Consider the following 60830-nt stretch of genomic DNA (forward strand, 5'->3'; position numbering starts at 1 on the left):
AAATTAATTATTTATATTTCAGCTGTTTTTTCTTATTCGTAATAGTTGTTTCAATGACCTTAAATTGTTTGTTAGGCAACCCTGCTGTGCTAAACTGTTTTATACAAATGAACTCACTTTACTTTTGTCCTAGATTTCTTTTTGACTGGTACATATGCTGCTAAAATTTCAACAAATCTAACAGTGAACACTTTTAATTAAATTTTAAGTAAAATATTAACACATCATTTTTTGGTTATCAAAGACTTACTTACAGATTGCAGATCTTACAATGGCGATTGACTATTTAATTTGTGGATTATATTTATTCCACAGGCTTGTCTTTTCAATTTTCACATGGTCTCCAGCCACAGTTTGTCTTCTTTCAAACACCAAAGACCTGGTCTGAAGCCCAGAACATCTGCAGGGAGCAATGTTTTGACCTGGCCACCACTCATGACATGAGAGAGATGGAAACTCTCCTTGAAGTTGTCAAAGATAAATATGATGATGCTGTGTGGATTGGCCTTTCAAAAGGCAAGACACGCAGGTGGCGCTGGTCTCTGGCAGATGATGATTTCTACAAAGAGGGAGAAAGAAGTTATTTGTTGTGGCGCTCAATAACTGATGACAACTGTGCAGTTTTCAGCAACGGGAAACTGAATATGGTTTCCTGTGAGACCAATAAATATTCGGTTTGCTTTGATGGTGAGTCTTTCTTTTACATACTGTATGACCAGTGTTGGGAAGGTTACTTTTAAAATGTATTCCGTTACAGAATACAGAATACATGCCCCAAAATGTATTCTGTAACTTATTCCGTTACGTTACTCAATGAGAGTAACGTATTCTGAATACTTTGGATTACTTAATATATTATCGTGCTTTTTACAACAACGTGAATGTACTATTGCTGTGTGATTTATTACTATTACTGAAGGTCCGCGACTCCGAACTGTAGTAAAGGGACCTCTGACTAATACGGCGGGGTCCCTGTCGGCTCATAGCCGAAAAATAGCTTTACTTTGTTGTGTGGGTCAGTTTTTCTTGCGAGAGACAGAGAGAGGCGTTGAAAGACTGCTCCAACGGAACTTATTGTTTTCGGAGGAAAACACGAACACGGTGTACAGTCGAGTCTTAATAGCTTACTTACAACTGGGCTCGTCAGGCACTCTTCTTGGCTGCAGTGGTTATTGAAGGAAAAAAATGTCCATCCCGGTTTTCCCTCCAAGGCACGAGCGATAAGCAGAGTTCTGTCCTTTCCTTCTAAGATTCCTAATTATTTAAAGTAACACTCAGGTATGCCATTCAGCGTGTTAGTACGAGCTCGGGAGCAGCTTGGGAGAACAAGAAAACAGAGACTGCTTTAGGTTGCCTTCCCAATCGACTCAAAGGTTTATTTAGTACATAACAGCTTATATAGAGGAAAAAAAGGTTCGTGTGTCAGCTTTCCCAGTTCAAACCGGTACAGACCAAATAAGGAAACGTCTTCCTGCCTTGTGAGCAGAGAAGTATCCTTTGTGTAGTTTATCAGTTCAGCTACAATTTATGATCATCCCAGCAAAATACACTCCTAGACATAGAATACAGAGTTCTTTCATTAGTGAATTCTGAAACAAACCACCTGGCCTTTAACGAGCCTTTTTCTAAGAGATAAAGAAAAATGGAGGATGGGAGTAAGGAAGTGGTCTCGTCTCTGTGGTGTTTTCGACCTTGGGGTACCAGCTTGTGAGTCTTACACATTAATTCTTGGGTCACAGAGAAAGAGAAAAACAACTAGTAGATGGGCCTTATTGAGTAACAGTTTTCCTGTATAAAACAATATCCTGTAAATGCTAACCGTAGTATCAAAATATCACAACAGTTCTCTCCTTTTATCATGAAATGATAACATAGTATAAAGACAGAATGTAATAACATAATATAAAGACAAATCATAAACGTAAAACAAATCATAAATGTAACTGGTCCTTCGAGCAAGCTTAATATCAAAAATTCCGAGAGCGTATACATGGTATCACACAACAGACAATAATCATCGAAAACATGCTGCAACAGTTACAAAGGCTACAATCAGTTTCTTCCATCTTCCAAACGTGTCCTGTAGCCACTTATGTAGCCACTGACCGTGACCTGTATTGGCAATTAGTTCTATCTTCAATGCTTCAAGTCTATTCATAGCTCGTGTGAATGAACCGTTAGGGGCGGTATTATTGGGAATGAAAGTACAGCATACATCAACGGTCACTAGACCACAGGTACCGGTCCAATTAACAGGTAAAGCTAATCTAAGGGTATTATTGCACATCCAATAAGCGTGTGGGATTGGTCTGGTCAGGCGCGTGACCATGTGTGATTTAACTAACTCCCCCCAGTCAGTGTCATTTAATACACCCTCTGGGGGAACAATGATCGATTCTCCGCTCGAACTTGAACTGTGTGTGTGTTCCTCCAGATGTGATACAACTTCAGCCATAGAGACAGCTAGCCATGTCTCATTACAGCGTGCACCTGGGGAGTCAGAGAAGAATGTATAGTTATCCTTTGTATAATCTATGTGTGTGTCTGGGCCAGTTAACTTTAGTCTGCGCAGACATATCATACTAGTATTAAAATGGAAAGGGATCTGTCCTAAGGGCAGTGAGGGTTTTAACCTATTCTTAGGGCGTTTCATTGGGGCGCAGGTCCCTGCGGTGTCATTAGATAACTTCAATAATTCGCCTAATGGAGTCTCAGGGTTAGTTGGTGTGTGTGTGTGTCTAAGTAGGCAGTCGAGAGGGCTCAGAGTCAACTGTAAAGTGTCTTTAAGGAGAGCATTATCTCCGCCGATTTCCTCTAGTCCCTCAGTCAGGGGGAAACCGGATATGGGGTATCCTACTATTACCTGTTCTGGATTAGCCTTTGAACAGACATAACAGTTACTGTTTCCTAAATCACGAGCGGCTGTTCTGGCATTTTCATACCAGGAGTTGACTCCTGCTCTATGGGGTGCATAAAATGGTTTATTAGTGGCGTCTATGTTGTCATTTACTGATTTTAGGGAACGTGAGGAGTGCATTAAGTAGGTGTCTTGCAAAATAGAGCATGAGGTATCGTCAGCAAAATATGACCTGCAGAAATGTGAACATGGTTGCAGTTTACAATACAAAATAACAAAGAGAAATCCTAAGGTTAATGCGATAGATATGATAAATAACCTAAATATATAAGAAAAACAGTTCTTCAGTCGTCTCCTGGCCTGGTCCCAGGTTCGAGAGACACAGAATAAGCGTCGTGTGATGACAATGGGCATTTCATTTTCTCCATGATCAGGATGTAATGAGTCTAGCTTTATCAGGTTAGACATCATGTGGTACTTTTGGCTTTCTGTTCCTGCTGGATGTTTGAGTACCTTGTTGTTGTTCTTTCAGACGTTGTGTGTTAATCAGTGATTGTGTGTGTGTATGTACATTGGATCCGGGCGCTGGCTCGCCTGAGATGTCATCTACCCGTGTGTTTATTTGCTCTGGTTCCGGGCGTTGGCCCGCCGGAGATGTCATCTGCTTGATCCGACGCCTGAGATGGTCCGATTGGGCTGGTCTTAACCCTGCTGGCATGAATCCACTGAGGTTGTCCGTCTGTGAGGATGCTGGTTCTTCGTCACTGCCAGTACAGTCTGGGGCTGGAACACGCGCGGCCTCCCAGAGTGTCCTTGGTTTTAGTGACTTCTCCAACACGCATCTCCTTGTCTCCACTGGTGGAACTGTGGAGGGGAAAGGCTGAGAGAGACAAACTTTCTGATAGTTATTATTCAGTGTTTCTACCAGGTTGTGAACATCAGTGGACAATGCAATATACATCACCTTCTACTAGCGGTGCCCCTCTGGAAGCTGACCATGGTGTTGGAAATGGTCTTATTTCAAATGGAGATAATTTGGTTACTGCAGATGGAGTCATTCTAATCTCACAGAGGACTTGAGGAAGTAATTTGACCCAGGTCATTAAAGTTTTAGCACACTTTTGAATTACTTCTAATGTGAATGAAGATCCTCTATCACTGTTAATCTGGTGAGGTATTCCGAATCTGGGTATTATTTCATTGCTCAACTTTTGACAGACTACTTCTGCAGTTTCTTTTGAGGTTGGATAAGCTTCTACTCATTTACTAAATTGATCCACTATTACCAGTAAGTACTTGATGCTTCCTTGCGCTGGCATATGTGTAAAATCAATTTGTAATGTATGAAATGGAAAATCTGGTTGTGGTAAATGCTGATGTTTTGCTTTTGGTTTTCCTACATTAGTTCGTGCACATGTTAGACAGGTTGCTAATATGCTTTTTACTGCATGTGATGTTTTCTCAATTACAAATCTTAATTTTATTGCCCCTATTACCCCTCTTTGTCCGACATGACTCACACAGTGAAAATGTCGGGCAAGGACTGGCATCAGGGAATATGGGAGGGCAATCAAACCCTTAAGATTTTGTATAAGCCATCTCTGTCATCTAAGGTACAGTCATTATTCTCCCAATAGGTGTAATCACATCCAGAGGCTTGCTCTTTTATCAATTTTAAATCAACATTTGTTTCTAAATAGTCTGGGAGTGTTACAAGTGGCAGCTGTAGGGGCACAGATAATACTTCCTGCGGCGGTGGGAGCTGCAGCCTTGGCTGTCACGTCTGCTAAGGCATTACCTGTTGCTTCGTCTGTGTCAGCTGTACTGTGTCCTTTCGTTTTTACAACTGCAACGGCCGATGGTAGCTGTATAGCCTGAAAAAGTCTTTGCACAAGATCAGAATTTAGCAATTTATTTTCCATCAGCAGATCTAAATCCTCTCTGTCTCCACAATGTGCCAAAGTCATGCACAACGCCAAATGCATAGCGGCTGTCTGCGCAAATTGTCACATGCTTATCCAAATGTAGCTCACAGGCGCGTATTAAAGCCATGAGCTCTGCTTTTTGTGCTGAGTGAAATGGTAATGAGTGAGCCTCTAGTATGATGTCAGGCACTGTTACCACTGAATAGCCACAAAGAAGTGAGTTGTCATTCGGCCTTGAACAGGACCCGTCCACATAAACCGTGGCTGAGTCTGGGATAGGTGTTTGCTCTAAATCTGGACGTGGTGCTGTGGATTCCTGTATACGTGTCATGCAGTCATGATCATCAAGCCTGTCTGAGCCATCCTGTCGGTCAGAAGAACACAGCATAGGATCAATAAATGTGCTGGCGAATCAGGTGTGCTGCTCGCTTTTATAGTGAGATTTGCATATGTTGTGTAGTTATGTTTGCTAGAATGGTCGTGACCTGGTGATTGGTGTGTAGAATAGTGTCATGTGAGAGTGTAAGCTTCTCGCAGTCCCTTATCATGATAGAGCAAGCTGCTACTGCCCTCAGGCAGGCCGGCATTCCTGAACAACCACGGACAGCACCTTTGAGTGGCGGAGATCAGCACTCCCATTAATGCATTGAAAGAGGCAGTCATTTCTGTGGACCACAGTATTCGAGGAGGCTTCTCTTTTTTACAACAGTCACGCAGAATGTGGTCATGAAAAGAACAGTCTGGTATCCACTGTCTGCAATAGTTCACCATGCCCAGGAAGGACAACATTTCCTTCTGTGTAGTAGGCCGAGGGACGGAGGTCACAGCTTTGACCCTGTCTGCAGTCATGGAACGTTTTCCGTGAGACAGTGTGAATCCCAAATATTGAACAGAATTATTTAAAGTAACACTCAGGTATGCCATTCAGCGTGTTAGTACGAGCTCGGGAGCAGCTTGGGAGAACAAGAAAACAGAGACTGCTTTAGGTTGCCTTCCCAATCGACTCAAAGGTTTATTTAGTACATAACAGCTTATATAGAGGAAAAAAAGGTTCGTGTGTCAGCTTTCCCAGTTCAAACCGGTACAGACCAAATAAGGAAACGTCTTCCTGCCTTGTGAGCAGAGAAGTATCCTTTGTGTAGTTTATCAGTTCAGCTACAATTTATGATCATCCCAGCAAAATACACTCCTAGACATAGAATACAGAGTTCTTTCATTAGTGAATTCTGAAACAAACCACCTGGCCTTTAACGAGCCTTTTTCTAAGAGATAAAGAAAAAGGGAGGATGGGAGTAAGGAAGTGGTCTCGTCTCTGTGGTGTTTTCGACCTTGGGGTACCAGCTTGTGAGTCTTACACATTAATTCTTGGGTCACAGAGAAAGAGAAAAACAACTAGTAGATGGGCCTTATTGAGTAACAGTTTTCCTGTATAAAACAATATCCTGTAAATGCTAACCGTAGTATCAAAATATCACAACAGTTCTCTCCTTTTATCATGAAATGATAACATAGTATAAAGACAGAATGTAATAACATAATATAAAGACAAATCATAAACGTAAAACAAATCATAAATGTAACTGGTCCTTCGAGCAAGCTTAATATCAAAAATTCCGAGAGCGTATACATGGTATCACACAACAGACAATAATCATCGAAAACATGCTGCAACAGTTACAAAGGCTACAATCAGTTTCTTCCATCTTCCAAACGTGTCCTGTAGCCACTTATGTAGCCACTGACCGTGACCTGTATTGGCAATTAGTTCTATCTTCAATGCTTCAAGTCTATTCATAGCTCGTGTGAATGAACCGTTAGGGGCGGTATTATTGGGAATGAAAGTACAGCATACATCAACGGTCACTAGACCACAGGTACCGGTCCAATTAACAGGTAAAGCTAATCTAAGGGTATTATTGCACATCCAATAAGCGTGTGGGATTGGTCTGGTCAGGCGCGTGACCATGTGTGATTTAACTAACTCCCCCCAGTCAGTGTCATTTAATACACCCTCTGGGGGAACAATGATCGATTCTCCGCTCGAACTTGAACTGTGTGTGTGTTCCTCCAGATGTGATACAACTTCAGCCATAGAGACAGCTAGCCATGTCTCATTACAGCGTGCACCTGGGGAGTCAGAGAAGAATGTATAGTTATCCTTTGTATAATCTATGTGTGTGTCTGGGCCAGTTAACTTTAGTCTGCGCAGACATATCATACTAGTATTAAAATGGAAAGGGATCTGTCCTAAGGGCAGTGAGGGTTTTAACCTATTCTTAGGGCGTTTCATTGGGGCGCAGGTCCCTGCGGTGTCATTAGATAACTTCAATAATTCGCCTAATGGAGTCTCAGGGTTAGTTGGTGTGTGTGTGTGTCTAAGTAGGCAGTCGAGAGGGCTCAGAGTCAACTGTAAAGTGTCTTTAAGGAGAGCATTATCTCCGCCGATTTCCTCTAGTCCCTCAGTCAGGGGGAAACCGGATATGGGGTATCCTACTATTACCTGTTCTGGATTAGCCTTTGAACAGACATAACAGTTACTGTTTCCTAAATCACGAGCGGCTGTTCTGGCATTTTCATACCAGGAGTTGACTCCTGCTCTATGGGGTGCATAAAATGGTTTATTAGTGGCGTCTATGTTGTCATTTACTGATTTTAGGGAACGTGAGGAGTGCATTAAGTAGGTGTCTTGCAAAATAGAGCATGAGGTATCGTCAGCAAAATATGACCTGCAGAAATGTGAACATGGTTGCAGTTTACAATACAAAATAACAAAGAGAAATCCTAAGGTTAATGCGATAGATATGATAAATAACCTAAATATATAAGAAAAACAGTTCTTCAGTCGTCTCCTGGCCTGGTCCCAGGTTCGAGAGACACAGAATAAGCATCGTGTGATGACAATGGGCATTTCATTTTCTCCATGATCAGGATGTAATGAGTCTAGCTTTATCAGGTTAGACATCATGTGGTACTTTTGGCTTTCTGTTCCTGCTGGATGTTTGAGTACCTTGTTGTTGTTCTTTCAGACGTTGTGTGTTAATCAGTGATTGTGTGTGTGTATGTACATTGGATCCGGGCGCTGGCTCGCCTGAGATGTCATCTACCCGTGTGTTTATTTGCTCTGGTTCCGGGCGTTGGCCCGCCGGAGATGTCATCTGCTTGATCCGACGCCTGAGATGGTCCGATTGGGCTGGTCTTAACCCTGCTGGCATGAATCCACTGAGGTTGTCCGTCTGTGAGGATGCTGGTTCTTCGTCACTGCCAGTACAGTCTGGGGCTGGAACACGCGCGGCCTCCCAGAGTGTCCTTGGTTTTAGTGACTTCTCCAACACGCATCTCCTTGTCTCCACTGGTGGAACTGTGGAGGGGAAAGGCTGAGAGAGACAAACTTTCTGATAGTTATTATTCAGTGTTTCTACCAGGTTGTGAACATCAGTGGACAATGCAATATACATCACCTTCTACTAGCGGTGCCCCTCTGGAAGCTGACCATGGTGTTGGAAATGGTCTTATTTCAAATGGAGATAATTTGGTTACTGCAGATGGAGTCATTCTAATCTCACAGAGGACTTGAGGAAGTAATTTGACCCAGGTCATTAAAGTTTTAGCACACTTTTGAATTACTTCTAATGTGAATGAAGATCCTCTATCACTGTTAATCTGGTGAGGTATTCCGAATCTGGGTATTATTTCATTGCTCAACTTTTGACAGACTACTTCTGCAGTTTCTTTTGAGGTTGGATAAGCTTCTACTCATTTACTAAATTGATCCACTATTACCAGTAAGTACTTGATGCTTCCTTGCGCTGGCATATGTGTAAAATCAATTTGTAATGTATGAAATGGAAAATCTGGTTGTGGTAAATGCTGATGTTTTGCTTTTGGTTTTCCTACATTAGTTCGTGCACATGTTAGACAGGTTGCTAATATGCTTTTTACTGCATGTGATGTTTTCTCAATTACAAATCTTAATTTTATTGCCCCTATTACCCCTCTTTGTCCGACATGACTCACACAGTGAAAATGTCGGGCAAGGACTGGCATCAGGGAATATGGGAGGGCAATCAAACCCTTAAGATTTTGTATAAGCCATCTCTGTCATCTAAGGTACAGTCATTATTCTCCCAATAGGTGTAATCACATCCAGAGGCTTGCTCTTTTATCAATTTTAAATCAACATTTGTTTCTAAATAGTCTGGGAGTGTAACAAGTGGCAGCTGTAGGGGCACAGATAATACTTCCTGCGGCGGTGGGAGCTGCAGCCTTGGCTGTCACGTCTGCTAAGGCATTACCTGTTGCTTCGTCTGTGTCAGCTGTACTGTGTCCTTTCGTTTTTACAACTGCAACGGCCGATGGTAGCTGTATAGCCTGAAAAAGTCTTTGCACAAGATCAGAATTTAGCAATTTATTTTCCATCAGCAGATCTAAATCCTCTCTGTCTCCACAATGTGCCAAAGTCATGCACAACGCCAAATGCATAGCGGCTGTCTGCGCAAATTGTCACATGCTTATCCAAATGTAGCTCACAGGCGCGTATTAAAGCCATGAGCTCTGCTTTTTGTGCTGAGTGAAATGGTAATGAGTGAGCCTCTAGTATGATGTCAGGCACTGTTACCACTGAATAGCCACAAAGAAGTGAGTTGTCATTCGGCCTTGAACAGGACCCGTCCACATAAACCGTGGCTGAGTCTGGGATAGGTGTTTGCTCTAAATCTGGACGTGGTGCTGTGGATTCCTGTATACGTGTCATGCAGTCATGATCATCAAGCCTGTCTGAGCCATCCTGTCGGTCAGAAGAACACAGCATAGGATCAATAAATGTGCTGGCGAATCAGGTGTGCTGCTCGCTTTTATAGTGAGATTTGCATATGTTGTGTAGTTATGTTTGCTAGAATGGTCGTGACCTGGTGATTGGTGTGTAGAATAGTGTCATGTGAGAGTGTAAGCTTCTCGCAGTCCCTTATCATGATAGAGCAAGCTGCTACTGCCCTCAGGCAGGCCGGCATTCCTGAACAACCACGGACAGCACCTTTGAGTGGCGGAGATCAGCACTCCCATTAATGCATTGAAAGAGGCAGTCATTTCTGTGGACCACAGTATTCGAGGAGGCTTCTCTTTTTTACAACAGTCACGCAGAATGTGGTCATGAAAAGAACAGTCTGGTATCCACTGTCTGCAATAGTTCACCATGCCCAGGAAGGACAACATTTCCTTCTGTGTAGTAGGCCGAGGGACGGAGGTCACAGCTTTGACCCTGTCTGCAGTCATGGAACGTTTTCCGTGAGACAGTGTGAATCCCAAATATTGAACAGAATTATTTAAAGTAACACTCAGGTATGCCATTCAGCGTGTTAGTACGAGCTCGGGAGCAGCTTGGGAGAACAAGAAAACAGAGACTGCTTTAGGTTGCCTTCCCAATCGACTCAAAGGTTTATTTAGTACATAACAGCTTATATAGAGGAAAAAAAGGTTCGTGTGTCAGCTTTCCCAGTTCAAACCGGTACAGACCAAATAAGGAAACGTCTTCCTGCCTTGTGAGCAGAGAAGTATCCTTTGTGTAGTTTATCAGTTCAGCTACAATTTATGATCATCCCAGCAAAATACACTCCTAGACATAGAATACAGAGTTCTTTCATTAGTGAATTCTGAAACAAACCACCTGGCCTTTAACGAGCCTTTTTCTAAGAGATAAAGAAAAAGGGAGGATGGGAGTAAGGAAGTGGTCTCGTCTCTGTGGTGTTTTCGACCTTGGGGTACCAGCTTGTGAGTCTTACACATTAATTCTTGGGTCACAGAGAAAGAGAAAAACAACTAGTAGATGGGCCTTATTGAGTAACAGTTTTCCTGTATAAAACAATATCCTGTAAATGCTAACCGTAGTATCAAAATATTACAACAGTTATTATTATATTTACATGCTTCCAGCTCCCGTTTTTCCTCGACGGCAACTCGTACCTTTCCACTCGCCTTTTTCTCCCTCCTCGCGCTCACAGACACATAACGTGTATGGCAGTGCATTCTCCCTGCAACACGGACTATACTGCCCATGATGCTACATTCTTTAGAGCTATGCTTGTAGCATTCTGCCTGTTAGCTTAGGACAACAACGAAAAGGCGCTCTCTCACCCAGGAAACACACAGTCGCAGAGAGAGAGAGAGCGTCGCCCTGTAACCATGGCAACCGTAACGCTGCCGCCTGGAACGAAAGAACGTAGCTGTCAAACAAAACCCAAACAGTCCTGACCCGCGACAAAATGAAACAGGAAAGTACCGCAGTGTAATCCATTTATTTCAACAAAGTAACTGTATTCTGAATACCACCTTTTTAAACGGTAACTGTAACGGAATACAGTTACTCATATTTTGTATTCTAAATACGTAACGGCGGTACATGTATTCCGTTACTCCCCAACACTGTGTATGACACAAGCATACTAATACTCATTAGACAAATTGGATGTGTTATGTCGTGAGGCATTCATTCAGAAAGTTTATTCTGTTCATTAGTGATGTGCGGATCGATCCTAAAATATCGATTCCTTCGATACCAGTCATTTATGTTCTAGAATCGATCCAAGTTACATGGTTTATTAAAATAATCAAATTACAGCATTTACATTTATGTTAGACTACTTTTAATTAACTGCTTGTTAACACAATGTTACAGTGTCTATCAAATAGACACTGTAACATTTCGGACTCGAACATAGTCAACTTTGAACTGTTCACCACTCTTCTAACAATTCAGTTTAAATGAATTGAATTCAATTTCATTCAGCACCAGATCACACCAACAGTCATCTTGAGGTGCTTTATATTGTATGGTAAAGATCCTACTAATCTACAGAGAAAACCTAACAAACAGATGATGCCCTGTAAGCAAGAACTTTATGATGAATTGAAGGAAAAACTCTCTTTAAACAAGAGGAAACCTCCAGCAGAACCAGGTTCATGGAGGAGCCGCCCTCTACTGCAACCACATGAAGGTGAAAGAAAGAAAATAAGACAAAAGTCAATGTTTAATAATAAAATGTAAAGTGGTGTTTACAGTGACTGTATCAAGCTCATGTCAAACAAATTAGTCTTTTAGTAAATGTAATGCTACTAAAATTCTCAAATCTTGATTATCCTTCTTTGTTTTGTACTGTAATCTCTCTGAAATTTTTTAAAATTGTCTCTTTATTTTGAGAATAAAAGATGCAGATCAGTAGTTTGCCAATACATAAAAAATGTCTTACTTGGATTCTCAGGAATACTACAGCAGCAGTCCTCAACCTTTTTTGCACCACGGACCGGTTTATGTCTGACAATATTTAAAAAACTGTAAATTTTGTGGAAATGAAAATTCAGTGAAGCTAATTTTACTTTACTTTGCAGCAACAAAACAAGGTGCAGATCAATACATCCTTAACACACAACGCATGGTTTGGACTGCTGCTCGGGATTTCTGCAGAGCACACTACACAGACCTGACCAGTCTAAGGAATGATGCTGAGTACCAGATAGTCCAGCAAGTAGCCAATGGCAGTGAAGTGTATGTTGGCCTTTTCAGAGACCCCTGGGAGTGGTCAGACCAGACTGACTCCTCATTTAGATACTGGAACCCAGACATGCTTGTCCGGACTGATAGCACTCAAACCTGTGTTGCTATGTTGAAGGTAAACTCTGGTAAATGGGGAGACAGGGCATGCACAGAAACACATCCATTCGTTTGTAACTGCAGTGAGTAAAACTCTTTACTAACACATTTAGTTTTACTTTTTTTTTTTCAAATAGCAAAAACTATTGTTATCTTCATTTTTCTCAGTGACAGAAATGTGTAAAATGAAGGAGAGTGTTGCAAATACGATTCAGACTAACTCTGTTCACATCTGTTTATAGTAGTCAAAAAACTGAGTTTCATTAAACTGAGGATCAGCCCACAGGACTCAATGCTGGATCTAAGTAATCCTTCGGTGCAAGCAGACATCCTGGAGCAAGTAAGTGATGCAGATCTTTGTTAATGATGAGCAGTTAAATTTGAGTATATTATATATATATATGTTAATTTAGATTGTGACATGAAATAAGTATTTAATCACATTAGGACCTTCATGGTTTTGCAATGGTAAATGGAAACATGGGTATTTTCTGTCTAATAGATGAGCCAGAAGCTACGGAGTTATAACAAGACTGCTGGTTTCCATCTAAAGTGGAGAAAACAATCTGATGGAAGAGTTTTTACCAAGGAGCCTTGAAGAAGTGGCTGAAGAGAAAAGAATCAGCGGAACAAGTTAATATGGATGATAAATGTACTTTAACAGAGTAGCATAGAGCAATGTGAACATAGTATAGACACAGTGTGTGTGTATCAGCCTTAACCTTCGTATATATTTCCCCAGCCCAAGTGTACTCGTGTAGTGTTCGTGCGTAGTTAACATAACCACAGTTTTCACTTAGCCACTACTGCACCCCACCTGTATATAGCCACTAAACTCCACTGTGTATTCACATTTTGCCACTTGCTGTAATAAATTCTTGTCACGTTCATACGGTGTCTGTGTTGAATCTGTCCAATCCGCCCTATATGACCCACGCCGTGACAGTTACATGCTTAAATATAAAGTTGAAAAAATGTAAGTGCAACCAGGCTATGGATCAAGTAATTGCGATTAATTACAGAAAACTGTGAGATGAATAGGTTAATTTTTTTAAAATCTATTCACAGCACTAATCTCTCTCTCTCTCTCTCTCTACACTGAAAAAAAGGGACTGGCCATCTCTTGGATTTATGTAAGCATCTTGCATGCATTTAACACAATTGCCTCATGTTTTAAAGTTAAATGTAACTATATAGTGTAAAAACTACATGATATGCAGAAAGGGTGTATTAAATTGTTCATATCATGTTCAGGTGACGTAAGTCAATAAGATAGCAACGTTAAATCTCGTGAAACCACGCGTGATTTCATCTCGCGGGCTTTGGATCGTGGTTTAAAAAAGGCATCCATCTCAGTCAAGTCGAGCAGCCAACTCTACGTTTTTGGTATGTCTTGATTTTTTGAATTCATTTTTACCATAATTCAGCCAAATGTAGTTAAACGTCTAGAGTGTCGCCATGTAACATGCTAAAAAAGAGCCGTTAGCTTATTTGCTGTTTTATCTGTTGTCAAAGAATTGGCGCTTTTTCATTTGAATTTGTCTTTGGCACAAGAGCCGTAATATCACATTAAACCTAATTACGAGGCACTCATAACATAATTTGGTTTTCTGTGTGAATAGATTTGTCAACTGACTCTTCAGTTACATTGTGTATTTACTGCACCGTGGTGTTAGTGAGATTTTGGACATTGAACAGCTTTAGCTAATATCATCAGCGGCATTATGCTAGCTTACATCCCTACCCCTCCTGCCCTCACCTGCTGTCCTTTTGTTTTTGTTTTTTTTGCTGCATATTGAGAGATGACCTCTATTCTGCATTTCACCAGGAGTCAGCTGATGGATTGTGGGTTCAAGGTGTTATGGTAAGAAAGTATATTCTATTTTCGTTTCTGTAACTTAATTATAATAGGTTTTTTATAATTATTAGGTGCATGCATACTCACCCTATTAATACAACTGAGAGATCCAAAATCTGCCATAGGTTTAACTTATACCTGTATGTATTGCCAGAAAGGTGATTACTGGACTCGCATTAATGCACACTTGAACTGAAATGAGGTTGTAACTTGTGGGTTGTTGGGTTGCAAATCAGAAACAAACATCTTTGGATTTTTTTTTAATCCCATAAGATCTGGAAACACAGTTTTTATTCAACAAAACATTACTGATTAACCAAGCACAGTGCCTGCTGTTATTTCAAAATAATTTTATGTCATTTCAGATAAAATGCAGCATTCCAGTGCATCCCAACCATGCCTTTACAGTCAAGGTTTCTGACGGAGCTGAGTTTTTCTCTGACAGTCTGCTGAAAGTGTTTGCAAAGTGATCGGGGGAACAGGGCACAAAGCTAAAGGATGTAGCTGCCATAATGACGGTAAGAACTTTAAAATTCTTTAACTACAAAGTGTATATGTATTGCATTAGGTCAGTAAAAGATTTTTATGCTACATCCATTGAAACAGTCAACTATTACCTGTGAGTACTGATTCCACCGAAAGGATGCCATAATTTTCGTCATGCATTTACTGGCCCACTGAGAAAAAATTATCTTTTTTTTTAAAATAAATGTTCTGGAAACTATATATCCATAAAGTTGATGTCAAACAGGAACTTTTGATATTGCTTTGTAGATGCTGGTGTTGCATGTTGACTGGTTTAAAAAGTCAAGAGTTTTTGTCTGGGATCATTTTCTTCTGTGCTACTGAAAAGTTCACAAATCTGTTTTCTTTGTTATAATAGTCAAGGATGACATTAATGCTCGGAGTCCCTCATCAAAGTGCTCCGCATCTGTGTGAAAGACAATTGCAACATCTTGGTGCAGGAGTTCATGGTGAGTGTTTTATGAGTAGATTGTGGCTTTGCAACATTTAAAAATGCATTTAGTTATCCACTTGATCCTCATTGGACTGGTTAGGACCAGTAGTCCTCTTTAATAATTTGAAGTTCACATGAGGCCTGGTAGTGAACTCGGCCGCCGGCCCTTGAGGCCCCATCCCCACCCCTGTATTAGGGGTCACATCAGTGTGAAAAAACTTTAAATTTGTCATTCTAATGAACAAAGGAAAATCCCACCAATATTTATATTAGCTTTTGTTTGAAAAAATGACCAACTGACCAACAGCTAACCAAATTGTGGGGCTGAAAGTCTAAATTCTAACATCTTCTGAGTGACATAACCTGGATTTCTGATGGGCCGGTGTCTTTCTAACAAAAACTAATGTAAAGCATTTGAAATTATTATGTTTTTCACCCTCTCTTAGAAACTCTGTTAGACCATGAATGGCAGCATGGCAGGCCACTCTTTGGCTATAGCTATTTACGATGTTGCTTGCATTGGTTTAAATTACTCTAACATTAGAACTGGTAGATTCAAAAGAGATGAGTTTAAAAAGGAATCTTAAAGAAATGTTTTGTGTTTAACCAGGACTTGACTGAGGCCACTGCACAGATTGAGAAAACCACAATGAACATCTGTCTCCAGAGGATGCGGCAGGCAATGACTTTTCTGATGTTGTTCTTCAAGATCTGGATAACGTGACCTTTGCAGTAGCCATGCTGTTTGGACCTTTTTTATTCCTTCAACATGAGTTACCCATCACAACTCTGCTACACTTTTGAGGTGATTCAATGGGTGGTAATGGAGTTGGATGCAACTCAGCTCTCAAGAAAAGCTCACAACTAAGACAAAACTGCTCCTGCAACGAAGCTCACTGTTATGCATGTGAGGTGACCAGCTCTAGGTGAGAGGACATTTAAATCTCACACTTGTTCTGCTGCATTTTTGAAGCTCAATTCCAGGAACGGATCGCAGGGTTCATTTTTATATACTCTGCAACTGCCATGAGGACGAGCCGTTTTTTGTTGTTGTTTGTTTTTCCTTTTGCTCTGTACAAGTTCTGTTTGTCTGTTTGGCAGCATTTTTAAATTTCTCTTTGTATTTTTTCTTTCTTTTACTAGTGAAGAGATGTAGCGTGAACAGTTATACAGTCTAAATATCCCATATGGGTCGTGTGAAATGGTATTTTCAGTTTCATTCAGTTGAAGTAAAGAACGTTGAATATTTCTAAGTGTGCTGTTTTGAACCAAGATGTCACAGTATGATCAGTGCTGTAATTTTTGACAGTCACTGTATCAATGTTATTTTTGCGTCTCTTGAATAAAGGTTTTGACCTGCAAGTGCTAATTTCTTTAGTTATTGGGGTAAAATGGGTAATGTTAATAGGAAGGTGTTTGCCAATTCAGTAACCTAATTTAATGTTAATGGAAACTAACATTACCTCAAATTGTTTAGTCATAATTGTTGTTTAACTGAATCTTGACGTTAGAGGCCTTAAATAGAATGTTTTGTATTGTTCTTTCCCAACATTTTTCAAAAGAAACAGTCCAATTTCTTTGCTGTGATTGATTCCAGAGAACACGGAAGAACTGACATTATTTAACTGTTGATTTATGTAGATTCAGTGGAGGAGTAATGTCAGTTTAATTCTTTACCTACTGTCAATGCAGTGAAATTAGACATTTTGTTTTGAAAGGTTACTGGTGGATGCCAGCAACCATCTTGGAAGAGAACAATACAATCTGTTATAAGGCCTCCATTTGAAAATTGTGTATTTGATACTAGAATATAATAGCAAAATGTAATTTGAAGATAACATGTAGTATTTAAGTGACCAAGTAGTATTGGGTAAAAGTTATTGAATCGTGTTGGGATAACGTGAGAAAATTGTGAAGGATTAAAATATTCCAAGAGCTCAAATTACTTCATCAAAACATGTTTAAGTCACATTTTATCAACACAAATTGCACAAGTTTATTGAACATGAATAAATTGTGTTAATTTAACTCAATTGTTTAAGTTGCTGCCAAAGCAAAACATCTGTGTGCAACAAATGTCCACCATTGAATTAAGTAAATCCAACAACATATTTTTTTCAGTGTATATATATATATATATATATATATATAAACACCCAGCACGCCCCTGCGGGCGGTTTATCCTTCAAGCTCGGGTCCTCTACCAGAGGCCTGGGAGCTTGAGGGTCCTGCGCAGTATCTTAGCTGTTCCCAGGACTGCGCTCTTCTGGACAGAGATCTCCGATGTTATTCCCGGGATCTGCTGGAGCCACTCGCCTAGCTTGGGAGTCACCGCACCTAGTGCTCCGATTACCACGGGGACCACCCTTACCTTCACCCTCCACATCCTCTCGAGCTCTTGTCTGAGCCCTTGGTATTTCTCCAGCTTCTCGTGTTCCTTCTTCCTGATATTGCTGTCATTCGGAACCGCTACATCGATCACTACGGCCGTCTTCTTTTGTTTGTCTACCACCACTATGTCCGGTTGGTTAGCCACCACCATTTTGTCCGTCTGTATCTGGAAGTCCCACAGGATCTTAGCTCGGTCATTCTCCACCACCCTTGGGGGCATCTCCCATTTTGACCTCGGGACTTCCAGGTTATACTCGGCACAGATGTTCCTGTACACTATGCCGGCCACTTGGTTACGGCGTTCCATGTATGCCTTGCCTGCTAGCATCTTGCACCCTGCTGTTATGTGCTGGATTGTCTCTGGGGCATCTTTACACAGCCTGCACCGGGGGTCTTGCCTGGTGTGATAGACCCCAGCCTCTATGGATCTTGTACTCAGAGCTTGTTCTTGTGCTGCCATGATTAGTGCCTCTGTGCTGTCTTTCAGTCCAGCTTTGTCCAGCCACTGGTAGGATTTCTGGATATCAGCCACCTCCTCTATCTGCCGGTGGTACATACCGTGCAGGGGCCTGTCCTTCCATGATGGTTCCTCGTCTCCCTCCTCTTTCTTGGGTTTCTGCTGCCTGAGGTATTCACTGAGCACTCGGTCAGTTGGGGCCATCTTCCCCTTGGATGTTCCTTGTCTCATCCTGGACCGTGGTGCTGACACTCACCAGTCCCCGGCCCCCTTCCTTCCGCTCAGCGTACAGCCTCAGGGTGCTGGACTTGGGGTGAAACCCTCCATGCATGGTAAGGAGCTTTCTTGTCTTTATGTCAGTGGCTTCTATCTCCTCCTTTGGCCAGCCTATTATCCCAGCAGGGTACCTGATCACGGGCAGGGCGTACGTGTTGATGGCCCGGATCTTGTTCTTTCCATTCAACTGACTCCTCAGGACTTGCCTGACCCTCTGCAGGTACTTGGTGGTTGCAGCCTTTCTAGCGGCCTCTTCATGGTTCCCATTTGCCTGCGGGATCCCCAGGTACTTGTAACTGTCCTCTATGTCTGCAATGTTGCCTTCTGGTAGTTCAATCCCCTCAGTTCTGACTACCTTCCCTCTCTTTGATACCATCCGACTACACTTCTCCAGTCCGAACGACATTCCAATGTCATTGCTGTATAGCCTGGTAGTGTGGATCAGTGAATCGATGTCTCGTTCACTCTTGGCATACAGCTTGATGTCATCCATGTACAGGAGGTGGCTGACAACTGCTCCGTTCCGTAGTCGGTATCCGTAGCCAGTCTTGTTAATGATCTCACTGAGGGGGTTCAGGCCTATGCAGAACAGCAGTGGGGACAGAGCATCTCCTTGGTAGATCCCGCACTTGATGGTGACTTGTGCTATGGGCTTGGAGTTGGCCTCTAGTGTTAGCCCACTTTTCGTCAGGGTGCCCTGGTTCCTCAACACCTGACGCGGACCTTGTTGATCCGGGCGACGTCCGAGCCGGCATGCCTTCATATTTATTTGTCTCGCTCATGTCTGCGGTAGGCTCGCTTAGCATAGGGGGTCTAGCCTTAGGACCCTTACTGGATACAGAGGCCCCAGGCAGGAATCGAACTTGCGATCCTCTGTTCCAAAGGCGTGTAGTCTAACCACTACGCTATATATATATAAAAAAAATCAGGTTTTATTCTATATATATTGAGATTTCATTCATATAATCAGACTATTATTGTGATATATATTTTATATTTTCCTCAATCCTCATTCCACAATATGACTTTTTATAAAGTAAAACAAGATAAGAAAATGCCAGATGCAAGCCACACAATATACCCCTGAGTAAGTCTCCAGGGACTCCGCGGCCCGGGAGCCACTTGTGATCCACGTCACCCCTACTTGTGGCCTGTGTATTGACGTGAAGAAATATAATGCAATTTGGCCCATGAGGTGACTTTTTTTGTTACGGAAGATTTGTTTGTTGTTGAGTGCAATGTTAAAATAAGTTCTCTAAAAAACCAAAAAATGATTTAATATGAAGCCACTGTGAGCACTGTGAGCACAGAGTGCAAACATGTTGAGGGATTGGCTGTCTTATTTCAGTGAGAGAGTTATTTGTAAAGAAAACAATTTTCAGTGGCCCTCAAAAACTAATTTATACACTTATGCCTGCATTTTTATTTTGTTACGTACGAACATAATTATTGCAGAAGTGCTGCCATGTGTCTGGCCAGAGAGAGAGGACCAGTTTGTTTATTTGGTAGTTCAACGAAAGGCTTCAGTTAGTTAAGAGTGAGAAAAATACAGTTTGGAGTTTTGTCTTGTTATACAATATTTGAAATTTAAAAACAAACAAAGAAAACACTACATTTTTGGAAATATTTGCGGGTGCTTTCTTGTTTGCTTGTTTTGTACTACTTGACCACTAAAGTGGCCCTCCAATGAGATGCCAGTGCCAGCAGTGGCCCACAGCTCATTTAAGTTTGAGACCCTGGCTAGAGGCGAACATTCCAAACCACACAAGGTTGTTGGAAAATGTCTGTAATCTGATCTCCAAAAGTTGATTCTGTTCATCTGGACATACCGTTTTCAGTGTGAAAAACCCTTCTCACATCACTTAGTAATGACAACAACATTATTATCCTTCCGGCAGATAAGGGTAGGTGCACATTATTGCTAAACCAGAAAGACTATCATGAGAAATTTTTGTCACTGCACAGTGACCAAAATACTTTGAGCCCCTGAAACAAAATCCAGGAAGTGGTTACAGGAAGAGGGTGATAGACTGTCTGAAGCAGTTAGAACAAGACAAGGCTATTGACCGGACCTCATACCACAGGCTGTACCCGGGGAGTCTACACCAAGTCTGTATAGTTTACCGAAGATACATAAACAGGGTGCACCTTTAAGACCGATTGTCTGCATGATCAACTCTGTCACCTATAACATCTCAAAGTTTCTGGCTTCAATCCTCAACCTGCTGGTGGGCAGCTCTGAACACCACATCCAGAACACGTTGGATTTTGTTGAGAAGGTGAGAGATGTCATTATGGAGGCAGATGAAACTATGATCTCGTACAATGTTAGATCTCTCTTCACTTGCATCCCAGTCATGGAAGCGTTGGAGGTAGTTCGTAAGATATTACAGGATGACCCCAACCTCAGCAACAGGACCACTCTTAGCATCGACCAAGTGTGTTTGCTTTTGGAACTGTGTCTTCATTCCACCTACTTCACATACAAGGGTCAGTTCTACAGGCAGAAACATGGGTGTGCCATGTGCTCCCCAGTTTCACCCATCGTGGCCAATTTGTACATGGAAGAAGTGGAAAAGAGGGCTTTGCTATCCTACCTTGGAACACAGCCAAGTCATTGGTTCAGGTACGTGGATGACACCTGGGTGAAAATCAAATCTCAGGACGTACTACATGTCACGGATCACATTAACTCGGTGGACCGACACATCAAATTCACCAGGGAGGATATGAAAAGTGGCAGGTTAGCCTTCTTAGACTGTGAGATTTCCACCAGTAATGGGGGACATCTAAAAGCTGATGTGTACCATAAATCTACACATACGGATCAGTATTTAAGGTTTGACACTCATCATCCACTGGAGCATAAACTGGTTGTCATCAGGATGCTACAACACAGATCAAACACCATCCCCACAGACACAGCGGCCAGGGAAGCAGAACAACATCACATCAAGAAGGTCCTGAGTAAATGTAGTTGTCCCAGCTGGACTTTTGTCAAAGGTGGGAAGGCACCAAAAGAAAGCTCCAGCCGATCCAGGAGAGAAGGACAACCGCTGCCTAAGCGAAAACCTGTAGTGATCCCGTATGTGTCAGGAGTATCGGAACAGCTGAGACGCATTTTTTCTAAACACCGGGTCTCTGTTGCTTTTAAACCCCAAAACACGCTGCGCCGAAAATTGGTCCACCACAATGTTGCTATAGGCACAAGTTTCTAGGAGTGTCATGTGTTGTTGTGTGGCAGGCAGAGTTATAGACACAAAATGCAGAATTCAGACGCAGGTTTGAACTCAACAAGTGACAGGAGGAGACAGAGGTCTTAAATACAGACAAAGGGAGATGGAACATATCAGGTTATAACAGGTGAGCTAAACCAAACTAACAACAGGAGAAACAAAACTGAACACAATACACAAAGTACAAGAGATTATCAAAGCAAGACAAGAAACAGAAAGACCCAGACTGCAGACATACAAATGTGATGCAGGGGAGGAAATAAACATAGTGAGGAGACTGAGGAGAAAAGAATCACTAAACACTTCAAGCATTGGGCACAGAGAAACCTGACAGACATGGGGAAAGAAATGGAAATAACGAAATAGATGAGACAACAACAGAGACAGAAAAATAAGGTGATAACTTGAAAACAGGAAATAACAGAAACAGAGAGTAAACACTAAGACACAGGTAAACAGGAGACTGGACACAGGTAGACAGAAAAACACAGATAGAGACAAGACTGATGAAAAACATCGGACGCTATAGGGAGGACACACAGACACCAGACAAAGACTGCATGAAAGGGAACTGACTAACTCAACAAGGAACTAAGAACTAAAAGTAGAGATAACAAAATTCAGGTATTAGGAAAACCAAACATGAGACTAAATAGCGCATAACTTAAATATTTATTCTTATATAACTCCAAAAGACAGAATTGTGAGACTACAACAAAAACTCAAACACCAAACCGAGGGATCCAGGGAGACCCAGGGAAACCGAGTTAACGATAAAAACCCTGAAAACCATAAATTTCACACCTGAGCCTCAACTCTCGTGGCCCGGTGCTAAACGACTCACGGACCGGTACCAGTCCGTAGCCTGGGGGTTGGAGACAGCTGCTTTAGCCTATATACACTAAATGTGTGAAACTGTATGATTGACATCTAAAGCTAAAGTAAATAATGTTGAAGACTTTATCATTCAATTCAGTTCAAACCTCTTTTATTTTAGTTAGACAGCACAAAATTACCACAATATTACTTAATATTACTTAAGTAATATTACCAATATTACTTAAAAACCTTTTTTCAAATAAGTTCTTTCAAAACAGCACTAAGCTTTGTTTGTTATAGTGTTAGGTCAGTCATAACATTAAAAGGAAAAACACTAGTAATTTTGTTCTAAAATGAGCACGTTGGAATTCTTTAGCTTTGCATTTATATTTCCAAATATTAAAGAGCAAAATATTTTCTTATTTGTAGATTTCCATCACTTTCTGATGCCAGGGTGAAGTCATTGTCATGGATGGAAATTCTGTGCAAATTACTTCCCAGAAGTGTATTCAAGCAAAACGTATCAGGTTACGGGTTTATTGTTCATTTTACTGTTTTCTCAGTTAAAGATATCATGAAAATCATGAAAATGACTGTACATTGGAAATATGTTTAGTTCTTGTGTTGTTATTATTAGTTAGGATTTAGTTGAGTTTCATTTCAGTTTTTATCTATAACTCCTGATTTATAAGTGTTTTCTTATCCTCTGTGTACTCTGTCTTGTCCTCAATGTTTTACTTTCAGTTCTGCCTGTGCATTAGTCTATCCCGGTGTTCCATGTTGTAATTGTCAAGCTTGTGTTTGTTAGGTGAGGCTGTGTGCAGTCAGGAATAGGACCCAAGGTGCAGACTCCGGAGACAGACGTGAACTCAAAAAGGCTTTAATGCTGAACGCAACATGACATAACTAGAAAAACTCAAAATAAACTTACACCGGTGGACAGGCAAAACACACAGCAAAATAAACGGTAGATCGCGACACGGACACAGAGAAACACAGGGCTTAAATACACAGAGGGAGCAATCAGGGAATGAGTAACAGGAGGGAAACACAGCTGGGACAAATCAAAACTGACGAGACCAAAGAAGCATAAACTGAACACACTGAGAAAAGACAGAGACCTTCAAAGTAAAACAGGAAACACATAACACAGACTGAACAAAGACACAGCCTCACATGTAGGCACTACAGAGGGAACAGAGACGTGGGACCAGGGCAGACACAAACACTGAGTGGACACGGGGATATAGGAACTAAGGATACACATAGACGCGAACTAGACAAGGGGATGCAGGTGATAGGGGAGACAGAGCAACTAAAGAAGACAGAGACATAACCCATGAGACAGAACTCAAAGAAACCCAAAAACTAGAAAATATAAATAATATCATACACTCAAAAACCCTGGGTCAACGACCCAGGCATCCTAACAGTACCCCCCCCCCCTTAAGGGCTGGCTTCCAGACAGCCCAAACCAAAACCTCAAAATCAAAAAAACAAAAACAACCCAACCAGGGTGGGCGGCGGGGGAAACAGGATGGAGGGCTCGAAACAAATGAAACACATTGAGCCAGAAACAAAAAAAAGTGCAAACACTGGAGCCCGGAAAGCAACAGAACAAAAAGCAGGCTCATGACAGGCGCAGGCAGCCAGGAAAAACAGTTCACAAAAAGTTCAGGGGGCCGGCCCGGAGGCTGACAGCACAATAGTCCAAACCCAGGCAGTTCAGGGGGGCGGCCCGGAGGCTGACGGCCCAAGAGCCCAGAAAACAGTTCAGGAGGCCGACCAGGCGGGAGGCACCGACGGCGACGGAGCAGATCAGGAGGCCGGCCGGGCGGGAGGCACCGACGGCGACGTAGTTCAGGGGGCCGTCCATGACAGCAATGACGTCCAGTCATCGGCTGGAGAGGACGTGCAGGACGAGCAGGCCGGACGGGACGAGCAGGACGTGCAGGACGAGCAGGCCGGACAAGACGTGCAGGACGAGCAGGCCGGACAGGACGAGCAGGCCGGACAGCATGGAGACCTCTGGAGCAGACGAAGCTGAACACTCGGAGGCCGGACCAGGCGGAGCAGCAGAGGCCGGACCAGGCGTAGCAGAGGCAGAGGCCGGACCAGGCGTAGCAGAGGCAGAGGCCGGACCAGGCGTAGCAGAGGCAGAGGCCGGACCAGGCGTAGCAGAGGCAGAGGCCGGACCAGGCGTAGCAGAGGCAGAGGCCGGACCAGGCGTAGCAGAGGCAGAGGGCCGAACGGGCTCCTCGGGCCCTCCAGCTGACGAGACAGGTGGCCGAACGGGCTCCTCGGGCCCTCCAGCTGACGAGACAGGTGGCCGAACGGGCTCCTCGGGCCCTCCAGCTGACGAGACAGGTGGCCGAACGGGCTCCTCGGGCCCTCCAGCTGACGAGACAGGTGGCCGAACGGGCTCCTCGGGCCCTCCAGCTGACGAGACAGGTGGCCGAACGGGCTCCTCGGAGCCTCCAGCGGAGACAGGTGGCCGAACGGGCTCCTCGGGCCCTCCAGCGGAGACAGGTGGCCGAACGGGCCCCTCGGAGCCTCCAGCGGAAACAGGTGGCCAAACGGGCCCCTCGGAGCCTCCAGCGGAAACAGGTGGCCGAACGGGCCCCTCGGAGCCTCCAGCGGAGACAGGAGGCTGAACGGGCCCCTCGGACCCTCCAGCGGGAACAGACGGCTGAAGCAGTCCCTCGGACTCTCCAGCGGAGGCAGATTGCTGGACGGATGACAGAGGAGAGGAGTGACGATGGCGTCGCTTCCTTCTAGATGAGGGAACTGAAACTGGCGGAGATACGGAGACCTCCTCCTCATCCGACCACATGGCCGCCAGGAAAAAGGCAGGCGAATGGGCAGGCGAACAAGGTCCTGGCTGGTGTGAGGAAGGAGAGGCAGTCTGAGGTAGAGACGAGGCAGGTGGTGAGTGTGTGTTGTCCTGGGGCGGCGGTGAAGAAGTGGAAGTCAAGGTAGAGAGAGCAAGCTCGCCAGCCCTGACTTGCTCCCTCCAGGCAGCTATGGAGCTGCCCAGCACAGTGTCCATAGAAAACTGAGTAAGCCGAGGGTTGCTCCGAATGATGGCATCCACAGCACTTAGCCCAACTGCCATGGTCCTCAAATCATTGGCCTGAGCAATGCGGTCAAGGAGCCTAATCATCCGCTCCATCTCAGCATCGAATCCAAAAGCTGAAGAGTCTGCAGGGTCCATGTTCTGGTCGCGATCTTCTGTTAGGTGAGGCTGTGTGCAGTCAGGAATAGGACCCAAGGTGCAGACTCCGGAGACAGACGTGAACTCAAAAAGGCTTTAATGCTGAACGCAACATGACATAACTAGAAAAACTCAAAATAAACTTACACCGGTGGACAGGCAAAACACACAGCAAAATAAACGGTAGATCGCGACACGGACACAGAGAAACACAGGGCTTAAATACACAGAGGGAGCAATCAGGGAATGAGTAACAGGAGGGAAACACAGCTGGGACAAATCAAAACTGACGAGACCAAAGAAGCATAAACTGAACACACTGAGAAAAGACAGAGACCTTCAAAGTAAAACAGGAAACACATAACACAGACTGAACAAAGACACAGCCTCACATGTAGGCACTACAGAGGGAACAGAGACGTGGGACCAGGGCAGACACAAACACTGAGTGGACACGGGGATATAGGAACTAAGGATACACATAGACGCGAACTAGACAAGGGGATGCAGGTGATAGGGGAGACAGAGCAACTAAAGAAGACAGAGACATAACCCATGAGACAGAACTCAAAGAAACCCAAAAACTAGAAAATATAAATAATATCATACACTCAAAAACCCTGGGTCTACGACCCAGGCATCCTAACAGTGTTGTCATGTCTATGTCTCTCCTCTGTCTCTTTCCCTTTCCTATCCCCCAGTCATGTCTGTTCTGTTTGTAATAACTTAAAGGTTAAAAAAATAAATAAATAAAACAAATAAATACTAATAAAGCTCAATCAAGTGGACCAATAATGATCACTTAATAATAAATCCGTTGGGCATTTTTATTGGCCTTCAGATAATAATTCTGATTGCTACAGTGCTGAACGAGACAGGCAAAAAGGAAAAAAAATGTTTTGGATTTTTGATTGTATGGTAAAGAAATGTGGGATAGAAAGCATGAACTATGTTGTGAGATGGCAAAAAGAGAGGAATCAGAGAGATGGGAGAAAAAGGTAGCTTTTGATGAGATGTCTTTTTCAGGAGAAAGAGGAGCTGAAGTGGAAACAGGCGCTGCTAAGCACACAGCTCCACCACACATACATGCTAGCCTATTTCACCACCGTGTTCTTACGTCATTCTGCAGGCAGTGATGAAAGCCACTCCGATCTGAAGTCCCGCCCTCCCCGATGACCGAAACCACCACCATAAGAACAACAGCGCCAGAGCGAAGTGTAATTTTTCCAACAGAAAAGGGACACTGGAAGAGAGACTGTCCTAATCCGAAATTCAGAGGGATTGAGGACAGGACGAGGGACCTCCAGTCGGAGCTGCAGGCTGTGGTTTGCCCACATCACTATTAAAAACAGGGAGTGAAACAATGCAGACACACATACACTACATATGGATTAACAAAAATAAAAATGATATAAAAAAGTATAGAGCACCATCACCAACATAATTAAAACTACAATCAGGCCAAGTTTTTGGCTAAACGTTTTACAGCTTCACCTCCTCACAAACAATCTTCAAGGACAACTAAGCTCTCCCTGAAGGCAAAATACAGTTCCAGAGCAAGGACATCAACATCAAGAGTCAACAGCAGGTGACCAGACAACAGCATTGTCCTGAACCTTAGAGACCAGCAGCATATACAAACATGGATGGAGACATGCTCTCCCAATCACAAGCTGGCAGGTTCACCTCACCTGCATTATCATTGTGTGTGAATGGACTTGGAAAGAGTGAGTTTGACATAAGACAAAACTGAAGAAGAACCACCCACTCGGCCGCTGATAATATATTTGTAACAACCACGAACTGCTGCAGGTTCTGGGAGAGGCAGACAGCAGCAGTGAGAAGGATGGAGAAGATAACGAGAAGGGAGAAGAGAGCATGGAGGAACAATGAAGGTTGTTTTTAGTGTGGGGACCAGTATTGGGCAAGTTACTTACAGTAGTTATAGTTACTGGTTACTTGTTCAAAAAAAGTAACTGAGTTAATAACTGAGTTACAATATTTTAAAATTAACTAATTACTAGGAAAAGTAACTATTGTGTTACTTTTAAAAAAATGTTTAAGAATCTGGGGTCCAGGATATAATGTGGCTTGTATTTGGTTTCTATTTGTTTGTATTGTTTTGTTTTTTGTGAGAAACTATTTTATTTCAGAGACTGCATTTTAAATTGTTTTTGAAACCATTTTACAAAATCAGTATTACCACTCAACCAAAAACTGAATGTAAAAGCTGAATGAATTGACTAAGCTCCTTCCATCCAGCCATCCATTTCTTCCTCTCATCCTGGGCTGGGTCAGAAGCCCATCCACCTCCTCTAGTTTGTCTGGGGGAACACCAAGGTGTTCTCAGGCCAGCCGAGAGATATAATCTCTCTAGCACGTCCTGGGTCTGCCCGGTGCCTCCTCCCACTGGAACATCTCCGGAGCGCTTCACCCAGGAGGTCCCGAGGAGGCATCCTTATCAGATGCCCAAACCTCCTCAACTGGCTCCTTTCGATGTGGAGGAGTACAACTCCACAATCCTCGCCCTATGTCTGGGAGAGGCCAGCCCCCCTTTGGAGAAAGCTTGTTTCTATCTCTTGTATTCATGATCTGGTTTTATTGGTCACTACCCTGAACTCATGCCCATAGGGTGAGGGTAGAGACGTAGATCGATCAGTAAAGCAAGAGCGTCACTACGCTCAGCTGTCTTTTCACTGGTACAGCGCTTCACTGCAGCCGCAGCACAAATCTGTCTGTCGACCTCCCGCTCCCCTCACTTGTGAAGAAGACCCCAAGATACTTAAACTCCTCTACTTGGGGCAGCAACTAGTCTCTGACCTGGAGTAGGTACTGCACCCATTGCCCACTGAGGACCATGGCCTCAGACTTGGAGGTGTTGATTCTCAGTTTCACCGCTTCACACTCGGCTGTAAACAGTTTCAGTTCAAGTTGGGGTTCTGCACTTTGAAGTTCTTCTATCCTGCATTTTTCTTCATGGTGCCAGCAGGAGGTGGCACCGCTGTCTGTAAAAACAAACAAATGAGGAGAAGCCTTCCAATCATTTAATTTTAAAAATGATCATTTTGAATTCAATTTAAAAAGCCAAACAGTTGATAGTATTTTTATGTTTTTAATGGTTACCATGTGCGAATCACAATTTCCTACAGAGAAATTTAAATTATTTACAGAATTAAGATCTTTCTGGTGTATACAATCGTATTCATTACATTTTTAACTGAGAAAACAATAAAATAAACACATGATCAACAAACCCTTAACCTGATATATTTTACTTCAGTACATTTCTAGAAAGTAATTTGCACAGAATTTCCATCCATGACAAAGACTCCACCCTGGCAGCAGAAAATGATGGAACTCTACAAATAAGAAATAATTTAATTTAATGTTTGGAAATATAATTATACAAGATAAAGGATTACAACACGATCGTTTTAGAACAGATTTACTGTAAAGTGTTTTTCCTTATAATGCCATGACTAACTCCAGTAAACAGTGCTGTTTTGCATTCTGAGTGGGAAACATTTGCATGACCACGTATGGGAATCGCAGTTCATTGTTTAAAAACTTAGAAAAAGAGCATAAGTGATTTTGCTCTGGCAGATCCAGCCTGGATAGACACTGAGGGCTCTCCAGCTCTCCAATATTTTCCACAGAATAACAGCTCTGGCAAAGATCATGCATCTAATTCTGCTCCTGTCAGGTCAGTGTTGCTAACTGTCAAAAAGTTTATCTTTTTTCACTCTTCAGCTGGACATACCTGGACATGCACATTTTAATCTTTAAAATAATAGAAAGATATCTATAATCACATTCTCTAATTGAGAAATTGTTTTTCAATATATATTTTAATTACTAACATAATGGAAACAGTAATTCATCTTGCCCAGGAATGTGATTGTCAAGCACTTTCAAAGCTCATAATTGTCCTATTTTGTCCTTTTGTTCTATGTTTAAAATATTACTTTGAACCTTATATTTTGTTTTGTAATTAATTAATTATATTTCAGCTGGGGTTTTTTTTGTTAAATTTCTAATAATTGTTTCAATGACATTAAATTGTTTGTCAAGCAGCCCTGCTGTGTAATTGTTCTGCAAAAATATATAGACATGATTTTTGTCCTAGATTTCATTTTGATAAGATAAGATAAGATAAGATAGGATAGAACTTTATTAATCCCTCGGGTGGGTTCCTCTGGGAAATTCAACTTCCAAAAAAAAGCACAGCAACGACCGAAGTTACAGTTACAGAATTGTTATATATATATATATATATATATATATATATATATATATATATATATATATATATATATATATATATACACACACACACACACACATATATAAATACAGAGACAAATATAAATAAAATATACAAAGGGGATAAATAGAATAAATAGGAATAAAAAATAAAAATACAAGTGAATTGCACATTTCAAGTATTGAGTCTATTGCACTGTTGACTATTTACAAAAAGTATTGCACAAGGTATTGTACAGTGAGGTGAAGAGGCACTACAGCTTAGTTGTTCCCCCCTCCTTTGTCCTCCTGTTTCCCCTCCCTCTCCCCTCCAGAGAGGAGTTAAACAGTCTGATGGTGTGTGGGACAAAGGAGTTTTTAAGTCTGTTAGTTCTTGTCTTTGGGAGAAGCAACCTGTCACTGAACAGACTCTTCTGGTTGTTAATGGCCGTGTGCAGAGGATGCCCAGCATTGTTCATAATGTCCAGCAGTTTCTTTAATGACTCGTACAAGTGATGCTAAAATGTTGACAAATCTTATAGTGAACATTTTTAATTACAAGTAAATAATAAAATGTGGACATATCATTATTTGTGATTCTCTAAGATATCTTACAGAAAGCAGTGGCTCTTACAATGCCCCATCAAGTATTTAATTTGTGGGTGATTTTTATTCCACAGGCTTGTCTTTTCAATTTTCACATGGCCTCCAGCCCCAGTTTGCCTTCTTTCAAACACCAAAGACCTGGTCTGAAGCACAGAGCATCTGCAGGGAGCAATGTTTCGACCTGGCCACTATTAATGACATGAGAGAGATGAAAATTGTCCTTGAAGCTGTCGGAGATAAATATGATGATGCTGTATGGATTGGCCTTTTAAAGGGCACGACTCCCAGGTGGCACTGGTCTCTGGCAGATGATGATTTCTACAAAGAGGGAGAAAGAAATTATTTGTTGTGGAGTTCAATAAATGTAAATTACAACTGCCCATTTTTCAAAGACGGGAAGCTGAATATGGTTTCCTGTGAATACCAACGGTATTCAGTTTGCTTTGATGGTGAGTCATTCTTGTTCATACTGGTATGATACAAACCTATAAACACTCATTAGACACACTGGATGTATGCATGTGTTTCGTGGTTCATTCATTCAGAAAGTTGATTCTATTCATCTGGGTGTAGTTTTTAGGGTGGGTGAAACATTTCATCACTCATCCAAGCGACTTCTTTAATCACTTAACTGAGGAGGGGGCCTAAGTCTCATTCGTAAAACATGTATTCGAGTAATGCTCGTGACCATTGATCAGTGATCAGAACAATTTGATCATGAATCTGACCTTGGAGACCATCATTCGTCAATAATGATAGTTTTCAGTCATTAAAATTTGATGAGAAACAGGAACATTTGGACCAAATGATTTGACATAATTCTTTATTTTAAGTTAATGGTAAAGGCATAAAAAAAGGGCAGGGCATCACAAAAGTGATTCGCAGTTACCTGTTAGAATCTGTCTATGATGGAAAATGGTGAACTGAGAACTGTTTTCTTTAAAGCCACTCTTAAAAGGCTTTAACTTTGGTTTATGTATACATAGTTTATACATGTAGATTTTACAAAGCACAAATGGGCTTTAAATTAAGCGTCTTGATGAAGAAACACTCTGGATGGTACGGAAGCGTAGAGCTGCCACCCAGGCAAAAGGAAATTGAAGTATATCACATTATAACGTGAAAAGTTTAATGTTCTAACAAGATACTTTTCATGTTTGTACAATATACTTTTCACGTTCGAACAACATAATATATATATATATATATATATATATATCAGATATGTTAATAATAATAATAATAATAATATTAATTATATTATTATTTATTTCTTTATTTTTGTGTTTTATTTGATTTAATTTTCATATTTTTTTCCTGTCCTAATATTAAGCATTTAGGTCAGCACTTACTGTTTTTAAAGCACTTTATCCAATTTCCCATTTTTCAGTTTCATTGTACTATTATAATATGTATGATTGTGCGACGACTATAAAGAGTTATCTTATCTAAAAATAAACTTTGCTTGGCCTATATAGCACTACATAACACCTACAGTCAACTTAAGACATTCATATTGTATGACCCAACAATAACACAGAGAAAAGACCAACATACAGATGAACCACTATGCGAAAGCATTTGGCAAAAGTTGGAAGGAAAAACTCCCTTTAAACAAGAAGAAACCACCAGACAACTTTTTTTTTATTGTCAAAGCTTAATTATCCTTTTTAGTAAGCTCCCTGTAGATAGGCTTAAAATTTAATCTAAAAATAATTATTTTTATCAATATAAGCTGTAGTTCAGTACCTTGCCAGTACATAAAAACTGTCTTGCTTTGATTCTCGGGAATACTACAGGACACACTGCACACTCTCTTGGCTGAAACCCGAGGACCATTGCTACATAGCAAATGTTTTAACTGTTTTGTGGAAATCAAAAGTCAATGAAGCTAATTTTACTTTACTTTGCAGCGAGACAACAAGGTGCAGATCGGTACATCCTTAACACACGACGCATGGTTTGGACTGCTGCCCGTGATTTCTGCAGAGCACACTACACAGACCTGACCAGTCTAAGGAATGATGCTGAGTACCAGATAGTCCAGCAAGTAGCCAATGGCAGTGAAGTGTATGTTGGCCTCTTCAGAGACCCCTGGGAGTGGTCAGACCAGACTGACTCCTCATTTAGATACTGGAACCCAGACGAGCCTGTCTGGACTGATAGCACTCAAACCTGTGTTGCTATGTTGAAGGTGAACTCTGGTAAATGGGGAGACAGGGCATGCACAGAAACACATCCTTTCGTCTGTGATTGCAGTGAGTAAAACTCTTTACTAGAAAATTTATATAACATTTATATTTCAAATAGAAAAAAAAAAATCTGTCTTTCTCCATGACAGAAATGTGTAAAATGAAGGATCCAGACTAACTCTGTTTACATGTGTTTATATTAGGGAACAAGCTGAGTTTCATTAAACTGAGGATCAGCCCACAGGACTCAATGCTGGATCTAAGTAATCCTTCAGTGCAAGCAGACATCCTGGAGCAAGTAAGTCAAACAGATCTTCCGATCTTTGTTAATGAAGAGCAGTTCATTATTAGTATATCATACATTGCATGATGACCTTCATGGCTTTGCTATAGTAAATGTAAATATGAGTGGGGTTTTTTAATAGATAAGATAAGAGATAAGATAAGATAAGATAAGATAAGATAGAACTTTATTAATCCCTCGGGTGGGTTCCTCTGGGAAATTCGATTTCCAAAAAAGCACAGCACCGACAGAAGTTACAGAGTTATACACACACACATATATATAAATACAGAGACAATATAAATAAAATATACGAAGGGGATAAATAGAATAAATAGGAATAAAAATAAAAATACAAGTGAATTGCACATTTCAAGTATTGAGTCTATTGCACTGTTGACTATTTACAAAAGTATTGCACAAAAGGTATTGCACAGTGAGGTGAAGAGGCACTACAGCTTAGTTGTTCCCTCCTTTGTCCTCCTGTTTCCCCTCCCTCTCCCCTCCAGAGAGGAGTTAAACAGTCTGATGGCGTGTGGGACAAAGGAGTTTTTAAGTCTGTTAGTTCTTGTCTTTGGGAGAAGCAACCTGTCACTGAACAGACTCTTCTGGTTGTTAATGGCCGTGTGCAGAGGATGCCTGGCATTGTCCATAATGTCCATCAGTTTCTTTAATGTCCTTTTCTCTGCCACTGTCACCAGAGTGTCCAGCCTCATGCCGACCACAGAGCTAGCCCTCCTGATCAGTTTCTCCAGCCTGGATGAGTCCTTCTTTGCTGTGCTGCTCCCCCAGCACACCACAGCATAGAAAAGTACTCCAGCAACCACCGACTGGTAAAACATCCTCAGGAGCTTCCTGCAGATGTTAAAAGACCTCAGCCTCCTGAGGAAGTACAGTCGGCTTTGGGCTTTTTTATACAGGTGCTCTGTGTTGCATGACCAGTCCAGTTTATTGTCCACCCACAGCCCGAGGTACTTGTACTTGGTGACCACCTCCACCTCCTCCCCCTCTATCTGAACCGGCAGTGGACCTGCTCTAGACCTCCCGAAGTCCACAACCAGTTCCTTAGTCTTTGAGGTGTTGAGTTGCAGGTGGTTTGTGTGACTCCATGCGACAAAGTTCCTCACCAGACTTCTGTACTCCTCTTCCTGATCATCCCAGATACACCCCATGATGGCTGTGTCGTCTGCAAACTTCTGAATGTGGCATAATTCAGAGTTGTAGCAGAAGTCAGAGGTGTACAGGGTGAAGAGAAGAGGGGACAGCACAGTTCCCTGTGGTGCTCCTGTGCTGCTGACCACTGTGTCAGACGTGATGTCCTTCAGCCTGACGTACTGTGGTCTGTCGGTGAGGTAGTCGGAGATCCAAGCCACCAGGCAGGGGTCCACCTCCATCCTGTTCAGTTTTTCTTGAAGCATACAGGGCCGGATGGTATTAAAGGCACTGGAAAAGTCAAGAAACAGGATCCTGACCGTGCCTTTTCCCCCATCCAGGTGTGAGTGGGCTCTGTGTAGGAGGTACAGGATGGCATCCTCCACTCCGACACCCGCCTTGTATGCGAACTGTAGTGGGTCCTGGGCATGTTGTACCTGTGGTCGGAGGAGGTTGAGGAAGAGCCGCTCTAGAGTCTTCATAAGATGTGACGTCAGTGCCACCGGTCGGAAGTCATTCAGCTCATTGGGCCGGTTCTTTTTGGGGACCGGGACGATGCAGGATGTCTTCCATAGGGCGGGCACTCTCCCCAGTCGCAGACTGAGGTTGAAGACTCGTTGTAGCGGCTCCCCAAGTTCAGCAGCACACGCCTTTAGCATCCTAGGACACACCTTGCCTGGGCCTGCTGCCTTTCTGGGGCGAAGCTTCCTCAGTTGTCTCCTGACCTGATCCACTGTGACACTGGGAGATGTTTGGGAGGAGGGGAGGGGGGGAGATGTCTTGCTGCTGAGAGAGGGATTGGAGGAGGGGGGTGTCATGGTGTCAGGAAGGGGGGGAAGCGAGGGAGGCAGGAGAGTGGGGATTGGACTCTGTAGTGAAGGTGAGGGTGGGGGGGTTGTGGGCTGGTCAAACCTGTTGAAGAAGTTGTTGAGTTAGTTTGCCTTCTCCACAGTCCCCCCCACTGTGCTTTTCTTGGTGTTGTGGCCTGTGATGGTTTTCACACCATTCCAGACCTCCCTCATATTGTTCCTCTCCAACTTCCAGATGAGCCAGAAGCTAAAGACTAATAACACGACTGCTGTTTTTCATCTAAACTGGAGAAAAAAATCTGATGGAACCATCTTTACGAAGGAGCCTTGAAGAAGTGGATGAAAAGACAAGAATCAGGGGAATAGATTAATATGGAGCATAGAGCAATGTGAACATTGTTCTTTGTTGTTTAATTTTCTAAGATCCGAAGTCCTTCATGGCATGCATTTTTAATTTCTCTTTGTTATTTGGGACCCGATGAATGTAAAAACAAAGAAGTATCATTTTACCTGATGTAGTTCCCAAGAAAAATGATATCCCCATGAGGACATTCGTTTTAAATTTCGATAGAACACTAAAAAGTCACAATTGAGTAATGATGTGCAAAACTTTATTTGGTGTTAGCATTTTTCCTAAGTACAAAAACAAAATGAGAAACAACAATTGGGCCCCTTTGAACAATATGGCTCATTTGAAGTGCTTCTAACAGTTACAGGAACACGTATGTCTGTAACAAAGTAAAAAAAGTAAAAGATTTCTGAACATCACATGGAAAACAAAACATTTCACTCCAAAACTGCTACTTCAAACTTTTTTCCCCCCGTGGGAACATGTTTACTCAGGCCCTCCCAGGAATGGGTGGGCAGCACACTCCCAGCTGGTGGCTGATACCCTCAAGTGTTGGTGGTTCTCGGTGTTCAGGTCTGGGTACCCGCTCACTCCCGATGGCTTCTTGGCGGTGTCATGGTCCTGAGTCTGTTGACTCAGTGTTTTATGTTATTTAATATTATCTTTTGTTTTTGTTTATTCTTGTTGTGTATTCTATTCTAAGATTTCTAGTCGCTAGGTTTTGGTTCCCATTTTCTCTCTGTTTCTAGTTCTGTCATGGTCTGTGAACGCCTCCTGGCCATCCAGTGTAGATGTAGTTAAACTGTTGGGAAGACAACGTTAGAGAAACGTGAACATTTTATTTGTACTGTATAATCTGCAGATTCTGACAGAAATCTGCAACTTTCTGTCTCTAAAACAGCAATAAGGATAATTATTAGGCCATATGTAAATAAAAAAATAACTTTAACTTAAAGCAAAATTGGGAAACGTAAAGTCCGAAACAAGTCTTTATATTAAGGGACATCAGTCAAACAATACTGTTTCGTCTGGGTCTAAACAGAGCGCGTTGTGTGTGACGTCTTCTTTTGCGCATGCGGGCCGCTTTGAGGGCCGTGAACTGTTCACACTAGAGCGCGTTTGCTGTCACATTTTATTTTTAGTGTGAACAACCAGACAAGAAAAATCTGATTTGATCAGAAAATCGCAAATGAGCATTAAGACCTGCAGTATGAAATTAGACTTAGAGTACACCTGTGCCTCCATGAGTCCTGCTCTTGGGTCCACCTTTCCTGCCTGCCTTCACACAGTCATGAGAGACGGGGCCAGGTGGCCGTGGTTCAGTCGGACCCTCAGACCTCTGGGCCTGAGGCTTGGTCCACTCTGGCAAGGCTGGCTGCGAGCAGAGCCTGTGGGCGCGTCACTGGAGCCCCTGTGTCTTCCGTACTGTGGCTGCTGGGTGACACCACGTCTGAGGCTCTTGTTGCGGCCTTTTACTTTCCAAACACCAAAAAAGTCCAAGAAAAGGCCGTGGGTGGCAATGGGAGGTTTGTTTTAGAACGCACTTCTGACTCCATTGTTTAAAAATCATATGTGGTTTATTTTGTGCAAAATTATAAACAAAAATCAACCAAATAACTTCTTAAAACTTAAAATTAAACGAAAGTTAATTTAATTTGCTTTAACAACTTCAAAAGTGGTCAAAAAATCATTTTCTAACCCTCCCATCTTCCCATCTGACATTTGGCAAACAAAAAACGAAAAACCTCTTTACCACACCCATCCAGGGTGCTCTTAATCTCTTGATTAATGGGAGGGTCCATAAGCTAATAAACCAATCACTTTGCAAAAGCTTCTCCAATAAAATTAATTACAAATTTAAATAACAAAACCAGGTCAGTATATTCTTACACCTTTAAAGAAAAAACAAAAATGAATACAAATTGCATTTTATGAACATTCAACAAAAATGGCCACAACAGCTCTCCTCAGTTCTTTCCAGGAGGGTGGCACGGTTGCCCCTCCGTTGGTCCTCCTTGGGCTCCCGCACTCTGGTGGCCTGGATCTCCTCCATTCCTGCTTTATGCCCTGGGGGATGGGGCTTTGGCTCCCCACACCAGCAGAATGTTACATGGAGAAACCTTTTGAATACAGGCACGCCCGTTCACACAGGTATGCGCACAGGTGTATACATAGGTGCTCACAGACACAAACTACACCTTTTTATGGCTGCTACATCAAAGCACATTGTGCACTGTCAGTTTTGCGTGCTGCATAAATACATACAATATTTAGTATTTACTGTTACTTAAATTTATTTAGGTTATTGCAGTGATGCTCTGTATTGTGTTGCTCTCTTTTTTTGCTTGTTTTCTCTTTTTTTCCTCTCAACAGGTGAGCCAGGTGATTTTTTTAAGTGCCCTCTCTCACTGTCCCTCTTCCCCTCTGTTTTTCTTCCCCTCTCTCTCTTTCTTTCTTTCTCCTTTTCCTATACCCCAGTCATGCCTGTCCCATCTGTAATAACTAAAATAAAATAAAATAAATAATAACAAAGTTCGATCAAATGGACTAATATGGCAAGGCCGTGATGATCCACCTGGTAAAGTAAATCCGTTGGGCATCTTTCTTGGCCTTCAGACAACAATTCTGATGGCTAAAAAAAACAACCCAACAAACAAAAAACAAAACAAAATATGGGAACACCTATGTGTGAAAGGCTGTGTAACAGTTGTGATCTGCCTGTAAGCAGAGGAACACCTTGCATGTAACACACTTCTCTTGAGTTTTCCCTGAGCGGTCTTTTGCTCTGCAACACGCTGCATTCTTCACTTTCGGCGCCCCTGACAGATGTGCATTAGCCCTCCTGCGGAATGAGACATGGTGTTACACCCCGGCCTAGGCAACCGGGGTGCAACGTAGAAAAACAAAGATAAGGAAAATAAAACCACGAAGGCTCTCCACCAAAATCCCAAAACGAAAATATCCCATGACGAAAGTATTAACAAACCCATTCACAACTATTTACAACAGACTATTTATTTACAACAAAACACCAAACTATTTACAACACGGGGGAGATCGCGACCATGACACACTGAAACACAGGGTTTAAATACATAGAGGGAGCAATCAGGAAATGGACCACAGGAGGGAAACACAGCTGGGGCAAATTAGAACTGACGAGACAGGGAAAATGTAAACTGAACACACTAAGATAACACAGACTTTCAAAGTAAAGCAGGAAATACATAAGTCATGCAAAAACAAAACACTGACACACCAAAACGTAACATTTCCCCCTACCCAAAAATCAAACATGTAACCCCAAGTGAAAAGTTTGATTCAGACAAACGAAGGCTGAAGCGAAGGCAGACGAAGCTGATGAAGGCTGGAGCGGTCCCACTGACCCTCCAGCAGACGACGAAGGCTGGAGCGGTCCCACGGACCCTCCAGCGAAGGCGGATGAAGGCTGGAGTGGTCCCACGGACCCTCCAGCGACGACAAAGGCTGGGGCGGTCCCACGGACCCTCCCCCCAGCGAAGGCGGATGAAGGCTGGAGCGGTCCCTCGGATCCTCCAGCGAAGACAGACGAGCAGCTCACTAGCTGCACACATAGACACGCAGCCCACCAGCTGCACACACGGACACGCAGCCCACCAGCTGCACACACGGACACGCAGCCCACCAGCTGCAGAAGGCTGGAGCGGTCCCTCGGATCCTCCAGCGAAGGCGGATGAAGGCTGGAGCGGTCCCTCGGATCCTCCAGCGAAGACAGACGGAGGCTGAAGCGGTCCTCGGACCCTCCAGCGAAGACAGAAGGCCGAAGCTGTCCCTCCTTCGGACCCTCCAGCGATCCCGGACGAGCCCCCATATGTTACACCCCGGCCTAGGCAACCGGGGTGCAACGTAGAAAAACAAAGATAAGGAAAATAAAACCACGAAGGCTCTCCACCAAAATCCCAAAACGAAAATATCCCATGACGAAAGTATTAACAAACCCATTCACAACTATTTACAACAGACTATTTATTTACAACAACAGACTATTTATTTACAACAAAACACCAAACTATTTACAACACGGGGGAGATCGCGACCATGACACACTGAAACACAGGGTTTAAATACATAGAGGGGGCAATCAGGAAATGGACCACAGGAGGGAAACACAGCTGGGGCAAATTAGAACTGACGAGACAGGGAAAATGTAAACTGAACACACTAAGATAACACAGACTTTCAAAGTAAAGCAGGAAATACATAAGTCATGCAAAAACAAAACACTGACACACCAAAACGTAACACATGGGGCACTGCCTTCACTGGATGCTTTTCCCTTGGACTTACACATCTGGGTCTTCTTCCTGCACTGAAAAGTCAAAGCTGTCATTGGCATGCTCAGCCAAGAAAGTCATGGCCACTTCCATGCGAAATTCAAGGAACTCCATGCTGTTCTTCTTTGGTGTGCCACATACAGTAAGGTCTTTGCGGTACAGTAGCCAGCTGTTGGCTAAAGGCAGATCCATAAAGTGCATTAGCATTCGCATGTGTGTCCATTTCTTTGTATGGACACACATGCGATAGTAACTCATCATTCTATCAACAAGGTCAACTCCACCCATCTTGGAGTTGTATTCAGGGATAATACTTGGTCGTCAGATTGTCACATATTGTTTTAGTTGTTTGACCCATCTCCAGCAGGTGTCGTCTGGCTCTCCAGCATGAACAGTAGACATCATACCACTTAACCATGCAAATCTTTCCATCCGCAGTGGTAACTTGTGCTGAGGTCCAGCTTCGTTTCTTTTTCATTGTTTTGTCAGTTGGTCACTTCTGTACTGCTGCAGCGACCTGATTCTTCATAACTTTAGAATCTGCTTCTTCATCATGTGTTCCACACCTTGGGTGGACATAAAGAACCGATCACAGTAAACATTTGTATTAGGATGCAGTATTTGAGACAGACAATCTATGATCAAGCCTCCCAAAAACAGATCCCCTGGTTCTTTAACCTGCTCAAGGGGTGCAGCTGCCCCTTGATAAATGTTAAAGTCCAGCACAATACCATCTGCTGTTGCGTAAACACAGTTTTTTATGCCCACTGAGTTTGGCTTCATTGACAGATATTGTTGATATGGACAAGCCCCTGTCAAAGGAATCATCTGCTCATCAACTGAAACGCATTCTGGGCGAGCCTGAGATTTGAAGCCTTTCAGAATGCGTTTCAGAAAAGGCCTCACCTTCCAGAATTTATTACACTCTCTCAGGTCCTCTGGAACATTGTCAATGAGCACTTTGAGCGATTGCCTCAGTCTGAAGAATCTGTCAAGAGTTTTCAGTGATGGCAAGGAATCTCAAGGATTTGGACCAGTCCATCCTGATTGTAGGATATGGTACGCAAGACATCAAAATACAGGCACCGAAAAAAATTATCAATTTCATCAGTTGATGTGTTGAGTGGATTCCCACTTCTAGCCAGTGACGTAGCATTAGAACAATCTGGAATCATTTTTGTCAGAGCTTTATCAATATACTGCTCTATGTAGTCCAGTGGGGTCCAGCCCTCTCTGTCCTGCACAGTTTCTTGCTCAAAGTGGTCTTGATTTGGTGTTAGCGGAGAAGCTTTCCATCGCATCCCACGCCCTTTCTTAGACTGCTCTTGATGGCTTGGTCCTGGTGTTGTCTCTTCTTCCAAGAGTGACATCTGGGAGTGCGTGATCTGCCAATGTCACAATCTGAACGATATCCTTCATATTCATCACAGAGATGTTTACGTCCCCTGATAAGCTGAGTGGGCCGTGGAATGGGGTCTTCACACCCACTTCTGTCCTCCTCACTGCTGCTTAGCCCCTGTCGTGGGGGTTGATATTCAGCATCCCCCACTAACAAGTTGTCCACCACAGTAACTCCATTGCTCTTGTGAGAGAATAACACTCTGGGGAAAAAAAACTATGGAGATTTTATTTATAAAGCATGCTATATCTGCTTGAACTGTAGTAACCTGTTGTTTTCTACCTAAATCAACCAAAAATACAATTTCATTATCACATGTTGTTAGCAACATAACTCCCTCTGTCCACACAACAAAGCTAACAAGACTAAGTCCCTCTGTCCACATACGCGTACCACATGTTTAGCAACTTTAGTAACGTTTGTAAAATTTGACTTCCATAACACACATTAAACACTTTTGTACATATCTGAACAAGAATCAGCCAAGAAATGTGATTGGATTTTTTTACCTGGTTGAAGTGTGGCTCAGGAGTTGCCATCTGAACTTCTGGGTGTGTTGTTGGCCATCTTGAATCTAACGTGTAATGAGAAATACTCTTCTGCCATCACCAGGTGGCAGTATAATGTCCTCATAAGTGGATATCAGGCCCTTATAGAATAAAATTTTGTATTGTGGTCTAAACAACACAAAATGTGACGTCGGCATACGTGGACATCAGGTCCTAGAAGGTTAAAAAAGCATTTTCTAATAACTATAAACATCCCAAATATTGACAGGTCACAGCAAAGTCACGCTACAGACATTTGCCAACTACCTTGCATGACTTGGAATTAAAGCTTTTTAACTTTCGTCTTATTCAGCAGTATATTCTGTGGCTTACATTTGGTGTTTTGATTTTTTTGTTTTGGTGCTGGGTTTTTTGTCAGAAACTGTGTGTTAGAAAAAGTGCATTATGATGATGAAAGTTATACAACAGCTCTCTCTCATTATCTTTTTTCTGTCCGTGTGTGCATTCACAAGTGTTTTACAATGAAAGGTTTTAAGAGTGTCAGAGATATAGGTGCACTTATTCTTTGTTGTGGTACTTTAGTGTTCCAATGAAAAGAGCCCAAATGAGCTCATTTTAACGTGCATTTTTTGCCATCCTGTGATCTCATGTGACATATTCTCTTAATATCTAAGAGCTATTTCCAGGGGGAGAATGTTTATGTTAGATCCTGTTTCAAATCAGGTTGTGATCGTAAAGTCACGTACATAGCACTGATTTTAGAGTAATGTACAACAATTGTAATCTCATTTAAATTTCCAAACTGCCTTTCGCCATTAAGGGTTATGGTGAAATGTCATTATTTGTGTGTCATTGCACACTGTCCATGAGAGGACCCCTTATCAGGTTTATATGTATAGTGCCAAATTACAGAGTCACCTGAAAGTGAGTCTGTTAATCACTGTTAAACAGTGTCATCTACGCCAGGCCTGGCCCATATATGGATGACATACCATTTACCATGCCAGAAGTCAGCCAGCGGTGCCGGCTTGACACCAGATCCAGCCCAGACCTGTCTGCTATGTGGGTAATTATTCTTTTGTAGTCTGTGCCCTAATCTCTGTTGATAGATTTTAAAATCAATTTAAAAATAATTTTATTTTTAACAATAAGCTGTAGTCAAATAGCTCGTCAATACATAAAAATTGTCTTGCGTTGATTCTGGGGAATACTACAGGACATACTCTTGGCTGAAACCCGAGGACCACTGCTACATAGCAAATGTTTTAACTGTTAATATTGTGGAAATGCAGTGAAGCTAATTTTACTTTACTTTGCAGCAACAAAACAAGGTGCAGATCAGTACATCCTTAAAACACAAAGCATGTTTTGGGCTGCTGCTCGGGATCACTGCTGTGGAATAAAATGAGGCGCAGGTAGCCAGGATGGGACAGAACAGTTTTTTCATATAATTTACATTCTCAGGAAAAGTTATTTACATAGTTGCAACAAACACACACCCAAGCTGCCTGAACTTTTTTGGAATTAGAAACCTAGACTAAAAGCGAAAGAATAAAGCAAACCATCCTTCCAGAGTTGTTTAATGGTTTCATTGCTTGAAGAGAAAACATAGCAAATTCGGTAGTTCACAGACACCAATTTAAAAGACACCAACATGTTAAGTAGGTTTTTAACCTTGTACACTCTCTTTGTTATTGCTTTGATCGTGGCTGTGTATTGTTATTCCAGTTCTACTGAAGGGCTGATTGTTAAATGAATAAATGTAAAAATATATGAAGTTTGTCTTGTTTCTTTAGCCTTCAGTCATCAATCAACCAAAGTTTTTAATTGGTGCCACTCACATACTCAACTCTGCTGCTCAACCCAGCAAACCTTGTTTACAGAAACCTGGAAAAGCAGGATGATTATGTTAGTTTAAATGAGTCACAATCTCAGATTCACAATAACTGTCACAATCCCCAAAGCACAGGCTGAGGAGGGGCCATTGCAGCATCTTTCACTCCAACATATTAATCAATCATAGACCCAGACAGTTTTAATTAATTTAAAAGCCTGACTCTTAGCCTTTTTCACCATAATCAGCAAACTGAGAAAACAGTTTTGTTATTTATCACCTCTTACTTAGAGACTCTCTCAGATTTCAGTTTTTACATTTTGTTTTTTATCTGATTTAGTGCTCAGCTCAGATAAAATAAATTGGGGTGATTTTAACATCCATATAGATGCTGAAAGTAAAATTACAGACCAGTTGGGAATGCATTTCATTACAGTAGTGTCACGGGGATGGAATGGACTCAGACACAGACCAATGCGTTCAGAATAAAAAGTCAATAGTTTATTTTAGAGATGGCACGATACCACTTTTTTGTGTCCGATACCGATACCGATATCATAAATTTGGATATCTGCCGATACCGATATGAATCCAATATAGTGTTTTTTAATCAACAAAACTGTTTTTTTAAATATCTTGCTGCATTTTGTATAAGTTCATACTCAAGTTTAAAACAACAACTACACTAAAGCTATTCTGTTATACCTGTATGCAAAAAAAAAATTTCATAGTTCAGCAATACTGATCAATCTAATAAACTTAAACCTACACCATCCTCCCTATTCTGGTATTTTAAAGAGTACTTAGCATAAATATTAAGCAACCTAACTAATAGGGTTCCAACTCCCAGCAACAACAAAAATAAATAAATAAATAAAAAATAGGGAACCACCCCTCACGCTCCACCTCATGATGCTCCTGAAGAAATTCTATGACTCTGTTGTGGCTTCTGCTATCTTTTATGGTGTGGTCTGCTGGGGCGGCAGCATCTCTGCTGGGGACAGGAAGAGACTGAACAGGGTGATCCGAAGGGCCAGCTCTGTTCTAGGATGCCCTCTGGACCCAGTGGAGGTGGTGAGTGACAGGAGAACGGCGGCTAAGCTGTCATCCCTGATGGACAACATCTCCCACCCCATGCAGCAGACTGTGACAGCACTGAGCAGCTCCTTCAGTGGGAGACTGCGGCACCCACGGTGTGGGACGGAGAGATTTCGCAGGTCTTTCCTCCCCACTGCTGTCAGACTCCATAATAAAGACTTTAACTGATCAAGCACACACATCCATACATATGCAATAATACTAAGTGCAATAATCCTTTCTGTCATCGTTGTATTTTTACTCAGTTGTATATAGTATTTGTATTTGTATTCTATTTTTATCTTATTGTATATTTATTTTATTTTATTCTACTGTATATAGTATTTTATTTTATTCTATTCTGTACAGTTGTGTACTGTATTTATTCTTATTGTATTCTAATTTTTGCCTCATAACTTTTGCACTGTCCACTTCCTGCTGTGACAAAACAAATTTCCCACGTGTGGGACTAATAAAGGTTATCTTATCTTAATCGACGTAATCAACCTTAATTTGATGCAGTGTGAAAAAAAATGCACAGAAATCAATTATTTTTCAAGAAATATTAAATAGATTCAACATCTTTCTTCAACAGAATTGCAGACTGCACAGATGGTACCTTCCCAAAGTAAAAAGTACTATAGCTTACTAGGGTATATATATTAGACTTAATAGTTACTATATACAGTAATGGACTTCTATTCATTTTGCATCAAATTAAAACTTTGGGTGTCAGATAATTATTTATTAAAAGCTAGACATTTTAAATGAGAATAAGAAAGAAAAGTATGTCTTTGTGCCCCCTTTTCCCTGTTAATGCCCTATCGGCCCCCCTGGCTAAACTTTGCTAGATCCGCCCCTGCACAGTTACCAGCCGTCAGCTACGTAGAAAAAGATCCTGGTGTAGAAAGTAATATTAAATACATTCTAACAACAGCTGATCAAGCTTAAACGTGCTGCTGTTGTTCAGCCGCTGGTTTCCTCTTTCTGGTGCAAAGTGGGCCAAAAGCAAACTAGAGACACGGACTCGCGACAGAAAAGCCGATCAGCTGATCGTTAAGCAGTTTCATGATTGAAGTAGCAGCCAGAAGAGGCAGTCGCTCCATATATCGCTTGTTAAGCTTAACGCAGGAATGCTTTACAAACATTCAGAGATGGACTTACACACTTGCTTTACTTCTCTCGGGATAACTTTGTCGGAGATGAAATGCCGGGTTGCTAGCGAAGCTCCAAATGCTATCCAGACCACCGACAGGTCCCGCATGCCACAGCCGCTCTATCACGTGATGCATACTGCTCCGACTGCTAACGTTCTGAGGTGAGTTACGGCGTGTTGCAAGTTTTGTGAGGTGCTTTCGTGATATTTAATGGATCGGATTACATTTTTTATTTTTCTCCGATATCCAATCCAGTAATTTAGGTCAGTATCGGACCGATACCAATACGTAATATCGGATCGGTCTATCTCTAGTTTATTTATACAGAAACACCAGATGAAGATATATACAGTGCGAGGGATCAGGGGCTCCAGGGATGCAGGGAAGGAAGGTGTTAGAGTGAATTGTTAAATGTTGTCATTTTATGCATGCCAACTCTGATGAAAGGAATTCCACTGCCCCCCTCCCCAGATCTCGAGGTTCTGGGTGGGGGGGTTGTAGTCCTTTATTACAGACACATCCTTGTGCTTTTTGATGTAAGCTTCCTGTGTTTACGACCCTTTGGTCAGCAGGACGACACACGCACATTCTTACTTAGATACAGAAGTTCACACATATACATACAATGCCTTGTCTTAGAACCATGTGGGCGTTGCTTTGCTGTGATGTGTTTTGTGTGAACTGTTTCTCAATAAAAGGCAGCGAGAGGAGGCCGGATTTGGGGTCATTTCATGGTAGACATCAACGAGGCCTTTGCAAGTGAAACGATCGATCGCTGTTGCCTTGTTTTTCTTTCACGGGAATAAGTCCTGGATACAGCGGGGTCTGAGTTTAGACCCAACAGAAGGGAAACAGGTCCAAAATACACACTCCTCTCCAGTGTTGGTCAAGTTACTTGAAAAAAGTAATCAGTAACTAATTACTGATTACTTCCCCAAAAAAGTAATCCCGTTACTTTACTGATTACTTATTTTCAAAAGTAATTAATTACTTAGTTACTTTTTAAAAACCCGATTTACAACCTGAATAGGTGATAAAGCGATAGATCTCTCAGCCCAATTCTACTTTTTCTACATAATCCATCATACAAAATGTAATCAAATGGAAAAGTATCTTTTTTTTAACTTGTTTTATCAGTTTTAATCTTTTAACTTTATGCATCAAGCAAAACTTAATTATATGCAACATTCTCTGACTTGACTAAATTAGTTTAACATTTAAACCTATTTTCTGCACATTCCAGCACATAAAATAAAATATTTTTTGTGTTTACACTCACTCTTTCAAATAGATGCAAGTAAAACACAGCAGAAAATAAATAAAGTCAAAGGCTACGTTCACACTGCAGGTCTTAATGCTCAATTCCGATTTTTTGATCAAATCCGATTTTTTTGTCTCCTCGTTCACACTACAAATAAAATGCGACAGCAAACGCGCTCTAGTGTGAACGCTCAAAGCGGCCCGCATGCGCAAAAGAAGATGTCACACACAACGCGCTCTGTTTAGACCAAGAACAAACAGTATTGTTTGACTGATGGCCGTTAATATAAAGACTTCGGACTTTACGTTTCCCAATTTTTGCTTTAAGTTATTTTGTTATTTACATAATAATGTAAATAACCTAATAATGATCCTTATTGCTGTTTAAGAGAGGAGCGGTGCTTCAAAGGATAGCTGCAGATTTCTGTCAGAATCTGCAGATTATACAGTACAAATAAAATGTTTACGTTGTCTTCCCAACAGTTTCACTGACATCTACACTGGATGGCTAGGAAGCGTTCGCGATGTCTTCTCGGGCGCTGATAATTGGCTTCAGTCTTGTGTCGGTGACGTAAAAGGCGGATTTAATGCGACTTGACCGTTCAAACAGCAGTCGCTTTCTAAAACATCGGATATGTATCGGATTCAGTACCACATACGAAAGTGACCCAGATCGGATTTGAAAATATCGGATTTGCGCGGTTCACACTGTCATATCATGATCGGATATGGGTCGCATAGGGTCAAAAAAATCGGATTTGATGCGCTTTCGCCTGCAGTGTGAACGTAGCCAAAGACTCAGCGGTCCTGTTGCTCTATTTTCACCTGTAAACCAGGACTGCGGTAGGCGGAGGTTTACCCTGGTGCAGGTGTGCCACGGTCAGTTGAAGAATCCGCGAGTTTCTCTGTGAATTTCCCATTACGTCGTTGCGCACTCGGTGCTTGCTTGGAAGTTTAGGGGGTTTTTTTCGCTGTAAAAATAAGTTTTCTTCCCACGCACAACGGACACTAATGTTTTTGTCACTTTTTATGGAATCAAACTCAAAGTAAGGTCAGTACTTCCACGCTTTAAACGCTGCACGCTCATACTCTCTCCCACAATCGATATGTGATCCATTGTTGATCTGCACACAGCTGTTGTGACGGTTTTAGTAACGCAGTAACGCAGCGTTACTACGGGAAAGTAACGGTAATCTAATTACCGTTTTTGCAATAGTAATCCCTTACTTTACTCGTTACTTGAAAAAAGTAATCAGATTACAGTAACGCATTACAAGTAACGCGTTACTGCCCATCTCTGCTCCTCTCCAAACTCCTCTTCACGCACTCGTGCTCACACTCCAAAAAACTCCACACCAGACTTCCAGACTCTCAGATAGGACAGGAAACAGGGATAAGTCCAGGAACCAAATTTAAAAAAAAAAGATACAATCAGAAAACACTAGTGATGGCCCGCTTGAAGCTGACGCTCCAGAGCGTGTGTCGAAAAAAACAACACACTGGTTCAGAAGCACTGTGTCGAGGCTTGCTTCGTTTGGCAAAAGTCACGTGACCAGTGACGTCCGAAGCTTCATTACGCACGTAACTGCTTCGGTACCTGATTCAAACGGATATAAGGAAGTGAATCATCCACGGGATTCGTGGAGTGTGTTGATGGTGACAGATAGCGACGAGGTGATCATTCCACTGACAGATATGGAGCCAGCGAGGAAGAGAGGACGTTATGGCGTGTGGAAATATTTTGAGTTGATTTTGCTCAATTCATTTTATCTGCCGAAGTGAAAAACTTGAAATGTCCAAAATCATGTTTTCATAATGTAAATATCATTACAGCATATGACTTTAGGAACACTTCCATGTGATTTAAAGCTAATGAAGACTACAAAAATGTATTTGACACTATACGTAAATTACATTGCTACAGTTTAGAAAATCATTTTGTTTATTGTTTTTAGGTGATAGTCTGCAGGACCCAGGAATACCTGCATATCTACCAGCTTGCAGTGTAGTTCCTGCACTCCACAGCCTCTTCTGTTCCATGCAAGTGGATTTTCTCCAGGGCAGGAGAAACTATTTCTAAGAAAAGAAACAGACTCAGCCAGCGCACAGTAACACTAATCCTCTTTTTAAATGTAAATAACAAAAGGGCTACCTGACATAGAGCATGTTTTTACTTTGCAAGTTCTTGATTAGGGGTGGGTTTTGATTATCGCTTTTCTGATTACAATCCATGCTAAATTGAATAAAGTGATATTGATTCATTAAAATCCCGTGTCGATTTGTAAATTAACGTTATTATGCCTGAAACGCCAGCATCTCAGGTTAAACCTCACAACATGTCGTCAAACACCATGCAGCTAAAACAGTAACTAGGAGCAGGTTTACGGATTCTGCATACAAACGTAAACACAGAGCGCGGACCCGACGCGTCAGAATCAGATTTTGGTGTGTCGTCGGGTCCGCGCTGTGTTTGCCTCTTTTTTTTTTTCGCTGGCTTCTGCAGCTGCAGGTTTCATAACTCTCTGTTTACATCTCTAATTAAGTCTCACATGTGTCAGCTTTCTTTTAATAGATACGAAATTATGGATATATACTGTTAAATGATCAGAATTGTAATATTTCTGACTGAGGGAAAACTTTCCAGATTCCAATCAAATTGAATCGGATCCTGTATCGAATCAAAACGATTCTACAAATCAGTGACGATGCAGCCGTACTCAGCCCCCTAAGCATTTTCCCTTTCCAGTTCACAATCAATCCCACCCCTAGGTCAAAAATATGTATAGGACAATTGGCCTCATCTAATATTTTGTATGAACCTGTCCAGCTGTCCAGTGATTAAACGACAAGTAGATGGAGGCAGGACTTCACAGCAGGGGCATACTCCATAATGTGCTGTGCATTATCATATGTATATTATATATATTGCTCACTTATTGTATTTACCAACATCAAGGAGTTATGAGCAAAGAAAGGCCACACCATAGTGCATGTTTAAATAGGGAAAGTTTATTGATCAAAATGTATTACGCAGATACGCATTACATTTTTTTCAGCCCCCCAATCGAGAAAACAAAACCAATTACATGTTCAAAGCAACGGAACGGTGGCCCAATATCAGAGAGAACTCCACTCTTGAGTGAGCAGTGATAATTGAGCAGTCCGTTTTATTTTGCTCTTCAAAAAAGTGCTCTTCAAAATTTTCACCACCAGATGTCACCGGAGAGGACTGTGTTGAAAAGCTTCGAGTAATGAACCGTTTTTCAATACAAGCTTCAGTGCTTCGGAAAGCTTCATTTGGCCATCACTAGAAAACACTCTAGAGTTACATAACTAGAGCTCACCAAGGCTGTACTGACTATGGTTACTCTATGATCCAGCAACAAGACACTAGTGATGGGTCGTTCGCGAACGAAATGGCTCTTAGAGCCGGCTCTTTGACGTGAACGACGCGAGCCGGCTCCTTATCGCGAGCCGTCACGTGGGGTTTTTTTTTTTCTTTCTCTCAGCCTCTCTCTCGCACTTTTTTCCCGCTTCACTCTGCACGCGAGCCTTGTGCTTTACGCTGGGCAGAGGGGGGAGGGGCGGTAGTTACACTCAGTAGCACAGGAACAGAGCCAGAGAGAGAGAAAGAGAGGCAGGGACAACAACAGTAGAAAGGTATAGTAATCATCCACAACTATTTTCGGTTGCAGATGATAAAGGATTGAGAAAGTTTATTCATGCAGGTCCATATGACAGAGAATATGCATGTTCTTTTAGTTTTCATATTATAATTTATATTTAATTGTGTTGTGGTTTGCAGTGTTTTGTGTTCTTTTCACTTTAAATTTGTGAAAGGAAAAAGCTGAAAATTTAAATAGTTAAAACTTGAAATGTGAATAGTTGATTTTTGTATTATATGATTTATTTATTACATTTTATGTGGAGTGAATAAATAAAAGTATATTTACGGTGGCCCCTAGAGACAAAGCACATACAAACTTCAAATCACGTACGAACTCTGAAGCATGTACAAACTCCAAAACACGTAAAAACACGTACAAACTCCAAAACACGTAAAAACTCCAAAAACACGTACAAACTCCGAAGCACGTAAAAACTCAGAAGCATATAAAAACTCAGAAGCACATAAAAACTCAAAACACGTACAAAAGACAACAGAAGTGCTCCAGGATGCTGGGCGCAGTGTTGAGCCTTTGTTATCTTGTGGCTACACAAGCCAGCAAGTACCAACGACCGGATTTGGTGTGTGGTAATAACAGGTAAATGAACTTTTTTTTAAATTATTTGAATATATATATGAGTGCCTGTGTATAAATACACAAACAATACACACATGCTTTCAATTGTGTCATTTAAGTGATCTAGTAGCTCTGCTTTGGAAGTTCAGTTCATGCTAGAAATGTGTTTTGGAGTTTGTACGTGTTTTGTCTCTAGGGGCCACCGCATATATTTATATATAAACATATATAAATAAAACCACTTGTTTTTACGTTAGTAATTCCTTTTGTGCATAATTTTATATTATTGTTAATAATAAATTAATTAAAGCAACAAAACAACCTGAAGAGCCGGTTCGGAGCCGAAAGAGCCGGCTCTTTTTAGTGAGCCGAACCGAAAGAGCCGGATCTCTAAAAAGAGCCGGAAATCCCATCACTACAAGACACACTGAGCCGCCATCTTATATAGTAGCTCAGCAATCAGACAGATCAGAGGCAGGTGGTTGATTAGACCAGGTGCGTGGGCTAAGGGCAAGAGCCCGTGATGATCTCCACCCAAACAGACGGGAGAGAGGAGAAAGGAAGAGATGACAACAATAACAAAAAACACAAGACCTGAATCTATATCAGCCAAGGAGACACGGAGACCAAGACACCACTCCTGCACAGCTTCTAGTTATGTGATTTCCATCCTTTTTACCCATTCATGAGGTCTTAATGGTGTGCTGATAAGAAATTCTCATGCCTCACCTGTTGAAAATGGTGGTGTTGGAGGAATAGGCTGGAATTCAGGAAATTCAAAGATGGGTCAGTGGAGAGTGGGCAGGCAGGTGAATAACACATGAGTTCTTGTTTCCACTGAGGTGGGTTGAGTCTCAGAGAGGAAAATGAAGTGACTGGCTGTAATCTTGTTGGTTTTATACTTATTGTACTTTGGTATTGCAACATTTGAAATTATAAAATCTACTTTAAGGATACAATATATCACAAGATTATATTTAAGAGAATTTACATTGTACTGTGCCCTGTTTTTCTTTAAAGATACTCTTTATAAGTGCTTGTGTTTAAAATTAAAGCTTCCATAATAAACTAAAACAATCAGCTCCACCTCTTTTTTTTTTTCCTCTCGTCTGTCCCGTTTGGTTCTTTTGCCATCAGAATTATTGTCTACAGGCAAAGAACGGATTTACTACCAAATGGACCATCCCAGCCTTGTTGTATTGGTCTATTAGATTTACTTTTGCTTTTATTGTTTATTTTATTTTATTTTCCCTTGCTAAACACGGGACAGACTTGACTCGGGAAAAGAAAAGGAAGAAAGAAAGAGGGAAAGAAAAACAGCGGGGCAGAGGAACGGTGATGAAGGGCAAAAAAAAACAAAACAAACAGACAAAAAAAATACATATATAAATCACCTGGATCACCTGTTGAGAAAGAAAAAAGAGAAAACAAGCAAAAGAGAGAGCAATATAATAAACAACATCATCGCGAGGATCTATGTGAATATAACAGTAAATACTAAATATTGACTATTATTGTGCAGCACGTAGGATTGACAGGGCACTGTGTGCTTTGAGGTGGGAGCCAAAAAGGGTGTAGTTTGTGTGTGTGAGCACCTGTGTGTACACCTGTGAGCATGAGCGCACTTGTATTTAAAAGGTTCCTTCATGTAATGATCTGCTAGAGGGTGTGGGGGGCCATAGTCCCGCCCTCCAGGGCATGAAGCAGGTATGGAGGAGATCCAGGCTCCAGACATCCAGAGGCTCTCACAAGAGACCAAGGAAGATCAATGGAGGGGCAACCAAGTCACTATCCCGGAAAGAGCTGAGGAGAGCCCCAGATGAGGGGTCACTCAATAGCCGCGGGGCAGAAGCCAGGGGGGGTTGCTGTGACGTGCCCGTGAGCTCCGCCGTCAACCAGCTGTGCCAGAGTGACCGAGCCCCAGGAGCTCCACCTCTTCAGTGCAAATCTCCTTACTTATCCAGTCCAAGAACAACTAGTTGTAGATTCTGGTGAGGTGGATCTGTGAGCTGGTGTGTCATTCACTCATGGCATACAGTTTGCCGTCATCCATGTACGGGAGGGGACTGACAGTCACTTCACTGCTGAATCAGTATCCATATCTGTTGTTAGTGATGAGCTGGCTTGGGCATAGAGACCCAGCAGAACAGTGGCAAGGACAGTGAATCACCAGCTTAATTAACCTTGCATACACAGCTGTGGTTCTGTGAGCTTTGCAAAGTGTCTTTTTCACTTGTTACTTATTTATTTATTTGCCTGTCCCATTCGGCACTGTAGCAATCAGAATTGTTGTCTGAAAGCCAAGAAAAGATTTTTCCAAATTCTTAATTATTTGTTTGATTTTTTTTTTTTTTTTTACTTTTAAGTTTTTACAAACGGAACAGACATGGCTGGAGGATAGGACAGGGAAAGATGTAGACAAGAGAAGTTCAAGAAAAGGTCCCAGACATCTAAAGGCCCTCCAGAGCGCGAGAGCCCAAGGAGGACCACTGGAGGGGCGGCCGCGCCACCCTCCTGGAACGGCCTGAGGAGATCCTCAGACTGGGCGTCACCCATCAGCCGCGGCGCTAAAGCTACAGGGAGCTGCGGCAATGTACCCGCAGGCTCTGCCAGCTGCGCCAGAGCGGACTGAGCCCCGGGACCAGAGGCTGAAGGGGCCCCCCACCCTTCAGGAGGGGCCTGACCAAGCCATGAGCGCCAGGCCCCGCCAAGCAGCCACTGCAAGTGAGCCAGCCACCAGCAGGGAGTGTGGTGGCTGGCTCAACGTGGAGACAAACAGAAATGAACACTGTCTTCTTGTCTTTTTCACTTGTTAAATATCAGTGTGGGATTTATTTTCAAGATAGACATCCAACATTTCAGTATAGAGTCATTTGGATTACTGAGCGTATTGCTGCTGTCACTGGGAATAAGAAGCTCAGTCGTCTGAGCAGGAAATATTGGAAAAATCACATTTTATTTTTTACCCTAATTTGTTTTAAGCTACTCACATACCCAATATAAAAGTCTTTATAAAGAAAAGGAAAAGTCTAAAAGAAACAGTTGTCGTCTTGTTAAGGTTCAAATATTTGCACACAACAATCACCCCCTTTATGCACTTTAACATACTTAGATTCAGCATAAGATATTAACCCCCTTACAACAACATATCATCACTAAACTATAAATTTCCTATCCAAATCTGCACTCCTGAACAGTCTGCTATACTTCCTCTCCTGAAAACCTCAGTCACACACACACACACACACACAGGAAGCTTCTTCGTCACCACTTACTCCAGCTAATTTGCATACTGAGTCATATCTCAAGAAGTTGCCGTAACAAGAGAAACACATGTTTAAACATTACCAACTTATTAAATTATTTTATTTCTTTCTACAGTGATCACTGGTTTTGATCACTCAGTACCAGGGCACTCCTAAGTCACTCTTTTAAAACTACTTCAATCACTTTTCTTTTTTCATAACTCACTCCCTTGTCATAAAGCTTCTTTTGGGCTATTCCTCAACTTCAAACTCAAGTGTATTTTATTAAACTTTCACAGCATTCGGTCACTCATACAAATAGCAAGCTGATCTTCATTGCGTATGTTTGTGTTCTTAGCCAGGTTTAATCAATGTCTATGCATTAATCTTCATGAGCTTGTCCTTGTAAGGTTAATGCATTTTCTGCTTATGTATGTGAATTTGCATATGTTGCTTTTTGCAGTGTTTCAGACTCCTCCACAATTCTCCACTTAAACAGTCAGTTTTCTCTTTCCCAAAAGTTGCTAACCCAAATTTTAAGTTCCCACCTTAAATAACAGCATTCCTGGTCCTCAAACATAGGTCAGAGTTTGATTGTGAGGTTCAGGGACAGGGACACATGGCGCTGTGAACAATTCAACCAGAAACTTGCCTTAACATGTCCAGTCATGTTAACCTATAAGTTTCTTCCGACCACTGCATGTGGAGAATTGATCCAGGTCTGTTTCGCCCCTGAAGAAACACAACTGAGACATTTTCATTATTATCATGAGGCATCTGAATGCAATATCAATGCTGTAGATTATATTATTAATGCAATGGTAATGATGATGATTATTAACAATAGCAGCAAAATAATTTCCCTGATCTCCACACTCTTCAGTGAATAATGCTCATAACTATATCTTGTGACATGAGCTGTGTGTAGTGATGGTAAATTCGATTCTTTTTACTGAATCGAGTTTTAATGAGTCACTCACCAAAGTGAATCGGGGTTTTTGAGTCATTTGATTCACTGAGTCAGTTGACCAGAGAGTGCAAAAAATTTACATTTTCACTCAAACTTAATTTGTTTCTCTTTTCATGTAAATCCCACTGCTAAGATGAATGATTCTAAAAAAAACCCAACTATTTTATAGAGCAAAAAAAGAGCAAAAACATTTCTAAAATTAAGCAATTTCCTATCAAAATTGCTTAATAAACATTTAGTTTGTTTATTTTTATTCTATTAGTATTTTCCTTAAATGTGTTAAATATATATTTTCTCATTGAAATGTCCACTGAGCTGCCAGGGGGCGGTAATGCACCTTAATATTGGTTGCCAACCAAGAAGAAGAAGAAGAAGAAGCTGTTTTTTTGTTTTGTTTTTTTTTTCCAAAATTTTTTTTTTTTCCAAAAATTGTAACTTTATTAAGAAACAGTATACAGAACATGTATACAATCAGAACAAACTTAACATATGCCAGGGGGTGTAATACAAAGAATTACAAACATTCAAATAATTTGTAATTACTACAAATAGTAATAGTTTTCATAGCCTTTTTGTTAAGTGATCCACTAATCAATTTTTTGTAACATAAAACATCATTATAGTAATGTTTAAAATTAGGTTTTTTGTTACTGTATTTGCATTTGTGAAAATAAAATTTAGCTAAGATAACTAACAAGTTTATTATAAAGTAAACGTCTTCTTTTTTTTGCCTTCGAAAGAAACAAAATACAACATTTTCCCATTTCACAGTAAAGTCTTTGTAGAGATGTCCAGCAATGAATCTACTGAAGTCTTTCCAAAATGTTCTAGCGTATGAACAGATCCAGAAGAGGTGTTGCACAGTCTCAGGACGGGAGGGAGGGGGTGAGTGAGTGAGTGATTCTTTCGCTCGCTCTACGATTCAGCACAGGAGGGAGGGGGTGAGCGAGTGAGTGATTCGTTCGTTCGCTCTATGATTCAGCACAGGAGGGAGGGGGTTAGTGAGTGAGTGAGTGAGTGAGTGAGTGAGTGAGTGAGTGAGTGAGTGAGTGAGTGATTCGTTCGCTCTATGATTCAGCACAGGAGGGAGGGGGTGAGTAGCTCAAATGTGCTGTTAGCATGTTAGCAGAGCGATGCTACTGTGAACCGAGGAGCTATTTTCTTGATGTGAGCTTCTACTCAGGGTTTTTTCTTCCAGTTCAGAGCAGAAATGCTTTTGTTAAGAAACTGGCTGTTGTCCCCCCCCCCCCCCCCCCCCCACACACACACACACACACACACAATTTTAATTATAAGCTAGATATATTTCTACTAAGCGAATTAGTTTGCTAACAAAAACAGGGATGAGTCAGTGAGTCAGTTGGGCTTGTGATTCATGATTCACGAGTCAGTAAAGTGATTCTCGAGTATTGAACGATTCGTTCACGAATCGAACATCACTAGCTGTGTGCAGCAGTCAGGAATGGAGGACCCAAATGCAGACTCCAGGACGCAGAAGGTGAACTCAAACAGCCTTTTTGCTGGACCCAGTGAAAACTAACCTAACTGAGGAACACAAAGGCAGACATAAAACACAGCCTGATGAGGGTACAACATAACACTGACGAAGAGAAACACACTTTTTTAAATACACTGAAAAGCCGGCGATTGAGACACAGGAGAAGAGCACAGCTGGGAGCACAGCTGGGAGCAAAGCAAAACTAGAAACACTAACATGAGACATGGACTTTCAAAGTAAAACAGGAGTGACACAGAGACGCAGACTTGACTGAACTGAACTTGAATGAACATGACACATGGAACACAGGGAAGGTACAGATACTGAAACTAGAAACTACTACAACGAAATAACCCGAAAAGAACTAAAACCACGAATAACAATAATCAAGAAATATAAATAAAACACAAAACACACCCAGGACCATGACAGGTTAATGCCTAAAGCATATAAACTTAGCACAAAAAGTAAGGAAATTTATTTCGTTTGCTTATTTCTTTGTTGTTCATGTTGGCCATAAATCTTATACTGTTGGAAAACTTATTTTCCCTCTGTATGGTGCCATATTTGGAAGTACAATGCATGCAGGTATGTGTCCAGAGGGTATTTGTGGATTGGTACTACCATTATATCTGGCAATATTAAGGGTCAGGTTAAAGCCTTGACTTTGACTTTTCCTTTAAATGGAGAAGAATAATTTGCATTACTTAGTCCAGATTTCCACAGGCTTTGCATACTGAGGAAGAATTATTTGCGCATACAGGTAAATGTGTCAACCCACCTCTTTCTGATAAACCCTTGTCAGTATCACATTTAGGTCCAAAGACTGAATCAGTTCTAGCATAGTAACAACTGCAGTGCAAACTGCAGAAATTTAGGACACATTTGCTCGTAAATGTAATTTTGGGACAGATCATGAAGCAGTTAACATTAGGTAAGATTCTTTCATTATCTTCTTTCATGTCATGTTTACATTACTTTTTGAGAGATAGATAGTTGACTGGCAACCCTTTCCAGGGTGTACCCCTAGGAAAGCTTGGATATTATTTAAGGCAGTACGTAAAGGTTCTGCTTTAAAGGATCTTGATTATTTAAAATATGAGGAAATAAATGTTCTTACATTATTCTTATGAATGTCTTTACAGTCTTGGAAACACACCTAATTCTACTTGCAGGTCAGTGAACTCCCAGTATTTCTGAAAGCCCTGTTTCTCCTCGGGTAGTATCTCCCACAGCAAATCCCTGTCACCTTCTCAAATGATAAAATTTACTATTAGTTGTTGTCTTAATTTCAGAATTAAGTAGCAATGTGTTATGCTGGCGTAAAATTATGACCTTTCTTCCACAGGGATGTGTTTTCTACCTTTGTATCCCTACCAGATCCAAAACGTCTTATTCTATAGTCCAAAAACATGGTATGAGGCACAAAGCTACTGCAGAGAGAAATGCATTGACCTGCTCACCTTTGACAACATGAAACAGATAGAAACAATTGTTAATTTTCTTGAGAACAAATACAATGATGCTGTGTGGTTTGGGCTTTGGAAAGGCAAGACTCAGAGATGGCACTGGTCTATGCCAAGTAACGATTTCTACAATTATTTGCCTTGGGGCTCCAACACAAATTACAACTGTGGTACATATGAAAATAGGAGTTTGTCTTCAGACCCTTGTCATTACGCCAAAAAATTTTTATGCTTTGACGGTAAGAGAGTACCACAGCTACAATATACCAATATACAAATTAAGTATATTAAGTTTGTTTGCTTTTCTTTAATTTTCCTTTCTTTTTATCAGGAAAGAAAAAAGGTGCTGAGCAGTATATTCTCAGTTCAGCAACAATGGGTTGGAGTGAGGCTCAAAACTACTGCAGAACCAACCACACAGACCTGACCAGTGTGAGGAATGATGCAGAGCATCAGATAATTCAGAGTCTAGCTAATGGTATGGATGTTTGGATTGGACTCTTCAAAGACCCCTGGGAGTGGTCTGACCAGAGTAACTCCTCACTGAGATACTGGCCAGTAGAGCAGAAAATTTGGACTGAAGAAACTGAGCACTGTGGTGCTTTGATGAAGAATGAATCTGGTAAATGGGGGCAACTGCCATGTTCTAACAAATACCCATTCTTATGTGTCTGTAAGGTCAAAGGTAGGTACTTAATTTACAGCATCTCTTGTTGTTTTTACTGTGTAAATATCTGAACTAAACACACAGAAATGATGAATGAACAATTTTCTGCTTATATGTTCCTTTCCACTTATAATAGAAACCACAGTCAAAGTGATTAAATTGAGAATCAGCCTGCAAGACTCTGGGCTGGATCTAAATAACCCTACCATACAAGAGAACATCTTGAAGCAAGTAAGTCTTGCAGATCTTTGCTCTAAGTGTTTTGCCTCCTACATTCTGCTCAGAGAATAAGAAAATACAGTATTAATGACCTACTTAAACCAGGCCAAAACATGTTGTCCAGTCCTACCTGCAAGGTAGTAGCTGGGTTCAATGCAGGCTCCTCCAGTCTGTATGCCAAATATCCTTGGGCAAGAGACTAACCCTATGTTGTTCTCCAATGCATCCATCTGAGTATGAATGTTAGATACTAAGCACTTAACAAAACGTGATTGGGTGAATGAATTAGTTGAATAAAGCGCTTTGAGTGCTCAGATAGAGTAGAAAAGTGCTATGTAAGAACCAGTCCATTTACCATAGCACTCCTTTAATGATAATTTACTTGCTGTTGTTGTTGTTGTTTGGTAACGTGGCAAGTTAAATAGTTGATCACAGAAAATTTGGACATGTGATGTATCTACAAGATCTGAAGATCACATTATGTGCTTTTTGTTGTTCTGTTAGAACATTTTGTGTAAGATGTCAGATCTAAATGATCCTATAAACAGGTCTTGTTTTTTTTCTGTTTTCTAGCTGATGGCTTCAACTGGAGCTAACATAAATCTGAAGTGGAGAAAGCAATCCAGTGGAAAGGTTTTCATCAAAGAGATTCCCTAAAGTGGCTGAGCGCTTAACACCAGTTTTCTTATTTATTGATTGGTTTGATTTGATGATTTTGCCAAACATATAACAGTATGCTAAATCCAACAGCACAGAGGCAGTGTAGAAGCATAACCTACGAGTATAAAACAAATAATCCAAACTGACACTTTTTCCAGGTTTAATAAATATAGGCAACTATCTTACAAGCACCAAAATTAGATCTGTTTGACACTGTCTGAACAGCAAAACATTTCTGGATTTTTATATATATATACATATATATATTTATTTATTTATTAGGGGTGCAACGATTCACAAAATTCACGGTTCGATATTTTTTCGATACAAAAAAATGTTCATGCCTTTTTAATTTGTCATTTATTAAAATTATAAATATATATTTTAACTCAAAAGTACAAGATTTCAATTTTATGTTGCTGAAACAACAAAGTAATAAAAAAATTTATCTATCTGATCGACAAATCACTCATCTTTGGAAAAGAGAGTTTATTACAGAGAAATGGCTCTTTCCAAAATAAAAGCTATACTATACGCTTCTTCTGGGCTATATTCTCAGCAGCATATTAAACATATCAGGTCCCCATAAGGACAATCATGTGCTAACTCAGTGAATCTGCGTTCGACTACGCCTAGGCTGCACTGTCGAGCGCAGATCCACTGAGCGCTCAACACAGACAGCATCGTCAGAAGAAAAGTTGATAAAATAAATTAAAATTCTTGTATTGTTCGATACATATGCGTACCAAACCGAAAGCACTGTATCGAACGGTTCAATATCGATACGAGTATTGTTGCACCCCTAATATATATATATATATTCCTTACTTGGACTGACATTACAGAATGAAATGTCATTCATTTCATCTTCTCCTAATTTACATAATCCACACAGGTATCCATGTCTGCCAACTTCACAGAGTAGTGCAAGGATTCCTGTTTGGAACTCTGCAAGTAAACAACTCATGTTGCTGATAAGAATTCCTGATAAGTTTGCAATAACATACCGTTCAGGACTGTAGTTTTGCTTAATTTGAATATATATTTGT

The 60830-nt window shown here is 41.5% G+C and overlaps 3 protein-coding genes and 2 long non-coding RNA genes across 5 annotated transcripts; all 5 read left to right on the forward strand.

The window, feature by feature from the left end:
• Positions 1–280: 280 nt before the first annotated feature.
• On the forward strand, positions 281–13311 carry LOC145431857 (lymphocyte antigen 75-like). The gene is made up of 4 exons (XM_080308123.1): positions 281–687; positions 12160–12504; positions 12664–12761; positions 12924–13311. The coding sequence occupies exons 1-4, from the start codon at positions 441–443 to the stop codon at positions 13017–13019; spliced, it is 786 nt and encodes a 261-aa protein (XP_080164249.1). The 5' UTR covers positions 281–440; the 3' UTR covers positions 13020–13311.
• Positions 13312–13514: 203 nt separating this feature from the next.
• LOC145431858 (uncharacterized) lies at positions 13515–14812 on the forward strand. Its single transcript, XR_013912164.1, has 3 exons — positions 13515–13807; positions 14222–14285; positions 14645–14812. It is a non-coding gene; the product is annotated as an uncharacterized LOC145431858 (long non-coding RNA).
• A 329-nt stretch (positions 14813–15141) lies between these two features.
• Positions 15142–16599, forward strand: LOC145431859 (uncharacterized). Its single transcript, XR_013912165.1, has 2 exons — positions 15142–15253; positions 15848–16599. It is a non-coding gene; the product is annotated as an uncharacterized LOC145431859 (long non-coding RNA).
• A 12616-nt stretch (positions 16600–29215) lies between these two features.
• Positions 29216–38788, forward strand: LOC145431864 (macrophage mannose receptor 1-like). The gene is made up of 5 exons (XM_080308141.1): positions 29216–29333; positions 30553–30927; positions 32392–32736; positions 32874–32968; positions 35150–38788. The coding sequence occupies exons 1-5, from the start codon at positions 29309–29311 to the stop codon at positions 35243–35245; spliced, it is 936 nt and encodes a 311-aa protein (XP_080164267.1). The 5' UTR covers positions 29216–29308; the 3' UTR covers positions 35246–38788.
• Positions 38789–57566: 18778 nt separating this feature from the next.
• LOC113032457 (C-type mannose receptor 2-like) lies at positions 57567–59932 on the forward strand. Its single transcript, XM_080308124.1, has 6 exons — positions 57567–57703; positions 57915–57944; positions 58118–58474; positions 58567–58920; positions 59039–59133; positions 59695–59932. Exons 1-6 carry the CDS (start codon positions 57685–57687, stop codon positions 59776–59778), a joined length of 939 nt encoding a protein of 312 aa, XP_080164250.1. The 5' UTR covers positions 57567–57684; the 3' UTR covers positions 59779–59932.
• Positions 59933–60830: the final 898 nt, after the last annotated feature.

The sequence above is a fragment of the Astatotilapia calliptera genome, chromosome 11 (assembly GCF_964374335.1).
Source record: "Astatotilapia calliptera chromosome 11, fAstCal68.1, whole genome shotgun sequence".
Classification (NCBI taxonomy): domain Eukaryota; kingdom Metazoa; phylum Chordata; class Actinopteri; order Cichliformes; family Cichlidae; genus Astatotilapia; species Astatotilapia calliptera.

Excerpts from the sequence above, each read along its gene's own strand:
- LOC145431857 (XM_080308123.1), top strand. The coding sequence starts at position 441 with ATGAGAGAGATGGAAACTCTCCTTGAAGTTGTCAAAGATAAATATGAT. Across the intron at positions 688-12,159 it reads ATATTCGGTTTGCTTTGATG|CAACAAAACAAGGTGCAGAT; the intron begins GTGAGTCTTTCT and ends TTTACTTTGCAG. Across the intron at positions 12,762-12,923 it reads AAGCAGACATCCTGGAGCAA|ATGAGCCAGAAGCTACGGAG; the intron begins GTAAGTGATGCA and ends TCTGTCTAATAG.
- LOC145431864 (XM_080308141.1), top strand. The coding sequence starts at position 29,309 with ATGCATCTAATTCTGCTCCTGTCAG. Across the intron at positions 30,928-32,391 it reads GTATTCAGTTTGCTTTGATG|CGAGACAACAAGGTGCAGAT; the intron begins GTGAGTCATTCT and ends TTTACTTTGCAG. Across the intron at positions 32,969-35,149 it reads AAGCAGACATCCTGGAGCAA|ATGAGCCAGAAGCTAAAGAC; the intron begins GTAAGTCAAACA and ends TCCAACTTCCAG.
- LOC113032457 (XM_080308124.1), top strand. Across the intron at positions 57,945-58,117 it reads ACACCTAATTCTACTTGCAG|GGATGTGTTTTCTACCTTTG; the intron begins GTCAGTGAACTC and ends TTTCTTCCACAG. Across the intron at positions 58,921-59,038 it reads ATGTGTCTGTAAGGTCAAAG|AAACCACAGTCAAAGTGATT; the intron begins GTAGGTACTTAA and ends CACTTATAATAG.